Source organism: Sphaerodactylus townsendi, linkage group LG11 (assembly GCF_021028975.2).
Source record: "Sphaerodactylus townsendi isolate TG3544 linkage group LG11, MPM_Stown_v2.3, whole genome shotgun sequence".
NCBI classification, from domain to species: Eukaryota; Metazoa; Chordata; class Lepidosauria; order Squamata; family Sphaerodactylidae; genus Sphaerodactylus; species Sphaerodactylus townsendi.
Window position 1 is genome coordinate 16,691,985 of NC_059435.1, and position 62,575 is coordinate 16,754,559.

General features: G+C 44.1%; 1 protein-coding gene and 2 non-coding genes across 3 annotated transcripts; 2 read left to right on the forward strand and 1 right to left on the reverse strand.

The window, feature by feature from the left end:
- The first annotated feature begins 1,329 nt into the window (after positions 1-1,329).
- TRNAA-CGC lies at positions 1,330-1,401 on the forward strand. The gene has a single exon. It is a non-coding gene; the product is annotated as a tRNA-Ala (tRNA).
- Positions 1,402-1,666: 265 nt separating this feature from the next.
- TRNAG-GCC lies at positions 1,667-1,737 on the reverse strand. Its single transcript has one exon. It is a non-coding gene; the product is annotated as a tRNA-Gly (tRNA).
- Positions 1,738-4,603: 2,866 nt separating this feature from the next.
- On the forward strand, positions 4,604-37,307 carry STRADA (STE20 related adaptor alpha). Its single transcript, XM_048510697.1, has 13 exons — positions 4,604-4,734; positions 7,559-7,648; positions 10,874-10,931; positions 12,316-12,344; positions 19,925-20,027; positions 24,803-24,924; positions 27,493-27,601; positions 28,939-29,062; positions 29,715-29,886; positions 30,624-30,728; positions 32,043-32,284; positions 34,504-34,546; positions 35,961-37,307. Exons 2-13 carry the CDS (start codon positions 7,613-7,615, stop codon positions 36,111-36,113), a joined length of 1,296 nt encoding a protein of 431 aa, XP_048366654.1. The 5' UTR covers positions 4,604-4,734; positions 7,559-7,612; the 3' UTR covers positions 36,114-37,307.
- Positions 37,308-62,575: the final 25,268 nt, after the last annotated feature.

The following is a 62,575-nucleotide window of genomic DNA, read 5'->3' on the forward strand; positions in this document are numbered from 1 at the left end:
GTAATGCCCTGCCTTCTTCCTTTAGCCTTGGACGCCACCTTGGAATCCCACATAAAGAAAGGAAATGCCCGTGTGGCATGGGTTCTGTGGAAACAGTATCTCATATGCTGTTGGATTGTCCCTTTTATGAGATAGGTAGGAAGAAGCACATAATCCCCTTCCTGCATGGAAGTGAAGGCATTACAGATAAACAGAAGGTTATATATCTTTTAAACAGCCACAACTACGAGCTGTTGGAAGCGGTGGCTAAATTTTTAAATGGTGTTATTTTAACTCGTCAGAAATTGTAAAGTTGTAAAGGCTGTTATTATCTTGCTAAGCTAATTTTAAACAATTTATATGCCATTAAAGGTATTTGAAATCGAAATCGATTCAAATTCAGCAGCAGCATACAGACACAGTGGGACAAGTCCTGGTGTTCGTGGCTGAAAGTTTACCCTTTACACTTGCTCAATGTAATTGTTATCTGAATTGGTAAATTCATTTTGCTCAACCTATGGGAGTCAAATCAATTGTTTGCCCATTTCCTCACCCCCTATCCCTTGTTCTGTGTTAGGTGCCACTCTAACAAACTCTGTGTTTTATAGTGGAGTGTTGATACTGTATGCTGTTGTGATGCCTGGGCTCTGTTGGTGGGTTTTCAATCAGGTCTGTGGAGAGGTGTATAGGAATGGCACTTTTGATGAGTCCATTTGGACTAAACTATTGATGAGACTCTGAATGGCCACTGTATCTATCTGTCTTTTATGGACAATTGTTTTATTGTTTTATCGTATTTATTGATTTATTGTATTTTGGAATGCCAATAAAGGCTATCATGATCATGAAAAAAAAATTCATTTTGCTTTGCTTTGTGGTTGAAACAAATAATGCACTACTCACTAGTTTCTCTCTGGCAGGTTTATTGGGGCAGGAACGGAGGGAAACATAGCTATTGCTTCTCCCTGTCTTTGAAAAAAAAAGAATCTTCCCAACCCACTATTAGCAGTCCTTTTTGTATCATCTGCAGAGATGAACATCCGTTTCCTAGACATCTGCCAATGCAGATGTGTGTTTTTTTCTGAGCAAAGAACTGAAGGGGTTAATCTTTTAGACAGCCCATCAGATTGTTGGATGGGGAAAGGGGGAGGAGTTTGGCAGAACATGAGGAACGCATCCTCAGCCTCATTTTGCCTTTCTTTGTAATGTGCTTTTCTCACACCCAAATGTTTAGACTTGCTTTTGTCTTTGAGTGTCCTTGGAAACAAGCAATATGAACCACGATGTTTAAAGATGAAATATTTCTCTGCATGGAATGCATATACCTCACTGAGCAGGCACTGCCAGCTGGGGGATGTAGCTCAGTGGTAGAGCGCGCGCTTCGCATGTGTGAGGTCCCGGGTTCAATCCCCGGCATCTCCATTGTTTTTGCTGTGCGTCTGTTCCTCCATGCTTCACTACGCTGTGCACTTCAGGACATACAAAACAACTGTACTTTTGCCTGCTTGTTTTCAAGCAGAGCTATAAATATTTATGATTTTTTGTGTGTATGGTACTGCAAATGCATGCTGGCCTATGGCTTTCTTCCTCATTGTAGATATAACATTTAGCATGCAATTTTTATATGAACAGCAGTTTTTCTATCCTGGAAATTATGAACTGCAGTGCAAAAAAAAAAATGACAAGTTGCATTGGCCGGGAATCGAACCCGGGCCTCCCGCGTGGCAGGCGAGAATTCTACCACTGAACCACCAATGCACACATGTTGGATAGTGTTTCCGAGTTTTCTTATGGGGAAACATTCCTAGTTATATTTCCTATTCCCAAGTTTGTTAAATGATTCATTTTAGTACTGCAAGGGAAAAGTAGCATAAACATTTAATTAAATAGGTAAATAAATTAATGGTGAAAATTGACTTTTGAGACTATACATCTAAGTTTTACATGTACCTCCCCTTAAGAAGATCTAGGACAGGGGTGGCCAGAGTCAAACGGAATAAGCTTCAGATGTTCGGGAGCCACAAGACATGAATAAATATTACACACACATTTTAATCATTACATGTATGTTTTGTTATAGACCTTTTATATAAATAGTACTAAATACACATATGTAATAATAATTATCCATGTGTATTATTTTTATTAAAATATTTTTTAATTAAAATTAAATAAAATTGCCAAAAATAATAACAAAAGGGGTAAATATAGATGTGGCTAATGATAGTTACTGCCTAGTAAAAATATTGTGAGTCTCCATCTTTCCTGTGAGTTGTTTAAAATTTCCTAAGGATGGGAGAAAGGCCTGAAAAAAAATTGTTTGATTGATGGGACAATTAGGAGGATCTCAATCTTGTGATCTTAATTCCTGAGCAGGAGCAGAAAAGAGGTCCTTCAGACACCTGAGTCCCAAGGGCTTGAATTGAGCTCTGGATCAGTAGCGAGTGCAATTGCTGCAATCACATGCTCCCAATAGCTGGGGTATAGATGAAATGAATACTGCTAAATGAATTACAGCAGTTTATTATGATAAATTCACTAAGATTCTTTTGGCTCCCAACTGAGGATAAGCAGGCAGCTTCTCTCTCCAACCCTGTTCACACATGACTGTGAACACATACACAGTCCCTCTACAACAGTGTACACCTGATGGCTTTTTATACCTGTGTCGTGCAAGTCTTGTGTTACATTCAACCAATGTGTAGCTGAACATGTGACTGATACCCCACATTTAGTCTGGTTTCATTTGTCAGTTTCTACTTGGCTCTTTTTAAAAGTATAATGCCCATAAAGGCTTCTGTCTCTCTTTTAAAAAGAAAAATATGTCTGCAAGTACATGCGGGATGAACATGCGAACAGGGCCCAAAGCAACAGCAGCAAAAATGTGTGTGTCTGGGGGCTGGGGGGACACAGTCCCTGCAAGTAATAGGAAGGGTCATGATAAAGAACTTAAATTCCCACACCCAAACCATTAGCCCAACCACGGGGTCATGGATAGCACCATTCCTGGTTGACAGACAGCTGGGGTAGGGGAGCTGTTACTGTTCCAAAATCACTGCAGTTGTTCCCAATTCAAATTCTGAGGGCTTTTTTGCCCCTAAGAACCAGACCCCCCATTTTTTCTTTTGCCTTTCTCCTACCTTTGACAATCAGAGGCAACAGGCTTTCCCTTGAAGCCCCCCTCCCTTCCCCAGAAGGGATGAGGGAATCACTTTGGTTGGTGTGGGAATCAAGTCCGTGAACATCTGGAGGGCCAGAGTTGGACACCCCTGGTTTAAATGTTTATTTACTTTTTAAAATTTCTTCATTTGTGCCCCAATTTCCTCTGCATGTGGACTCAAGGTGGGTTATAACATTACCCCCTCCTCTGTTTTACATATATAACAACCCTGCAAGGTAGGTTGGCTGAGGGTGTGTGACTTTCCCAAGGTCACCCCACAAGCTTCATGGCACAGTAAGGATTCAGACCTGAGCCTCCCAGACCTAGACCAGTACTCTAACCACTACACCATGCTATCTCTCTCAATCTATATCCCAGGTTTCTCCCAATGGAAACCCAAATAGGCTCATAATATTCTCACCCAAATTAGGGTTGTCAGCCTCCAGCTGGGGCGTGGAGTTCTTCTGCTGTTACGACTGAACTTCAGACAACAGCAATAATTATCTAGACTCTAGAGAAAATTCCTGCTTTGCAAGGTGGACTCTGTGGCATTCTACACCACTCAGATCCCTTCCCTCCCAGTCTTCAAATCCCCAGGTACCTCCCAACTCAGAGCTGGCAATCCTCCCACCAATCTATTCTACCTTCACAACAACCCTGTATGGTAGGATAAAAGCAGTGACATGGGTGGAGATGGAGTGAGAGACCTCAAATCCCCAAGTAATCCTAGCCCACAGCTAGCTATCCTTTTCCTAATCTATTTTATCTTCACAACAACTGTGTATGGTAGGTTAAATGCAGCTGTATGGGTGGAAAGGGGTGGGGGGAACCCTGAAATCCCCAGGTAACCCCAATCCGGAGCTGGCAAATGTTTTCCTAATCTATTTTATCTTCACAGACACACTGTATGGACGGTTAACAGCAGCGGGATGGAAGGTATGGCTAAGTATAGTTTAGGATTACCTGGGGATTTCAAGGCTTTCCCCCACCAATTGCAGCCACTGCTTTAACCTTCTAGCTATCCTTTTCCTAATCTATTTTATCTTCACAACAACCCTGTATGGTAGGTTAAAACAGGAGGATGGGTGGAATGGGAGGAGGAGCTCTCAAATCCCCAAAGTAACCCGAACCCAGAGCTGGCTATCCTTTTCCTAATCTATTTTATGCTCACAAAAACCGTGCACGGAAGGGTGGATTCAAGATGGGCGGAAAGGAGTTTTTTTTCCCCGCGTCTGCAGCAGAGCAGGAGCCAAAGCGGCCGCGTTTTTCAGGCTGAGAAGTAAAGCAGCTGATTGGCTGGTTCGGGTGGGAGCAGAGGACAGGCCCGTCCTTTTTCCGGCGCGCGAGCCGCTTCCGCAGAGGAAGCCCTGCCAGTTTATTGGCTCCCTTCCTCTGCCGGGCTCCGCCTCCCGCCCGAACCAGCCAACCAGCAGACGCAATCGCTCACGTGGCCTTCCCTGCGGGAGTCGCTGGGGGTAACGGGACCTGGGGTTGTCTTGACAACAGGGCAACCCACCGGCCTGGTCCAGCGGCGCACTGAGAGGGCGAGTTTGGAGCTGCATCTTCCCGAAGCCAGTTTTGCCCGCCTGCTGTGGGTAAGGTTGCCAACTCCAGGGAGGGAACGCGAGGGATTCGAGGCAGGGCCCTTGGCGGGGCAGGGTTTTCAGTAAGTTAGCAAAATCCATAAGTGATTTCTGTAGCCTGGAGGTCAGTGGTAATTCCAGGAGAGCTCCAGCTGCCACCTGGAAGCTGGCAACCGTAGCTGGTGGAAAGCGTGGTTGGCCCCTGTGACCCTCTGCCCTCCTTGCGTTTGTGAGTGCCATGAGCATGTAGCCCTTCTTCTGACTCTTCTGGGTGCAAAGCCCAGGGTGGCAGAAAGAAAGGCCTCTCCTTGCCCTTAAATTTGTTTTCCTTTTGTTAAGAGAAGCCCCCCCCCCCCTCCCTAAACAGCCGGGCCTTCCTTGAGCCAGCTCAGATCGCTCCGTAGTTCACTGATAACTTTTGAAAAATATGTTCTGTTACTTTTACTTTTAATGTAAACTTAAAAAGAAACGACAGCTTACGTGCGTCTGCATAATTCGATTTCATGCCATCGTAAATCCTAATCACGACTTTTAAAGCTTAAGAAATTATTATACAGTCTCTATGGATTACCCGTATCTATATATAGTCTTTATACACTCTAATCCAGGGGTCTGCAATCTGTGGCTCTCCAGATGTTCATGGACTACAATTCCCATCAGCCCTAATTGGCCATGCTGGCAGGGGCTGATGGGAATTGTAGTCCATGAACATCTGGAGAGCCACAGGTTGCAGACCCCTGCTCTAATTGTACCAGTCATTAATGTTTATAACGACCTAAGTCCTCAATTAGTATATTTTGAAAAAGCTTTCTATTTTATTTCAGACTGCGGAGGGTCTACTGTTCACTAAGGATGTTAGCTTTGCTGATGCTGAGTAATCTGTTAACTTCTTAGTTCTCAAATCTTGAAGCAATAAACGGACTCTGGAATGTTGATCAGCAGCGTTTATTGATAGGCATTGAAGCACCGTACTTGGCAAAGCCAGTTCTTGGGAACTTGGCTGTTGCTACCTGTTTATCCCAATGCTGATCCTCCCTCCCTGTTTCCCAAGGAATCTGTTAGTTTGGATCCGAGGTGCCCCAAGGTCGGCGACAGATAGAGAGCCACCTAGCATCCTACCCCCATGGGACAGTGGAAACAACCCTGTTTCCCATGAGACTAAAGTATCAGGGGAAAGCCTAGTTGTTTACACGGCATGTGAAGCCATAAAGCAAAGATCAAGGAAAGAATGTCCCAGAATAGCAGCGATAATATATAGCAGACTGGTTATATCTTGTAGCAGTTACATTGAGTTAGGAATGCATTTCAATCACCAGATACAATCCCCCTGACACTTGTTCATCATTCCAGAAGGTCTGGGTGGTGGTCTGCTTTCCATCTTACTGATAACGTTTTTAGAGTTTAGGTCAGTGATGGCGAACTTTTTTGAGACCGAGTGCCCAAACTGCAACCCCAAACCCACTTATTTATCACAAAGTGCCACCAAGGCAATTTAACCTGAATACTGAGGTTTTAGTTTAGAAAAATGGTTGGCTCTGAGGCGTGCGTTACTCGGGAGTAAGCTTGGTGGTAGTCGGTGGCTTTGCTTTGAAGCAACCATGCAACTCTTCAAACGTATGAATCACGACCCTAGGATTTACTCAGAAGCAAGCCCCATTGCCAGCAACCGAGCTTACTCCCAGGTAAAGGATCGCGCTTTAGTTCTTTGCATGAAAATCAGTGGGCTTTAACAGCGCTTAACAGGGTTACCTACACTGCTTCCCCAAAACTAGGTCTTAGCTTTAATGCTAATAATCAAGCCCAGCAGCCCAGGCCAGCCTAGATGTGTGTGTGTGTGAGGGGAGTGATTTTCCACCCCCCACATGATGAACTCTGTGCGTGCCCACAGAGAGGGCTCTGAGTGCCACCTCTGGCACCCGTGCCATAGGTTCGCCATCACTGGTTTAGGCAGTCTTGTCTGATTATCACTCCTGAGGGAGGAAAAGCTGACAGATGGTGATTTGTCCAGAGAAACCCACACCTGGTGGACTTCAGGGGACTTGATTCCAGGTCTGAATTCCTCAGGGTCCAAGTCAGTCACTCCAAGAGGTGGTAAATAAAGTTGCTGGCTTTGACTATATACTGGTTGCTGTGGGTTTTGTGGGCTGTGTGATTCTGGGCTGTTATTTGGGGGAGTTTTAATCCCCTGATGTGTTTTTAAAATTGTTCCGTAAGTTTGGGTTTGTAGAAAAATCACCCCCCCCCCCTTTCAGTGATCTGTCCCTAGTTCTGTTTTGTGAATGTTATTAATTATATGTAGGTGGGACTGAGACGACATTAATTATACCTATGTAGGTGAGACTGAGAAGGTTCTGAAGAACTGTGGCTCGTCCAAGGTCACCCAGGAGTGATGTAGGAGTGGGGAAACAAATCCAGTTCACCAGATATGAGTCTGCCATTCATGTGGAGGATTGGGCCATCAAACCCAGTTCACCCAAGAAGAATCCACTGCCCATGTGAAGGAGTAGGCAATCAAACACCGTTCTCTAGATTAGAGTCCACCTGCTTTTAGCCACTACACTTTGCTGCATCCTCCTTCCCTCCCAAGGTCAAATCAAGTGAAATCCAGTTTACAAGAAAGTGAGTTCTACAAAATCAGCCAGTGAGCATTATGGATGGATAACATTTGAACCTGGCACACTAAACTTGGTCCAGTATTCAATGTTGGCTTCTTTTCCAGCATTTTCTGTCATGGCTGGTCTCTTGCTTTGCCAAATGTTGTCATTTTCCTATGATTTCAATAACAAAGTTTGTTTTCATTGTTTTGAAATACCGTTCTTGCTCTTTTTATCGTCAGGATACTTTATTAACATTTCCCACCTGTGGACTAGAATCATCAAGTCTAGATTCCATGTCTTTTCTTGTAAGTAAACCCGAACAAATTAGGGTGAGTGTCTATTTACAAGATTTACTAATGAGCGTTGTGTCTTTCGTTTCCAGGTTAATTTCCTTTCCAGGGACTTGCCATTTAGGGAATGGCTTCAGCCAATAAGCTTGCCCAGTTCAAGACTTCTTTAAGAGCAGGGCAGATCTTTTCGCATAGGGTCACACCCAGTGAAATGATGCCAGTTGCCATCAAATGTGATGTGAAATGTCATGCATTTTAAACAGCTACATGTTTGTTTTGATTGCTTGGCTACACTTTTCTCATAAATACCTGGGCAAATGTTTAGCAGAAGAACTGTTGTTCAGGCCGGTTGCCCACCTATGGTGCAAAATAAGGTAAAAAAAATATTTTATTAGTTAAAATTCCCTGCCCATTTCATCCAAGAGGCTTTTTTGGGGGATCTGTTAGTGGTTAGTGGTTGTCCAAAGACGAGTATAAGCTACTGATGTTATACTCCTCTTTGAAAAACCACAGCAAGATTTATCATATTCCCCCGAAGAAACATTTTGGGTGAAACACAGATGGATTTTGACCGAGTAAGAAAAAATATTTTTGCTTCGTTTTGCACCATCGGCCTTGGCCTTATTTTTAATCTCTGGTGAGTGATATGGTCCTTTTATTTCTCCGTCCCTTTGTAAAGTCAACAGCCTGTTTGCTGCTCACAACTACTCAGCAGGATTTGGCCAACTAGAAGATAAGACTGTGTGCGTGCCTGGCCAAAGGCCACCCAATAAGCCTTCGTGACAGCACTGTAAGATTTAACATTAACAGATCATGAAAAATGAACCATCCCACTGCAGGCGATGGGATCATCCGTAAATGAAGCTGAGAGAATGAACTGAATCAAAGCCCACTATTTAAAAAAAGGGCTAGGTAAACACAAACAGGTCCAGTCCAGAGCATACTATTGCAGAGGAACCACAGCAGAAAAGACCCTGCTTCTCAGTAGCAGACCACCAAGCTCCCGCTCCAGGTGGAAGATGACACCGAGTCTGTGACAAATGTCTTCTCTGAGGGGGAGGAATTATAAGGAAGGTGGCTATCTTGTAGACTTCCAGATCCTAAGCTGTTCAAGGCTTTAAAGGTTAATATCTATATATTGAGTTGGGCCCAGGAACAAATTGCAGGCAGGTCAGTTGTCCTGGTACAGGTATAATATGTTCTAGAACAGGGGTAGGGAACCTGCGGCTCTCCAGATGTTCAGGAACTACAATTCCCATCAACCCCTACCAGCATGGCCAATTGGCCATGCTGGCAGAGGCTGATGGGAATTGTAGTTCCTGAACATCTGGAGAGCCGCAGGTTCCCTACCCCTGTTCTAGAATCTAGGAGATGCCTGTCAGCATTCTGCCTACTACATTCCCCTTTAGCTTCTGAATTGTCTTTAAGGACACTCCCATGTAAGACGCTTTACAGTAGTCTAGACTGGGTTGATCAGTTGAAGGCAGTGAAAATGTTTGAAGCCGGTCTTCCAGATCTAAATCAAGTTCTCTTCCTCACTGACTTGCAGCATTTCCCCCCTGTAAGTTAAGTGCTTAGCTCTTAGCTCTTTAACATTTGTAAGAGTTGGAAGAAATGAACAGTTTCCCTTGCAATGACTGTGATTTTTCAAAATTGTGCCCCTGGTCCATCTGCAATTAGGTGTGGCAAAAGAAAACACTTCTTCACGCAACGTGTGATTGGTGTTTGGAATATGCTGCCACAGGAGGTGGTGATGGCCACTAACCTGGATAGCTTTAAAAGGGGCTTGGACAGATTTATGGAGGAGAAGTCGATTTATGGCTACCAATCTTGATCCTCCTTGATCTCAGATTACAAATGCCTTAACAGTCCAGGTGCTCGGGAGCAACAGCCGCAGCAGGCCATTGCTTTCACATCCTGCATGTGAGCTCCCAAAGGCACCTGGTGGGCCACTGCGAGTAGCAGAGTGCTGAACTAGATGGACTCTGGTCTGATCCAGCTGGCTTGTTCTTACAGTTGAAACTGAGGCTAAAGTTGAGGTGGGGAGAATTGGGGTGGGGGGGGGGGAGAGTGATTTGGTCCTGACTTCCACTTTTGTTAACCTGTCTGCTCTGTTCACGCAATGAATGTCTGTAATAATGTTAGTGTCTGTATTAATCAAGGGATTTATAAGCAAGTAGAATTAACCCTCTCTCATCCCCTGCCTTACGTCCCTGTTCTCTGCCATTTCAGGGACACTTTTGATATGGGGGGAGGGATTACTCAGCAATAGAATGCCCCCCTCTTCCAAGTACTGTATGCAAGTGGAAGAGTGTGACTCCCCAAGTCAGTTTGGTGCTTACTTAATCTTTACATTTCACAGTAGGCCTTTTCTGAACTGAGTTTAGTTTAGCTGCTTTGGATTTGCTTGCTAAAGAGGAAGTTCATGTGAAGTAGACAGACAGGTCTTGCTGTAAACCAACAGAGAAGAAAGTAGAATTGCAGCGCCCACTCTCTTATTTTTTTGTAAATATGTATAATAGGTGCAAAATAATGATTATTTATTCCTTTCTTTCCCTATTTATGTTTCGCTGCCGCCAGGAAATTAATTCCAAATCCCCTTATATTTTTTCCTAGAGTAATGTCTGAGCTTTAAAGCAGTTTTGAAGGGCTACGTAGTCCTGGGGGAATTACTAGTGTGGAATTCCAGGTTACATTTAACAAATTAAAATTTTATTGATTTATATATATTCTTAAACCTGATGGTTTCAAGAAATGATTTACAATAAATAAAACAATAAATAAATAAATAAAACAACTTCTGCTGAGGTCACTTTCACTTTACATCTCTTAGATGTAATACTTTCAGGATTTGACTCCTTTTCTAGTCTCTCAAGGTTTCTGTTTATTTCTTTGGCAAGTCTACACTTCATATAAAGCTATAAGTTTAGCACAAACACGCCCCCCCCTCTCTCTCTCTCAGTTCAGCACAGACTCTCCACAGGCACTCTTCCAGTGACAGCCAACCAATTCTTTCTACAGCTTGCCTCTTTTTAAAGAAACACAAACAATATTTTAAATTATCACAAGAATCTTTTCCCTTGAGAATTTCTAACACAAAGTCAGGCTGTTGGCTGCTACTGTTGGGGCCGAAATGTGTGAACTGTGTTTGTTTGCTCTGTTGTAGGGGCTTGAGTCAAGTAGATCACATCAGCTTCTTTCTGAGGTAAAATAAAATCCAGTCATATCCTGTTGAAGCCTCACTTTTCCGGGTTTCTTTTCTAGCGGTGGGTGTCCGAGAAGTTCATCGTTGAGGGCCTGAGGGAGCTGGAACTGCTTGGAGGTAAGTGCAAGGGATCTCTTGAGTTAGTTGTCAGTTTATGTTTCACGGTTGCTTAGTGCTGTGAAGGTCAATCTGCAAGCTTAGTAGCACAAACAATACAATCCTGGAATTGTTCAGCTTTACCCCTGCCAGTTGAGAGGGTCTGATTTACACTGAGACTTTCTAATATATCGCTTCTCTTTCTGAAGCCTCCGTTCATTTTTGGGGAGGCTTCTGCATGCACACGGCTTAGCATATGGCATGATCCCCCTTCTCAATTAAAAATCAAGGTCAGTAAATGCACATACCCGTAGAACTCTTTGTGTTGGAGTTTGCCTTAAACCTGAGGAGCTTACCTATGTTTAACCATGTCTGTTTGCGGTCGATTACCCACTGCAGGATGTTCCCCACCCTTGCTCCGCTCTGATGCGAAAAGTCACATCAGAAGTGCTCTTGCTTTCCCCACGGAAAGCGAGAAGCACGCACGGGGCAAGAGGAAGATTGTCGGGACAAGATTTCTTGTCTCGATACACTTCCGGTCCCACCGCGCGCCACAGTGCCGGTGGGTAATTTCCCTGTATAACGATTTTCAAGAACAGCTTCTTGTGCTTCTAATAAAGAAACTTTCTTATCAGGAACCATAAGATGTAATAGTTTTTTTACTGGTTGATAGTGGTATGTGACCAGGTATATAGCGCTCCTTGCTTCTGCTGCTAAGAAAATTAGGAGAAGCTATTTAGAAAGGAGACTTCTCAGTTTCTGGTGATTGAAATCAGTTGATACTCGATTGGGAATTACCATGTGGCTCTTCAACATGGCATCTGGATCCCCCACTCTCAATCTCCCTCTCTTGCCTGACCTGCTGAGGAGAGATTAGGAATCCTAAGAAGTAAACCCTTTCCCCTCCCCTCCCTCACTCCCCTTCCCTTGCATGCCACCCTCCCCCTCTCTTGCATGCCACCCCCTACTCCCCCACTCCCTCCCCTCCCCTTCCCCTCCCTCTGCTAGGGTGTGTGGGCCGTGTCCAGATGCCGGGCTCCCTCCCTCCCCTCCCTTGCATGCCACCCCTCCCTCCCCTCCCTCCCTTTCCCTTACATGCCACCCCTCCCCCTCCCTCCACTAGGATTGGTGGGCCATGTCCAGATGGTGTGGTGAGAACAAATTATCTGCGCAGAGGTGGCCTGGTAAAATTAAAATGGTTGTAGATATGTATTTAATATTAATACTAGTAATTGCATAATATTTACCTAGTGATATGGGAGCGTGGTCATGTGACTCTTTTCAGTTGACAGTAATAGTGGAATGTGGCTCTCCCAAAAGCCACAGAGTGAGTACCACTAATCTAAATTATAGCTTTCAAAACATACACGCAGGTAGAGTTGAATGATTGATTTCTTTACTGCAGAGCAGGCTCCAGGGGACTCTCGGAGAAAAGTAAGTGACTTCCGTAGATTGTGGTATGGCCCATTGCATGGGTATTTCTTTTATTCCCTGTGGCATTCTGCCTTCCTCCCCCCCCCCCCCCCGCCTTGCTTGTTCATTTAACGTGTTCAGTTTACGTGCATGGCAACAAGGGTTTGCTTAGGAAAGTAGGTTTTGTTGTGTGTGGCATGTACGTTCATTTCAGCTTTTGGATTTTAAGATGGTTGCTCCCACTAGTCCCCAGCTTGCTAGAGTTAAAGTGTAGACAACTGGGGAAGGCAATGGAAAACCACCCCATAAATATAGTCTGCCTAATAGATATTGTGATATAATGTGACCCTGTCAGTCAGGAACAACCCAGTGCTTGCACAGGGGACTTTACCCATTAACTATTCCTATTAGTTGTACACGCTAGTTGCAGCGTTGATCATGTTGTTGTTTTTAAATTGATAACGTGCCTCTTCAGACAGGGAAATTAATAAATGAGGTGGCTTGTCAGCTGCTGAAAAGTCAAAGCAAAGCACAGCCGGTTCTTTTTTGTGTTCAAAATGGAATCTAAGGGAGTTAATTCGGGCACTTTGTCACTCCCTGGTAACCTTCCACAGAAGGGCTAGAGCGAGGAGAATCCCAGGTACCTGGCCAGCTTTCTGACCCTGAAGATGCCTACCTGCTAGTCCTCCTACTAAGCATGCTTACGTGACCCTTGCTGGTGTTGCTGTGCATGAAGTACTACTGTTTCCCCTTATGTAACTGATGTGAGTTTTGAGATGTTGCTGCCTGTGCAGGCTGGCCAGATGTCGCTGCCGCAAGCATGCAGTGCCGGATTCGCTTCGTCTGGCATTCCGTGACAGCTGTGGCCCAGAGTTATCAGAAGCCGTTGCCTGTATTTATCACACCCCACCTTGGGGGGGGGGGGGGGCAGGGAGCTACATTGTACGCCTTTTCCAGTTCTTGAACTGACCTATGGAGAAAATAGAAACAGGAATAATTCTAGAATCTACATTTTTATGCTGCTTCCTATTCCTGCCTGTGTTGTGTTCTTTTATACATCTTTCATCTCTCCAGGTTCTTGCCCTCTGTCCTGCATACAGCTGATCATTTCCAGCATAGGCTATTCTTTCTAACACAAATGAAAGCAAATAAGGTTAGAGTGCAACTGGCTCATTACGGCCTGAACAATGTCCTGAATGTGCGTGATGCTCCCTACCTGCAGAAGAAGAGGATTGGGCTGTAAGGACATGTGGATGTGTGGAGGCTGATTTACAAATAAGGAGTGTGTTTCTATTTACATAACAAGGGAGGGATGCACTTTAAGTTACAAGTTGGCTCAAAATCATGCAAAGCATAAGTGCACTAACTTTTCCTTTATATAACATGAATTTTTAAAAATCCTTTGATAGTACACGTAGGCCAATTATGCACAAAATGTTCACTGTGTGGTGGGAGCAAATGTCTGGCATGGCAAGATTTCTTGTATGGATGTATTTCCTCCAGGCCCGCTTTCACTTTCCATTCTCTCTGTGGCAAGTGAGACCACTTCTAGCACGATTTTAATTTGCTTTGCCACCAGAGTGGGACAAATTTGCCAGTGAGCCCAGCTTTGCCCTGGACATCTTCCCTCCATCCACAGCCAACCTTCTACTCCTCCACTGACATTCATACCTTCCCCCTCGCCCCCCCTCCACGTTGCCACCTGCTTCAAATCACAGAAAAGAAGCTCACTCACAGAGGTTTAGCCAAAGCATGTTGACTTCTAATTCTCATCCTATGTATCAAGATATCGATATAATAACAACAGAGAGTGCTTGGAAATAATAAGTCTTTCTGTCCTTTGGCTGTAGCTGCACAAGGAAATGTGTGTGTAGAAGGGAGGGAGGGGGAGAGAATATCAGTTCTAGGACGATCCCCTTCTTGTGGTCCTGGTCTGTGGTCCTGAGAATTGCTTTGCCTCTTTCATTTGGGGAGGGGGATTATTTTTGGAACAGTAATATTGATATAAGTGCAGTTAAAAGGGCTAAGCCAGCAGTCTTGACTCTTGCGTGTAATGAGATCTGTGCCTTTAAGGATTATTTGATGGGCGAAGTTAAGGGAACCAGGCCCGGGAGTTCTCTGTAGGAAAACTCCGTGGCAGGAGTGAGTGCCTCCTCACATGTAAACAAAGAAATCCAGTGCTGAAACCTTTACAGGTAACCTTGTCTCAAAGAAAGAAAGAAATGCGGTCATGTGTGGTGCGACGGGTGTGAATATCGCATCCTCCCACAGTTCTAAAAAGTTCAGATTCTCTGGTAGTATTAAAAAAGCTATTTTAAGCACCGCTTATGTCAGAACCTTTATTTTGTGCACTATGAAGCTTGCCGCTGTGATAAAAGAGCATTTCAGCATGGAGCCTGCTGAAGCTGACACAAAATGGCGGGAGCAATTATAGGAAAAAGGCAAGTAATGTAGATAGTCTTTGGATGAGCTAAAATGCTCTGTTATCAAAGTAGCAAGCTTAACAGTGCACCGAATAAAGGTTTTGGCATAAGGGGCACTTAAAATAGCTTTTCAAATGCCAACAGAGAATTGAGGGGGGGGGGGAATCTTGGCTGGCACTGGAACCACAGCTGTGTGAAGGGGTGGCCCTGGAATTTCCTGGAGGAAGGAATGCCTGATTGAAGGATTCTGCTGGGTTCTAAAAAGGAATGAATACCAATGGGAAAGAAGAAAGGTTAAAAATTGACAGATTCATCTATTCACAATGAAATGAAAGCAAGTATCACCTGTTCTTGGGAGGAGGTGTTATTTTTGAAGGTCCAAAGTGAAACCGACTAGCGACCCCTGAAGACATGACATATAGAGTCCACCTTATGCTGTCTTGCTGTTGGTTCTTCAGTGTTCCATGCAGAGATATAGTCTCAGTTGTGGCCCACTTCCTGCAAATAATGAGGATTGAACCCAGAATTAATGTAGAGCTGAAATAAATGTGGAAATTTAAAAAAAAAAAACCCTCTTACGGTTTTGGAAGCTTACCAAGACATCTATACCATAGAATCCAGATTCCAAAGTGCAGTGTTTAAATTCAACTTTCCCCTTTGAAATTTGGAAACATGCCAGATTTGTAATGGACATGCAGTTTGGTTCTGGTTTTTAATCGGGATTGCAAGGAGAAACTTGGAGGAGTGAGTTGTAAGTAGAGCGAGGTTGCTGTTAAAAAGCCAGTTGAGAGAGCAGTAGATATTTTTGGATACTGCTGGTGCTCTAAAGTGCTGTGGCCCTAGTCTAAGCCCTGGGCTGGAATCACTGGGCATCAGCTTGCCCTGCCAAGTGAACAAATACCCTTTGTTTACGAAAGCACTGACCAGCAGCCAGGAAGCTTGTTCTCTTGGTGATGACCTTTTAAAAGGAATTTGCTGCACTGTGTCTTCAACAGCATCATTCTTATTAAAATTTACACCTTGCCTTTCCTCTTGGCTCAAGGCGGCATACTGATTTCTAGACCAGTAGCTGATTTAATTTTCATTTCCAGCCCATTGCTGTTTGGCACCTCCAAACCACTCTAACTGCCTTTGAGGGACCCTTTCTACTTCCCTTAGGAGCAGCAGTGGCGTAGGAGGTTAAGAGCTTGTGTATCTAATCTGGAGGAACCGGGTTTGATTCCCAGCTCTGCCGCCTGAGCTGTGGAGGCTTATCTGGGGAATTCAGATTAGCCTGTACACTCCCACATACGCCAGCTGGGTGACCTTGGGCTAGTCACAGCTTCTCGGAGCCCTCTCAGCCCCACCTACCTCACAGGGTGTTTGTTGTGAGGGGGGAAGGGCAAGGAGATTGTAAGCCCCTTTGAGTCTCCTACAGGAGAGAAAGGGGGGATATAAATCCAAACTCCTCCTCTTCTTCTCCTCCTCCTCCTCTTCCTCCTTCTCCTCTTCTGAACTGGGGAGGGGGGTGTTACTGGCAACCAAGATTAAGTTAATTTATGCCATAGATTTCTTTATTGCTGTGTGTGACTGTGAAAGTTGGACAATAAAGAAAGCTGACAGGAAGAAGGTAATTTCCGTTGAAATGTGGTGTTAGAAGAGGTTGTTATAAATACTATGGACCATCCCCCGTCCCCCTAATAAGTGAGTTCTAGATCAAATCAATCCTGAAGTATCCGCAGAAGCTAAAATGGGTAAACTGGGGCTGATGTACTTTGGTCATATTTTTGGTGACGAATAAGCAGATTATAAAAATCAACTCTTGTTCTTCAGAGGCCACTGACCATAGTATCCTACCAAGCCGTATTTTAGCACTGGAACTAAGAGGCTCCACATTGCAGTGGTACAAGTCCTAATTGGAGGGAATCAGTCCCAAAAGATAGTATTGGGGGATACCTGCTCTGTCTGCCTCACGGCTGTTGACCTGTGGAGTGCTGCAAGCTTCTGTCTTATCCCCATGCTATTTAATATCTGTACGAAGTCACCTGGAGAAGTCTTCCCAAAGTATGGACTGTGCTGTCGTCAATATGTGGATGATCCCCTCTGTAGCTTTCTTTTCTACCTAATTTTGAGGATGCTGTTGATGTTCTGAACTTGTGCTTGTCATCACTAATGGGCAGGATTAGGGTGAACAAACTGAAATGTAATCCTGACAAGACAGTAGTTCTTTGAGTTAGTGAAAAGGCAGACCAGAGACTTCAGATCTCAGTCTTGGATGGGGTCATATCTGCTTTGAAAAGCCAGACTGTCAGTTTGGGAGTGCTGCTTGGCCCAGTGGTCACCTTAGAAAACCCAGTGGAGGTTGTGCCTTGGCATGTGTTTGTCCAGTTCCAACTGGTGCATCAGCTGTGTCTGTTCCTGGCTTAGTCAGCTCTAGCCAGTGATCCATGCCCATTTAGACTTAACCACTGCCACTAATTCTACTTGGGGTTATCCTTGTTCAGAAGCTGCAGCTACACCCTGTTCTACATAAAGCCCTAAATAAATTTGTAACTTCATCTGCCATTTTTTCCTGCCCCCCTCCATGTGGTCCATACTTCCCACTTGCTGTCTAGTCTGGACCAGGCTGTGATGAGTGGGGTGTGTGAAGCACATGGGGCGTGGGCGGAAGGAAATGGCGGGTGAAGTTACAATTTTAGTTAGGGCTTTATGTGTAACAGTGTATAGTGTAGAATGCTGTGACTAGACTGTTGGCCAGGCCTGCTCCCGGGAGCTTATTTCCCGGATTCTATAGCACAGTGATGGCGAACCTTGTTGAGACCGAGTGCCCAAATTGCAATCCAAACCCCACTTATTTATCGCAAAGTGCCAACCCGGCAATTTAACCTGAATGCTGAGGTTTTAGTTTAGAAAAAACCGGTTGGCTCTCTCTTCCTCCGCCCCACCTGCTCGAGTAGGGGTCAGCCTGCTCTAGGCTCCAGCAAGTCCCACATGCACTGCTCTGTGCCTCTCTAGCATCTCTGCCTCCTCTGCGCCCCCTCCCACCTCGGGCAGCAGCCACCCGGAGCACAGGCACCAGGCCCTCCAGCCAAGTCTTCCCTGCTCACCGTGGTGCATGCACGTCATGCTCAGTGGCCCAGGCCAGCCTAGATGTGTGTGTGTGGGGGGGGGGGTGATTTTCCACCCCCCCACATGACACTCTGTGTGCGTGTGCCCACAGAGAGGGCTCCAAGTGCCACCTCTGGCACCCGTGCCATAGGTTCGCCATCACTGCTATAGCAATTGCACTCCAAAGCTGCTCTCAAGCCCAATTCAAGGTGCATGCTTTTGTCCTGTCAAGCACTGGATGTTTAGCTCCATACATCAAGCTCATGTCTGGAAGGATTCCCTGATTGTGCTCTGCCAAGGATAAGAGCTCCTTCCGTCTTCATTTTGCAAGTCTTGCAAGTTTATCGTTTAATTTGTTGGTCCATTTGGAGGATTATATGGACCGTACAATTTGGCCGTTGTAGACTCATTTACCGTGAAATATATGAGTGAACTGCAATGAATTGCTTAGGTGTTACTTTTTCAATGAACTTTTCATTCCATCACTGCGTATCTTGACATAGACGTGTATGTCGTTCATTTCACTTTGTACATTTAGGACAGTAGTCCGTTTGACTGTATTTGTAATTTTACTTTATAAAATTGAATGATACATATACAATAGGCGTTGCCATTGATAAAATGTTGTAAAAATTGGCTACAGCCCGGTGTGTAAGATGTTGTGGTTGGTTGCCTGATTGTCACATTACACACATTCCTTTTTCTTTAACTATAGCAATTACACTCCAAAGCCGCTCTCAAGCCCAATTCAAGGTGCATGTTTTTGTCCTTTAAGGCCCTGTGTCCTTTTGTCCTTTAAAGCCCTATGTGGCTGGGGACCATGGGATCTGAAGAACATTCTTCTCCCATGCCTTTCTGCCTGGGAATTAATATTGAAGAGAGATCCTTTCCTAGCTGTTCTGCAGATTTAAGATGCTCATTTGGGGGGGCACACAGACAGCCCCACGATTATAGATCAACCTCCCCAGGAAGGTGCGCCTGACCCCCCTCATCTCCAATCTCCAGGAGGCAGTTAAAGACAGTTTTAGGACTGAGTTTGTTTGATTTCGTTTTTATAATTGGCAGTCCTGGCAGGAGTTTTTAAATTGTGAATTGTCGTGCATCTTATCGTTGTCATTTTCATGGCATTTTGGTAACGTTTTCGTTCTTTTGTAAACTGCCTTTAGTTCTGCAAGGCAGAAAAGTGCATAATGTTTTCTATCAAGAAGCAAATAAATAAAGACAGCAGCAAATTTGTTTTAAGTTTAAAGAATCCTTTTCCTTTTATTAACATAGTACCATTTCCAGTTAGTCTAGAACCCTATAGTTATAAGTAATTTTTGTGGGGGATGTGCCTTTGTAGGAGAGAAGGAGGCATGGTATAGTTCAATCTTATCCGATCTTGGAAACTAAGGAGGGCTTTATGTGGAACTTGGAAGGAAGACCGCCAAAGAAGGCAATATCAAACACCTCTGCTTCTTACTTGCCTTGAAAGCCCCATGAAATGGCTGGAACTTGATGGAATTTATCACGCAAACATGTGCCTCTGTGACTGTTTAGTAGAAAATAAAAGCTGACTGTTAAATCCAGCCACAGTTGTGCTTTCTATTTCAGTATTTTTATTCCTCTTTTCTCCCCATTAAGATTCCAATGTGGCTTCCAAACTGTGTAATTTGAACATACAATTTAAATATGCACATAACAAATGAATGATACAGCTCATCATGTTCTGGGCCGGCTCATCAGGTTTGTGTCTTTCACCATGCCCGGGCTTAATGTTTACAAATAGAAGAGGAACAGAAGCTCAACCCACCGCTTATTCCGCTTCCGTAAGGATGATCTCCACCCTCGCTAGCCACCCTGGGAACATGTTCTGCTAGAAACACGTGCAGAGACTGCTATTTTGCAGCTGTTTAAATCAAGGCCTACAGCTGACGCTCTTCTGTACAGAAATTTCGGAAGGCAGTGATCTCAGGTGGACAAAAACTTCCTTAAGCAACTGCGTCCTGCCACTTTCAGCATCTGTGAGACTTTCCTGGGCAAAAGTTTCTCCTGACCTCACTGCTTCTTTGTCTGTTGTTTGATTTCATTCTTTCTTTTGTGCTTTTCCAGACTAATGAAGCAAGCTGTGAGTCGATTGCACACTTGGCCAGAAGAGACATCATGAACAGTTATTTGCCAGATAGCAGCCTCTATGAGTTATTAACAGTAATAGGTAAGTTTTCCACTCCAGGAAAGGCATTTTCACAAAGTATGGATCTCTGTATTGCTTTACTAACTTTGTTTTCTGGATTGAAGAATAATGTTCTTTCTTGATAGTTAAAGAAGCAGATTAATAACTTGGGGAAGCTGCTGGACCCAGGTCTCCTGTTGCATAAGCAGGTGCCGGTACTGGCTAGGACAGTGGTAACGAACCTTTGGCACTCCAGATGTTATGGACTACAATTCCCATCAGCCCCTGCCAGCATGGCCAATTGACCATGCTGGCAGGGGCTGATGGGAATTAATAATCCATAGATATGAGTGCCAAAGGTTCGGCCACCAATGGGAGCTAGGAGCTTGGTACTATTTTCCCCACTGATCCCATGTAATACTTTCATGTGTAACCTCTGTGAAGACACCTCTTTGTAGTGTTCTGAGGTAATGTATGTTGCGTTGCCTCTTTGCCTTCCTTATTTTCACTACTACCAAATGCTCTCACCTTAAAATTCACAGTTGGACCTACACAACAGGATGGCTTTGTTGTGTATGGTGGAAAGACAGAACGGTCAGCGTGTTGGGTTGCCTGTGAGGTAAAAGGCAGTTGGAGGTGGGGTGGCTGTGAGGTAATTGTTTTTCTTCAACATAAGAGTTTATTTATTATAACAGTGTAGCAGTTTTTGTATAGCTGAAAAACTTAATTGGATTCAGATATGCATAATGATAGACCTGACCTCAAAGGTTTATTATTTCACATGCCACTTAGGCCAATAACTTCCACAGATTGTAACCTCCCAGCTTGCTACCTGGGCTAGTAATTTCCACACGGAATTAATTCTTCATTTGCCGCTTAAGCTAATGACTTTTGCCCACAACACAGATTTCTCTCGCCACTCGTACGCCGCTTACTCATGAAACTCCTTCTGTCTATCCGTCTGTCTCACAGCCTGTCTGTCTGTCTGCGCACACTTTCCGATGCTGTTCTCCGCCCGTCTTTCCGCCGCTTCCTAGCATCATTTTTCAGTTGGAGCTGATGGTCTTGACTGAGTCCTGTGCATGTGAGAATTAAAGGCTATGTATTGGTTGTTAGAAGGCAATACGGTTTGCCCTTGAACATTCAGCAGACCCACTGGGTGACTTATTCAATTCCGAACTGAAGGTACAGCGGCACGACTCACAGGAAGATCAGGACTCCACAAAATCATTCTTGGACTGTCCATATGCATTCAGTGCCAGTTGCCAAAAGGAAGCTGCCGTAGATAGCTAAGCATTAGACACAAAGGTCTAATATTCATGAGAGCCTTTTAAGAGAACTCCTGTTGTTGTATATGCCTTGTTGTGTTCCCTTGACAGTCGTGTTATTTGGTAGTTACTGCTTCAATCTCTCTGACAGGCCTTTCAAGAAACCAAAGTAGGGTTGGCCACCCAAGGCTGGCAACCAGCAGGAGACCTAGTGCCCCTGGGGATGGCTTTCCAGTGGCACTGTGATGTCATGGGTAATATAGCGATACCCCTCCCAGTGTGAACTGGTGTTATGGTAGGAAGGGGGAAATGGTGCCTTCCCTTGCCGGGAACCTTCTTTAGACTAAGATTTCCCTGAAAAGTGACCTCGTAACCAGTCACCACCACTCAAAACCTCCTGAGATCTTCTAGATCAAGGGTGTCCAACTCTGCCTCTCCAGATGTTCATGGACTATGGTTCCCACCAGCCCTAGGAATGGATTTCCTGGACCCAGTGCTAGAGATTTTATCCTCTGAAGTTTCTGTCTGCAGCGGCGCTAATGATTGCAACCTCCAGATTGAAAATAGGAATTCAGCCTTTCCTAAAGCTTGTTTATGATGATAATGGTGTTCCTTCAAGTTGCAACCAACTCATGGCAACTCAGGACCATGGGGTTTTTGAGACAGGAATTTTCAGTCTGTTTCTCTGCTTGAAAAGAAGCTGATGACTGCCCTGAAGCTCCTCTTCACTAAATATTGCAAAGGCAATCGAGTACGTCTGGACTTTGTCCCACAGTGCTGGGCAGCAGTCAGGAAGCTGCTTTTGAGAGAACCATGTAAACAGGGCACAGAAATTAAGTAATAAAGATGCCTTTGCTGGCTCTTTGCCTTGCCCCCCAACCCGCCGCCACCACAGAGGCAGAGTGAGGGGAAACTGCGCCCAGAGTGTGCGCATGCCCTGTGACCCTGCTGTGGCAATACCCCCGCCTCGCCTGTGCCACAGTCCGGCCAAGCCTCTGTCACTGCTCCACCCAGGCGTTGTGCCCCCCCTGTTGGTGCTGTGCTACCAGCTACACAATGAGGAGAGTGCTGCTGCTTTTCCTTTAAAATCTTTAAGAACATAAGAAAGAGCCTGCTGGATCAGACCGGAGTCCATCTAGTCCAGCTCTGCTGCTACAGTGTGGTTACCAGGTGCCTTTGAGAGCTCACAGTACGGGATGTGAGAAGTAGCCTTCTCTGCTACTGCTGCTCCTGAGCACCCTAGTCTGCTACTAAGGCATTTGCAACCCTCCAGATCAAGGAGGGACTCCAAGATTAATGTGTATTGTCCGAGAAGGTTTTCCGGCGGAATCGCGGGCTTTGTCTGGTTTCCGGGCTGTATGTTCTAGCAGCATTCTCTCCTGACGTTTCGCCTGCATCTGTGGCTGGCATCTTCATCCTCTGAGGATGCCAGCCACAGATGCAGGCAAAATGTCAGGAGAGAATGCTGCTAGAATACGGCCATACAGCACGGAAACCACACAGCACCCCAGGATCAAGATTGGTAGCCAAAGATTGACTTCTCCATAAAATCTATACAAGCCCCTTTTAGAGCTATCCAGGTTGGTGGCCATCACCACCTCCTGTGGCAGCATATTCCAAACACTCAATCTTGCGTTGCGTGGAAGAAATATTTCCTTTTATTAGTCCTAATTCTTCCCCAGCATTTTTTTCAATGTATTGCCCTCCTGGTTCTAGTGTTGTGAAGAAGAGAAGCATTTTCTCTCTGTCAACATTTTCTACTCCATGCATAATTTTATAACTTCAATCATATCCCCCCTCAGACATCTCCTCTCCAAACTAAAGAGTCCCAAATGCTGCAGCCTCTCCTCATTAGGAAGGTACTCCAATCCCTCAGTCATCCTCATTGCCTTTCTCTGCGCTTTTTTTTTCTATCTTTTTGATATCCTTTTTGAGATGTGGCGACCAGAACTGAACACAGTACTCCCAAGTGTGAGGTTAGCACCGCGATGGCTTTATATAAGGGCATGACAAATCTTTGTAGTTTTATTATCAATTTCCTTTCTTAATTATCCCCAGCATAGAGTTTGCCTTTTTCACAGCTGCCATGCATTGAGTTGACATTCCCATGGAACTAAGACACCCAAATCCCTTTCCTGGTCTGTGACTGATAGCACTGACCCCTGTAGATATTGTGTAATGGATTCTTTTGGGTTCCCTATGTTGCATCACTTCTGCACATTTTGCTACATTGAACTGCATTTTGCCATTTCTCTTAGCCCATCACTCACCTAATTTATAAAGGTCCACTTGAAGCCTCCTTTTCACAATCCTTTGCAGTTCTCACCATCCACATAATTTGGTATCATCTGCAAACTTGGCCACCACACTACCCACCCCTACTTCCAGGTCATTTATGAGTAGGTTAAAGAGCACTGGTCCCAAAAGCGGATCATGAGGGGACAATTCACTCCCAACATCTCTCCATTGTGAGAACTTCTTATTTACATGCACCCTTTGCTTCCCTGTTTTATAAACCAGTTTTGAATCCATAGGAGGAGTTTCCCTCTTATTCCTTTCCTAACCTGCGGAACACATTCCAGCTGAGCTTTTATTACTGTGTTTTTAAATAACCTCCAAGCATCTTGGAGAGTTTTGGCTCTCCTGATTTTCCCTTTCAGCTTCCTGCGCTCTATCCCCCTCATCTTTGAGAAATTTCCCCTTCTGAAGGCGAATGTAACTACATACTTAGTTGTCACTTGCTTGTATGCAGAGATACCAAATCTGACTGCATTGTGGTCGCTGTTCCCTATCTGCTCAACAACACTGACTTCCTGTACCAGGTCCCACATTATCTTTTCTGTGGGATTCTTTGCCTCCCCCCACTCCAGGCTACATGCCAGGCTTTTCTTTTAAAACTCACCCATCACCAGGATGGAAGAGCAAGACCTTTTCCCCACCAGCAGGCCCAGGAATCCCTGCATTGCCCACCTCAAAAGTCCTCAGCATCCCCCTACTGCCCCCAAACTTTTCACACACACCCTTGATGTTTCCACCGCTTCCAGGTGGGAACCCCTAATCTAAAGGGTCCCAAACATCTACTTAACACAATAGTTCATGTCATAGTTGAATAACTATAACTCATTCTACCCTACTTCACAGGGTTGTTGTAAGGATAAAATGGAGGTGAGGTGAATGATGGACACCACTTTGGGTTCCAGTTGGGGAAAAGGGCAGAATATAAATTGAGTAAAAAATATAAATAAATTATGTTCCCTTGAGTGAGCTGGTGCAGAATAGTGATTTCTAACTGCAGAAGATCAATAAAATCAAGGGTGCTTTTTTTTAGGAGCGATGTATGATAGAAATCAGAAAGGATTTGTTTGTAATCTGTGTCAGATTTTTGAAAACAGAAAATATTTATAATTCAGATATATACGGCCAACAGCTGAAAACCAATACGCAAAGTGTATGCTGTTAAAAGACCACGTTGTGGAAAAGCAATCAAAGAATTCATGATGTTATTGAAGTTCTTCAGTGTTATTGAACCAATGGCTCTTATCTTTCCAGGGAAGGGCTTTGAGGATCTAATGACTGTGAATCTAGCACGCCATAAACCTTCAGGAGAATTTGTCACCGTTCGGAGGATCAACTTAGAGGCCTGCACAAATGAAATGGTGGCATTTTTGCAGGTAGGGTGAGCAGTCTTGTGTAGAGGCAGCTTGGCTTGTTGGAGAGAGCAAGATCTTGGTGGTCAATGCATGGCATTTGGTGACCCTGAAATTCTGTAAAACTGAGAAACGAACAAGTCAAAAGAACCTGTAGCTATTTCAGTGATGGCTTTATAAAACCATTAAGCTGGGAGGGGTCCAGTGGTCAGCCCCTCTCTACATTCACTATAGGCAAAGCCTGTCTTAAGAACCACCAAGAATGGCATTCGTACCACAGCTTCCATTGCTGAACTGATCTTGCATGAGGAGAACCTTCCTAATTTTGAATCTAAACTATGACTCCCTGCAAAGTCCTGATTTTAACTCTTCCTCCTTTGTATCGGTACAGCCTCTATGATACATTCTGTATCTATTATAAGACTATTGTATTCCAGCAAGGGGCTTTTTTGGGGGGTGGGGGGTGGAGAACAGAGGTTTATATTATGCTCTGTCTCAGAAAAAGATTTAGTTGAAGTACAGTGGTTGAGAAAGTTGTATGCTTCTGCATTACATTATAGCCCCGAACAAATATGAGAATTATTGTTCATTTTTACGCTCTGCCTTTGTCAAAACCATTATTTTGTGCTTTATTGAACATATAATGTTTTGTAAGTAAACTGAATGCAAAAATGTATTTTTAGTTTCAAATATGAATGGGAGGGAAGCAGGACTAGGTAGGCACTAATACCCAGGTGGAGCATTCTACAGCAAAGAAGGTCCGGCATATTGAGTTCTGTGGCAGAGGAATATACAACCCTTCTGTCATCTTTTTCTGAGACAGACTATAGTGGCTGTTTTGCGTTATTTATTTTAAAATGAATAGACTGCCCTTCTGAAGTACAGAACAACGTAATATTATGTTCTTTTACAAAATCCCACTAGCAAATTCAACTTGTAGAATGATTTTACCTTATTGGACGGAAGGTAGTATAATGAGTTGTTTAGCAATTCTGTTACGTTCAGACAGATGCAGGATGTCATGAGTATACATTTCAATAACACAGGAAAACTTGTCAGTATTGAGTTCTTGCTGCAGTGTCTGTCTATGTCAGGGGTAGGGAACCTGCAGCTCTCCAGATGTTCAGGAACTACCATTCCCATCAGCCCCTACCAATTGGCCATGCTGACAGAGGCTGATGGGGTGCTTGTAGTTCCTGAACATCTGGAGAGCCGCAGGTTCCCACCCCAGTCCTATAGTGCACGTGTATTGTATCCCAAGTATAAATTTTTTAAAAAAATTGATTCTCCTACCAGTGAAAGCTAAGTGAGGAAATTTTGGACAGGCCTTGTTGCAGGGAATGTCATAAATGCAAAGAAATGTCTCTGCTCAACATACTTGTTAATCTAATCTACCAAGTCACTCCAGACATTTTTAGCAAATGGTTAAGAATATCTCATGGAACAGTGGTTCTCAACCTTCCTAATGCCGTGACCCTTTAATACAGTTCCGCATGTTGTGGTGACCCCCAACCTTAACGTTTATCCATTTTACAGATGGAGAGCACTGATGCAGAGAGTCTTAGGCCTGGCCAGAGGGCTGGTCGTTTGACCCCCAAAGGGGTCCCGACCCCCTGGTTGAGAACCATTGTCATAGAAGGTGCTTCTTCAAAGGCACAAAATGTGCTTCATGTTCCCATGCTGTTTTGAGCATTTGTCCCTTGAACTTGAACTGTTTGCCAAAGCAAGCATGCCTATAATTGGAGTGATGGCCTTGTGGCCATGCTGCAGACAATAAACAAGCTACACATTTTTTGACTGCTGAAACCTTAAAGTGTCTTTAAAGATAGTGCCATGGACAGCATGCTGTACAAGTTGTTTACCAGCCAGACTGGTTCAGAATCCAAAATCAAGCCTTAAGCCTTTGTAGTACCTTTTATTCAGACCAGCTACAATGATGCAAAACAGTGTAAAAGCTTTCATGTTCTCCAGAAGAACTCTTCATGGGGCTGGATTAGGGGTGGGTGGGTGAGAAGGCTGTGTTTTAGCTTACTGGCTTATCTGTGCCTTGGTTGAGTCTTCCAAGTTAAGGCAAGCTGAAAGTTCAAATAAATATATAAGGGGAATTCCCTTCAGTTTCCCCCTAGATAAAGAAACAACATCTTTCGAAGAGGAATTTCAATGTGTAGTTTCTAACACCAACTTTAGTTCTAACTAATGCAAATCATCAGCACTTATGGGCAACAGCTCTGTCAAATGTTCTGCCAGTGATATCCATATTTTGTTGACTGTTGTACTTAATTTGTTTACTCTCGGCATGTTTCTTGCCACTTGCAAAACTTTCAATTAAAATTATTTTTATACTTCTAGTGCACTTAATTACAAGCATTGATTGATTTATTTTCAAATTATTTTATACCCCCAGATAGAAATGGCTGATAAAACGTCACACACAACCTGGTTAGTTGGTTTCCCAATCAACATTCAGCTGCCTTTGCTCAAACGAAGCAAATCAGCTGTGCTTGCTGGCTAGTCAGTTTTCTCACTGTGTATTAACTTGGCTGTCTCATTGGCTAAGAATCTGTGGCTGCTTTATTGTTTTTTGGTCCTTAGGATGAACTTCACGTCTCAAAGTTCTTCAGTAACCCCAATCTTGTGCCATATAAAGCTGCCTTCGTAGTCAGCAATGAGCTTTGGGTTGTGACCTCTTTCATGGCTTATGGTAGGTACAGCCAGGGTTTTCAGCTGTTATGTCAGATCTGCTTGTTCTGCTATGATGTGGCCTCTTAGCAAGATAGTCGGTGCCTTTGAGTACTAGCAGTGGGCCAGCATTCTCTCTCAAGGACTCCTTTCCTTATGTGGCATTCTGGATGAGTTAGACCGCATAGGTGTCAAACTCGCGGCCCTCCAGATGTTATGGACTACAGTTCCCATCATCCCCTGCCAGCATACTGGCAGGGGATGATGGGAACTGTAGTCCATAACATCTGGAGGGCCGCGAGTTTGACACCTGTGAGCTGGAGCTATCCTGTTTCCCCGAAAATAAGACATCCCCTGAAAATAAGACGTAGTAGAGGTTTTGCTGAAGTGCTGAATATAAAGCATCCCCCGAAAGTAAGACATAGCAAAGTTTTTGTTGGGAAGCATGCCCGTCGAACAGAACACCAAAGCATGCAGCTGTGGAGCGGAAAAATAAGACATCCCCTGAAAATAAGACGTAGTGCATCTTTGGGAGCAAAAATTAATAGAAGACACTGCCTTATTTTCGGGGAAACACGGTAACTCATTCTCTTCTATGTTTTGGAATATTTTTCCTATTCTCATGCCAGGAAAACGGGGGGGGGGGGGGTCATCAGTATAATTCACCATGGAGTATGAAATTCTTGGTAGGGCCCTTCAGTTTCTGCTTTCTCACAGATTTAAAAATGCCTCTTCTAAAGGAACGTATACCAGAAGGGCAAAGACGGCAGAAGGTCGCCAGGGCTCTTACAGCTGATCATAGGGAATATTCCAGCCCCTTTCAGGGAGCTTCCCAGGGGCGTATTTTCAAAGGACAGAACACACAGTTCTGCCAAGTCCTCCCCCCCCCCCCAAAGGACCAAGTGATTTGCATTGGCTGGGGCACCCCCTACTAGCCAGTCCATCACAGGAGGCCTATTGCTGAAAACGTGTCCTGCATGGTGGAGAGATTGGAGAGGCTTGAGGAGGGTGGAGAGAAGGAGGACAAGCACCTTGGGGGCTATAACAAACAGGGTGGGTGGGTGGGTGGGTGGAGGAAGGGAAATGGGTGAAGAAAGGGGGAAGTCAGAGCCAGGCCATTGAACTGAGAGAAGCAGGGCCCAAGGGGAAGCAGCATGGAGACGATGCCCAGCTGCCTTGAATGATGTTTCTCTCCCCTTTGGAGTCTGGCATCTTGCCTACATGTGCAGCTTAGCAATGAAATAATTGTATGTGCTGGCCTTTGAGATTTCAGGGAGCTTAAGACATGATAGACTTAAGACTTCATGCAAAGAAAAGGAGAGCAACTGTTAAGGCTTTCTTGTGCTACCTTCTTTGCAGGTTCTGCCAAAGATTTAATCTGTACCCATTTCATGGACGGGATGAGTGAACTAGCTATGGCTTATATCCTGCAAGGCATATTGAAGGCTCTTGATTACATACACCACATGGGATACGTTCACAGGTAAGCAAGGCTGTTGCGCTGTAAGCATGGAAAAGCAAACTTCAGCTGTTTTGAAATTAGTTCCATGATGTTGGCTTCCTGGACAAAAAGTCCTGGGAATTGTAGCTTTTGCAAAAAGTCCTGGGAATTGTAGTTGTTGCGAGGGTGCCTCATTAGAAAGTCTCTAAGAAACATCTCTTGTCCAAAACTTTGCAAAGAATTTGCAAAGCCAAAGATTAGAGTTGGAGGTAATTTGGTCCTAGGTCTTAATAAAGGCAACATTGGAGCCAGCGGGGCGAGGGTTCAGCCGTGCAGAGTGTTCTTCATCTGGATACTCAGTCATCTTATAGTAATAATTGACCAGTATTACATTGAAACTGAATCAGGGGCTGATTATTTGCTGGCTTTCTGCCCCGCAGAAAGCGTACTGTTCCTGTGGGGCAGAGACTCTTGTACTGATGCAACTAGAGTAGTGTCACAGGAGATCCTGGGCGCCCCACAGTTTGCGAGAGCAGTGGAAACTGCAATGTTTCCTTCTTGCTGCTAGCTTTCCCTCCTTCCAGGTTGCTGCGATCAAAAGGCAAGATGAAGGTTTGGCCACCCATGGTCTAGAATGTTGGAGTCTGGGGAGGGGGGTTTGTGGCTGCTTTCTCTCTGTCCTCTTTGCATGCAGGAGTGTGAAGGCCAGTCATGTCCTGATTTCTGCAGATGGAAAGGTGTATCTCTCTGGCCTGCGCAGTAATCTAAGCATGATCAGACACGGTCAGCGCCTCAAAGTAGTTCATGATTTCCCCAAGTTCAGCATCAAGGGTCTACCATGGCTGAGCCCGGAGGTCCTGCAGCAGGTAAGTCAATCCTTGCTTGGTCTTACTTTTGAAGCAACAAGTCTCGCAAATGTATTTGTTCAACACATCTTTCTCAATGGGAGACCCAAAGTTGCTTACAACGTCATTCATCCTTTCTCCATTGTCTCTAAGCCAGAGGCGTCCAAGTCGGGTGCTAGTAGGGGCTATGCTAGTAGGGGCTGATGGGAATTGTAGTCCATGGACATTGAAACACCAGACTTGGACACCCCTGCTCTAAGCTTAACCGACTTCACAGGGTGGTGGTTGTAAGGATAGTGATTGGCTCAGGGTCACCCAGTGAAGTTCCATGGCAGTGTCGGCATTTGAACGTGGGTTTCCCAGAACCTAGTCCAGCGCTTTTAAGTAAGAGTCCACACTGGCTCTTGAAATGTTTTTCATAGGTAAAATAGCATACAGCCCTGGCATACGTCTACCCTGCCACATACTGTTTCACCCATCAAATTTTACTTGTCTAAAAAGACACCTCTAAACCTTTTCACTGGCAAGCCTGTAATGAGCTGCTGTCGCTGCTTCTTCCTCGCCTCCCTCCTCCACTTTATTGGGTTTTGTTTCTTTCACTGTTGCCACGGGGAGCCACACAAACATCAGTAAATACTTATAACTTACCTTTGTGAGCCACCACGATCAGTTATTTAATTTCTTCTTTGTTCATTTTTCCCTCGGTTTTAAAGAGGGCCCCAACATATCCCAACGTATTTTCATGTTTATGGTTTTAGAATCTTCAAGGCTACGATGCAAAATCTGATATCTACAGTGTAGGAATAACAGCCTGTGAACTGGCAAATGGTCACGTCCCCTTCAAGGATATGCCTGTGACTCAGGTAGGCCATTCTACTGCTTTTCTCTTTGCACCTTCAGTTCTGGTCGCCACATCTCAAAAAGGATGTTGAAGAGATAAAAAAAGTGCAGAGAAGGGCAACGAGGATGATTGAGGGATTGGAGCACCTTCCTTATGAGGAAAGGCTGCAGTGTTTGGGACTATTTAGTTTGGAGAGGAGACGTCTGAGGGGGGATATGATTGAAGTTAAAAAATTATGCATGGGGTAGAAAATGTTGACAGAGAGAAAATTTTCTCTCTTTCTCACAATACTAAAACCAGGGGGCATACATTGAAAATGCTGGGGGGAAGAATTAGGACTAATAAAAGGAAACATTTTTTCACGCACCACGTGATTGGTGTTTGGAATATGCTGCCACAGGAGGTGGTGATGGCCACTAACCTGGATAGCTTTAAAAAGGGCTTGGACAGATTTATGGAGGAGAAGTCGATTTTTGGCTACCAATCTTGATCCTCCTTGATCTGAGATTGCAAATGCCTTAGCAGACCAGGTTCTTGGGAGCAGCAGCAGCAGCAGCAGAAGGCCATTGCTTTCACATCCTGCATGTGAGCTCCCAAAGTCACCTGGTGGGCCACTGTGAGTAGCAGAGTGCTGGACTAGATGGACTCTGGTCTGATCCAGCAGGCTTGTTCTTATGTTCTTAACCTCTGAACCCTCTGAGCAAAGAGCTTTACTGCATAGAGATGCAAGGAAGTCACAAGTATTGTGGCACTGATTGACTGTGGAATGACACTTCATTATCTGAGATCTCTGTAATAAAACTTAAAATGGGGAGCATGAGTTTTAGTTGCCTGTCAATCCAATCCAATCTAAGGGCTTTATTGGCAGCTAGGCTATAAGTATTGCATAATATACTGACTCTAAATATACAAAAATTAAAAATATACAGAGATTTAAAGTAGATAAAAGACATAATACAATACAACATTGCATGGAGTTAAAAAAGAAAAGAGTTAATACAATCATAAAAAGAACCAGAATAAAAATTAGCACCCTTTCTTTGGAAGATGGAGCTTAATGGTGTCCTGTAGAAACTTAGCTACACTCTCACACATTTCTAAGATGGGGCTATTTAGTAGGGAGATCAGCTTGGAACTATCAGAAAACCTGACCCTCTGTCTTCAAATGGGGTTTAAATACTTCGCTCATATTTCATCATAGAACGGGCAATAAAAGAAAGTGTTCTGTACAGTTTCGGGGCAGCCCAGCTTATGGGGCAGCGGCTTTCTACATAAGCAACATTTTGGAATCTAATTGCCTGCCAAAACGCATCTGCCTTTTTTCCTTGTACTTCAGATGCTTTTGGAGAAGCTAAACGGCACAGTTCCTTGTCTTCTGGACACCACAACTATCCCTCCAGAGGAGCTGACGACGAAACCATTACGATCAGGAGCCAGCATGGGGTTCATGGAAAATACGGCAGCCAACAACGCCAAGACCTCCAATGGCGATGCAGCACCACATCCATATCTCCGTACCTTCTCTCCCAGCTTTCATCACTTTGTAGAGCAGTGCCTTCATAGGAACCCAGAACTGAGGTACGACAGGAACAAATTGGGGAGTTTAAAATGGTGCAGCCCCTTAAGGGAAGAAGGAAAAGGGGTGCTGCCTATTGTACTTTCAAGCTTTTGCTGCTACCATGGTCCTAGAACCATCTTCTTCTGCAAGAAGAAACCAAACCATGACTTCAAGCTCCTCTTTCAAAATAGAAAAGTTTCTAGGGCCGTAGTAGCAAATGAGAACAATAATATAATGTATACTGTGAATCATTCTCCGAGTAAGACAACATAGTTGATTCTTGTAGCTTTGGCAGGGAAAGAAGAGACAAATGCTGGGTTAAAAACATCTGTCCCAAAGCTTGAAAAATAATACAATTTCCTGTCTGCTAAACCATGCCCAGTTTGCGGTTTTGTATTCCCGTCCCTCTTCTGGACTCAGAATGTTCTGATGCGAGTCATGGTGAAGACAAAGGCAATCCTTCAGAGCAACCTATCTCACAGTGCAAAATCCACAAAAACATATGAAAGGGGGGCCAGGGCAGGGAGGAACTATCCACTTGAGGCTTATCTGGTGAACCAGATTAGCTTGTGCACTCCAACACATGCCAGCTGGGTGACCTTGGGCTAGCCACAGTTCTTTGGAGCTCTCTCAGTCCCACCTACCTCACAGGTGTTTGTTGTGAGGGGTGGGGTAGGAAAAGGAGATTGTAAGCCCCTTTGAGTTTCCTTACAGGAGAGAAAGGGGGGAGGGGGGTATAAATCCAAACGCTTCTCCTTTTTCTTCTTATTCACTAACAATGGAAACTGTATGGCATGTGGTGGGGGCAATCAAGTATATGGGCATATTGCCTGAAATCACTTCAATTCTTGTATATTTATTTAGCTTACATAGAGCCTACATTACTCACTGGAACTTAAGGTGACTTAGAGAACAATGAGAGAAAAAATGTAATCATGCAGCATGGGACATCCTGCAAAACTAAAGTACAGGGAGAGCAATAATGTGAACATACAGCATGAGATATAAAACTAACAGTGCAATTGAACTGCGTAGTACAACCAGGAATACAAAATCAGCTGTCAGTACCATCCCACTAGGAATTTGAATATGAAATTGAATGGCAATGTGAACAGGAATTTGGCATAGTGCAAGCAATGCAGATGGTGACATGTCAGAGGTCCAGAGCAGCGCAGTCGCCACACTCACCTGCAGGCTCCCTTCTGGGCCATTTTGTCCCACTGTGATTTCAGTTCCATTTCAAGAATGCCCTCCTGAACGCTGCTGCTTTGGACGTTTTGTGAAATGGTAGCAACCCTTGCCTGTTCATGTTTCTTTCGCTGCCTTTTTTAAAATAAGGGCAAAGATTGTTCTCTTCTTTCCTCGACGCGTTTTCTGCTTGGTTGGGCAAGGCTGGATTGGAACGTGATCAGCTGATGAAAATCCAAATATCCCGAGATCTGTGGCAAATTTCTGTCCCTATGTGATTAAAACTCGTGGCAAGTTTAGTCACGTGACATGTAAAAACTAAATATTATCATTTAAGAAATGTTTTTGGATTTAATACTTTTATCTTTCAGTTTTGTTATACCCTGTTCAGGATGAAGATGACAGGAGACGTGTGCATAAATCTGCCATGTCTTCTCGGACATTTTGTTCCACTTGGGTCCTACTGCCTGTCTCCCCCCGTTCCTATTATCTGGGGGCATTTTAAAACCTTATTTAAGTGCCTCTTCCATCAACATCGATATATCTGTACCAGGAAACATACTTCCGGCGCAATATAAAGGCTGTTTTATCAAAGAGCGATATTTCCCGGGACAGATAATAACAGTGTCGATGGAAGTGATGCTTAATGAAGACTTAAAATGCCCCCCGAGAATTGGACTTCTTTACAGTGTGAGCACCCACTGCTCCAACGCTGGCAGAGAACCTGCGACCACACTGTCAGCTTTATACTGAACAGGGTATAATTAACTACACTTTCCTTTTATTCTTTTGTAGCAAGTTAACATGTTTATGGTTTCCTTGGAATGTCCTCCATTTTATTACTCTAGAACTTGGGATGTCTTATCCCGTGTTTTTCTATTGGGCTGTGACTGTAAATGAATCAATCTGAGCCTAAATCTGTCCATAGCAGTGGTTTGCGAGTTTTGAGTCTTGAGAATCCTGAGAAGGAAGAAGCTTTTTGCTGCTTGCTCTCCGTCTGGTTTCTTTGCTTATCAACAGATGACCTCTTTGTTGTGTTTCCTTCCCACAGACCAAGCGCGAGTGCTTTGCTCAACCATTCCTTTTTCAAACAGGTAAGTGTCCTGTCCCCCCAGCAACAAGCCTTCTTGTTTCAGCAAGCTTGAAGGATAGAAGGCCCCTGGAAGGGAGATGGGTGTTGATGTTGAAACCTTCTCTTGTAGTTAATAGCGTGAAGCCAAAAGCTTCTGGGCCCCAAAGACTGCACTTGAGTTGCCTTGTCTACCTCGATCTTCTCTTGGGGACCTTTTGTGCTTTTGTGGGGAGGCAGGAAGACTAAGGACTAAGGAACAAGCGAAACAAGGGGCCCTTCTGCACATGCAAAATAATGCATTTTCAAACCACTTTCACAACTGTTTGCAAGTGGATTTTGCCATTCCGCACAGCTTCAAAGAGCATTGAAAGCAGTTTGAAAGTGCATTATTCTGCATGTGCGGAATGAGCCAAGGAGTTTTTCATATTTGAGCCTCCGCAGTCCAGAATTTGGAACGTTTTTGTTCCTCCCTTTCCGTTGCCATCCTAAGTGGCTGGGGTACACATGCCAATCTCAGTGAAGCACAGAAGAGCCAACCAGATCCCACTTAGAGGCAAGGTCATCGGCTCTGGATTGGGAAATACCGGGAGATTTGGGGGGCGGGGCCTGGGGAGCACAGAGTTTGAGTAGGACAGTGACCTCAGCAGGGTATGTTTCCACAGAGTCCCCAGTACAAAGCAGACATTTTCTCTGTCATCTGGAAATTAGTTGTAATTTCAGAAGCTCTCCAGGGCGCACCTGGAAGTTGGCAACCTTTCATTTCCCCTTCTTGCTGAACCTTTGTTATTCCAGCCAAGCCAACCATCCTGCTTCCAAAAGTAGATTCCCTCCAGGAATCCCCAAACCAACATCTTGTTTATCCTATGGAAGTGTGGCAGGTCACAAAAACTTAACACCGGGGTCCGCACCCACTGACACTCTCTCTGGAGCCTGCCAAGTATTTCTAGGAAGTAGGTGGGACCAGGTAGGCTTTTGATTACTTATGGGAGATTTAATTGGTTGTGCAGATTTTTTTAAAAAATGTTGTTTTGGCAGCAGCTGCCACCACAGCACAAGGGGTCTGCACTGGGTGACTGCAGCCAAGCGATAGCCCTCATTTATTGGCTGCCTCCAATTTGTTGCTCTGCTCACCATGCTGTGTCAGGACTCCAAATATGCCCACAGGTTGGGGATCCCTGGTACTTCCAGTATAAATTTACTCCAGGAAAGTGACTTCAAAGTGTGATGGGGGAATAATTAGCTGCTTTTTGTAGTAATAATTATCTTTTTTGTAAAGTGTTACAAAAATGAAAGGATAGAAAAAAGAAAAAGAAACAGACACAGGCAAATGGAATAATTAGTTGTTCACGTTCAAACCAAGAGCTTTCTGTTTCTCACCAGCCCAGGGTCTTGAATCGTGTGTACGATTTCTTAAAAATGTCTTCCCTCCCCTCCAGATCAAACGCCGTCCATCTGAAGCGCTCCCTGAACTGTTGTACCCCGTCACGCCAATGACTAGCTTTGAAGGCCTGCAGGCGCAAGATCCGAGCAGTATTTCTGGTGCAGAATCCAACCTGGAGCAGCTCAAGCTGGATGACTGGGAGTTCTAGGTCCCCAAAGCGAGAAAACATATCAGATTTAGAAGCTTTCCGCAGACTTGGTTAATTTATTTAACCTCTTCCTTCCTCACACCACGGCGATGAATGTTACATTGCAGAAGTTTACTCATCTTAAGGTGATCCAGACATCATTGGTATTGGATCAGAGTCAGAAAGCAGACTAGCACCTGCAGGTAGGCGGGGCAGGAAGGAAAATAATCTCTGGCAGATGGTGCTGGAGATTCTTTCCTGCTGTGTAGTGCAGATTAAGGCTTGAATAGGCCCCAAAGGAGCCCATTTCCCCTGCCATCTCTGTGCAGTCCCATGGTTGTCCCTGGAGGATTTGATATCGTCTCCTGATCAAGGGACAGCCAGGAGCCTGCTTCGATAATTCGAAATTTACTTCCAAGACATGGTTACCGAAAGATTCACCAGCAGAACATTAGTGGCTTCCTAAAGAAAAATCGAAGATAGCATTTGCAATCAACATATCCCAGGGACAGCTTGGTCTTCCTCTATCCAAAACTCATTTCCCCTCTGCCCTGATTCTCCTGGATACGTTTAAAACAACATGCTAGTGTTCTGGTGCTAAATGCAGGAACGAGTACATCACAGAGGCCGGTCTCAATATTTGCTTGATCAGATGCAATTTCTCGTTACTGTTGTTATTGCTGTAGGGTAGCATCCATCCACTGAGCTCTCTGTGTATACATTTTTTTTTCCAAACTTCACCCGTATCCCATCTCCGGCAGAGAATAAAGAGGAAGAATGGATTTGACACAGCAAGAATTCCTGCTATGGAAAATCAACCGATTCTTTCTTTACCCCCATTCCTTCTTTTGCCTGTGTTTTTCTAGTAGTTCCTTATTCTACACTGTTTTGCCTGCCTGAGAAGTTTCTCCCCTGCACAAACACTGGTTGAAGATATAAAATTGCAGAACCTTGAAATCTGCCCCTACAGTTCTGCTTTTACTAGGCTCTGTGTATTAAGGCCTTTCAGGTTTTCCCCATTTGGGCTATGTTATTTTAAAGTGTTTTTACTCAGTGGAGCACGGAACCGAGTCTCTTCCTGCATCCGCCTGCCTGGAGCAGCGGCGTTGTCTACAGAACCATGTGTTCGTGCTCACACGCGTGTGTTAAGCTGTACTTGATCCCAAAGTCTGTTGTTCTAATATTGTTGCCAAAATAAAATTATTTTGCACTCTCTCTTGCTTTGCTTTGCAGTGAGTGTTGGCCTCCTGAAAGAATTATCCACTTGTGAGTGGAGGCGCAGTCCCATGGCACGCTATAAGGAAATGTTTTCATGCCTGGGTTGAGCTCCTTATTGTCAACTCAGTTTGGAAAAGGGGAGCATCTGTGGCTCTGTAGCACAACAACTGCTTTGCATGCATGGAATTCCAGGTTTAGTCCCCATCATATTCAAATAAAAGGATCTAGCTGATGTGAAAGATCTCCACTTGAGAGCCAGTGTCAGACGGTAGATAATACTGACCTTGATAGACCAGGGGGTCTGACCAGACACAGCTGTTTTGTGTGCTCAGCCCTAATGTACTTATTTGTATCCCAATATATTTGTATAGTTACTTTTGTCCTAGCAAGTCATCTTGTTAGTTTGACGTTGCTGTCCCTGAGACAAAGTTTTGTTGTTGAAACAGAGGGGAAGAAACACAGAGGAGATAGGGGAAATGTCTTAAACTGCGGTTCTGTTCAGCTGTGGTTAGGCACAGGGCTAGGCCCTGTCCTCAGAGCTAAGGCTCTGTCCGGTTACTCACAAATAACCATCCATAAGCTTCTTCAGTGTTCAGAGTTTTATTGTTTCAATTCTGCGCAGAAGAGGGAACCCAGACTCTCCGTAAAAATCAGACAGGGAGCCGGTTCAAAGGGGCTGTTGCTTGTGTAACATAATTTATACCCTCTTACAAACATCCTTCTTGTCTTCTAACCATTGGCTAGATTTGGAATACGTTATTGCCATTGCATTTGAATCTCCCACTCCTCATTTTGGACAGGGACTTAGGAAAATCAACAACAGCCTCACGTAAGACTTGGCAAACTAAGTTTTGTTTCTTCTGTAAGTTTCTATTCCCCACCTTCCTTTGCCCATCTGGTCACTTTGACATGGTTGCCATACCAACCACTAATTTTTTATCTTTTAGTAAGGGGCCATTCCTAAATTTCAAAGCGTGTTCACTAGACTTTACTGAAAAGTGCAGAAATCTCCCCCACTTCTCCTAAGCAAGGCCTCTCTACTAATAAAATTACAGTTCTTTGTTTAACTAACAGCATCTTACTGACCTTTTATAAATTACCTCTAATATACTTTATATAATTAAATATATGGCTTAAAACACTATAAACTATATTTATTTATTTATTTATTATTTGAGGCTTTTATACCACCCCATCCCCGAAGGGCTCTGTTCATATCACTGTGACTACAGAACATCAGTTACGATAAGCAGTATCCCTCCCCCAATCCTCTTGGAAGAATGTACCGTGTTTTCCCGAAAATAAGACAGGGTCTTATATTAATTTTTGCACCAAAAGATGCATTCGGGCTTATTTTCGGGGTAGGGCTTATTTTAGGGGAAATACGGTACCTTCACAATTCATTATGGTGGGCCCTCAGCAGCCCCATTGCTTCGTAATGCAAGTCGTATCCTCATTGGCAGGGAGAACCCTGCTGGATCACACCATCCTGTTCTGTAACTACCGATAGGGCTTATTTTTGGAGTAGGGCTTATATTTTGAGCATACTCCAAAAATCCTGAAAAATCATGATAGGTCTTATTTTCAGGGTAGGTCTTATTTTCAGGGAAACACAGTAAGAGTCTTTTGAGCATTTCTTTTGGAGGTTAAGACATCAGGAGAAGGTTGGCTCATCTGGGTGGTCTTCATGTGCAGGCGCACGTTGGCACTGCACATGCACAGGCCTGCTGTGGAGAACTTCTAGCAAGCTTTTCCAGAAAGATCTGCCGAACTGAGTGCCCTCCCCCCTCACTAAGATGTGATCATTAGGTGTGAAAGGCAGGCTCCACTTAGGAATAGGTGAACACTCAGTTTTTCATGGTCTCTATCTTGTGGTCTCTAATTGGATGGAAAGGCAGCATAGAAATGTGTGTGTATACACACACACACACACACACACATTTCTATGCTGCCTTTCCATCCAATTAGGGTCCACAAGATATATATTTGAGTAGCAGTATATATATCAGGGAGCAAGGCAAAGCCCACTCCCAGAAAGACCACCATGCTGTACAGCTAAGGACTTGAACCAAAGGGATTGCATTGAATCACACTTAAGCTTTAACACAGAGCACCAAAGAGAAGAACTCAAAAGATGGCTGAGACAGTCAGACTGGTCCTGTTTATTCTTCTGCTGGCATTACTACTCATTTAATGTGAAATTCGAATTCATGTTTTTCCTTAAAACATTTAAGATTCAACATCTTTCTCCCAGGATCCACTTTCAAGAATCTTTAAATGTTATTGCTGAAGGTGTGATGGAATCTGCATTTTTCACTTACATTGCTAGCTTTAAAAAAGCTTGGAAAACATTCCCAAATAAAACTTGCTGAACGACAAACATAAGACGTTACCAGTAATCCCAACATTTTATTCAGCGCCGCTATTCTTCGGAATTCAGAGAACCTAGCAGATCACAATAACATGCCATTATGAAGGTATTGCTCTATAAAGGTAATTACAATTACTGATTTTTAAAACAGTCAGTCCTCCGGCCACATGACCAGGGAAAAATGCCTGTGGCTGACTGAAGAAAGGGTGCACAAAATTCCCATGCAGGTGATTAATTCCCAGGGCAAAAACATCTGCCTTTCCACTAATCCACTTTCTGCTAATCCACTTTCAATGCACTTTGCAGTTGGATTTTACTGTGCAGAATAGCAAAATCCACTTGCAAACAACTGTGAATTGAAAGTGTGTTATTCTGCATGTGTGGAGGGGGCATTAGATATGTTTCTGGGATTGCCACAGATCTCCAAGCTGCAGAGATCTGCTTCCCTGCAGAAAACAACAGCTCCAGAGAGAGCACTTTGCTCTGCAGAGATGTCTGCCCTGTTCAAGCCCTGCCCCCAAAACACCAGGAATTTCTTAACTGGAATTGCAAGCCTAAACCAGGCTACCAATTCATTTGTGTGGGTCCTACTTTGCATTTGTCTATATTCTGTCAAGATGGAAGGTTAGAATCCCCTTAACCTTCACTCTTGGATCTTTGCAGTGTGCCCAGGGAGCCACGTAGCACCAAGTCCTTTGCACAAAAAAATGCAACCCTCCTTTGTAGTTTATCCAGCTCTCCCATGCAAGAGCTCTTGCAAGAACCCTTGTTTCCCTTCAGAGCCACGAATTGCCTTGCATCATGCAAGCAGCCAGTGTGTGCGTGCATTGTTTGCTTCTTTAACACAACTCTCGCATAAGGTCTGCAAGAGGGTTTTTTTGCTTGTGCATTCATTTTGGAGCAGAGCAGCCAGGAGAACCACTCCTTCATAGCTGGTTGTTTGTAGTGCACCCAGCTCTCCCATGCAAGAGTCTTGCAAGAACCCTTGTTTCCCTTCAGAGCCACTAATTGCCCTTGTAGCGTGCAAGAGACCAGAGTATGTGTGCATTTTTGTTTGTTTCTTGAACACAACTCTCGCATAAGGTCTGCAAGAGGGTTTTTTTTGCTTGTGCATTCATTTTGGAGCAGAACAGCCAGGAGGAATTCCCAGTGCACTGATTGGGCAATCTGGAACTGGCAGCTCCCGGGGAAGCTTCATCTGACTTGGGGATTGGGTGGAAGGCGCAGGGGGGCGGGATCATGACAGGAGGTCCGGCCTATTTGGGGAGTGGCAGGCATTTGGGTTGTAGCTCTTCATTTGGGCGGGAAGGCAGCCTCTGGTGAAGCTCGCTTTGATTCGAATGGCTTCTTTTTAATCAGACGCTGCAGTTTTGTGTGATTTTTAAATTAGGTTTTAGTAGACATTTTCATCCCCAATTATCACATTCAGTAGAAGAGGCATTAAAAAAAAGGAATTTTCACAATAGAAGTCGTTTAGGTTGATTTTCAGTTATGTGGGAAGAAAGGATTTGAGCTGTTGGGTTTGTGTTCTTTTGGGGGGGGAACAGACTTGAAGATTTTTTCAGTATTTTGTTTTCATTGTGTTTCCTCACACTTCGTATTCAGTAGAACAGACATGAAGAAACTGATTCTTCAAATGGGACTGGGTTAAGTGAGGCTTTTTGTAGTTCCGTTCTCCTGCAGAAATCACCTTTTAAAACAAAGGGCATTCAAATCGCAGAGGTTCTGAACAGAAACAGTTATAATAACTGTCCCACCTTTAGAAGAAGAAGAGTTTGGATTTATATCCCCCCTTTCTCTCCTGTAGGAGACTCAAAGGGGCTTACAATCTCCTTGCCCTTCCCCCCTCACAACAAACACCCTGTGAGGTAGGTGGGGCTGAGAGAGCTCCGAGAAGCTGTGACTAGCCCAAGGTCACCCAGCTGGCATGTGTACAGGCTAATCTGAATTCCCCAGATAAGCCTCCACAGCTCAAGCGACAGAGCAGGGAATCAAACCCAGTTCCTCCAGATCAGAGTACAGCTGCTCTTAACCACTACACCACTGTTGTGGATCCAGTGAGGAACACTGTAGAAATGACCGTATGTGAAGCTTGCTTTGATTTGAATGCCATCTTTTCATGTGGAAGTTTTTTATAGTTAGGTTTTGTTTAAACATTTTCTACTTGAATTACGCATTCAGTTAAAGAGTCATCATTAAAGCCCATCTGCAGAAGGGACTGAGTGTTGACTGCAGGTGTAGAAGTCAATTCTGGTTTGCTTGGATGATTTTTGACTTGAAGCTGAGTAGGAATTTGAACGGTTACGCTTTCTGGCCTTCATAACGTGGGGGCTGCCACAGAGGTTAAAACAATAGCTATTAAGACTGACTCTTCAGGGCTGACTAAGCAGTTAAAAATGAAGTTGGCTAAATGAAAGGGAATTAAGCTTTATGAAAATCCTTTTAAAATACCTGATAGAGTCCTAATTAAACCTGTTAAAATATCTTTAAAATGGATGATTAAAACAGCTAAGATGTTCAAAATAACATTTAAAACGTTTCAAACAACTTTAAAAGAAGAGGGACATTACGTTATCACAATTGCCTACAAATCAGACTTCGGGGGCAATGTTGTCTTCAATTGGAGCCTCATTCTGCCCTGTCATTCCAAATACGCAGCAAAAGAGGCGGCTGGAGGGGGGGGGAACGGGGGACGGACGCTCAGCTTTACTCCTCATATGCAAACATCCAAGGGCTCTGCGTTTGAGTAGCACAAACACTCCAAGATTAAGAAAATACTAAAAGATAAGGGCTAAAAAGGTGAAGAAAATTAAAACTTATCTTGGAAGGTGGGAGAGCTCGGCGAGGAGCAGCCTCTCAGCAGGTGGAAACCGGAAGTCCCAAGTCGCCCTCACAGATAGAAAACCCTCAACATAAATGAAAAATATTCTCTTTAGAGGAAACTCAAAGCAAAACCCAATGCCCCTGATTAACTGGTATTTGGGATTCTTCTTCCCTCTTCCTGGAAGATCTATCCCTCTTCGGTTATATATTTGCCCCTCAGCCTGGTCATCTCAATAACCTAACCACCAGTTCTTTCCAATCTCCCCGGGCCTGTTGAAGATTCCTAATTCGTCCCAGGGAAGATTCCTAATGCATCTTACTATTGACCTTTGGGGGCAGGTCAGTTGTTCCCAGACATCCACGCCTTCTCTTAGTGAAGACTATAGCCCAGGGTCTGGCAGAGGTGTCCTCAGTGTGTTTTCCTGAGCTGATTTGCTGTTTGGATACTCTCATGGTCTTGGCCTGGAATAATTGTATTGTGGCATTCATTGGAGGCAGGCTGGCTAAGGCCAGGAGTTGAGAAAGATAGATGCAGCGCTGTTCTTTGCAGCCACCATTTCAATTTGGAGTATTCCTTGGCTTTGGAAAATCTCTACTGGCATGGAGACTGCCGGCAAGGCCGGTGTGCATGGGGTGTCCTGGAGGGATGGGGGTTTGTGGGGAGCAGAAGTTGCAGGAGGCCTTGGGCAGAAGGCATCAAAACATAGAGAAGATCTCTGAAGAGGTGTCTGCCCCATGGTCTCCCTATCAGTTCATCCTGGGTAAAGATCAGGCATGGTTGCTTTGTTTAACCTCCTATAGTCCAGACTTACACTGGCACATTTTCATTTACATTGCTGGCTTTAAAAAAGCTTGGAAAACATTCTCAAATAAAACTTGCGGAATGATAAATGTAAGCAGTTACCAGTAATCCGAACATTTTACACAGCGCTACTATTCTTAAGTGCGAACATAATTCCCCTTATATCTCTGGAATGAAAAAGGCTAGAGCCATTCATTTTTAAAGTGGGAGTCAGTTTGGAATTCAGAGAACCTAGAAGATCACAACAACATTCTGTTATTAAGGTGATTACAATTACTGATTTTTAAAACAGTCAGTCCTCCGGCCACATGGCCAGGGGAAAATGCCTGTGGCTGACTGAAGAAAGAGTGCACAAAATTCCCATGCAGGTGATTAATGCCCACAGCAAAAACGTGTGCCTTTTCATCAGTGACCAGGAAATGGTGTAGTCTCCTTGTGTGGATGTAGAGTAATATCCTGAGATCAATTAGGGAAGTGATATCAAATCACTGATCATGACTTCATCTTCAAATTAACACAAATAAGGACTTTGTTTCTATAACACAAATAAATACCCTCAGCTTCCAGCTTCTGTTACCACAAGGGATAGCAGGATTCCTCAGGCAAGCTACTGGGAGAGTTGCGCCCTTCCCCTGGTATCCACGCCAATCCAAAAAAGTACACGTCCCCTAAAAGTGGAGGTTCTATTTCATTAATCCAGGTTTCCTTTTCCTGTTGAGGAGATTCTCAACCTTCCAGCTTCAGGGTCTTCAGGGAGAACAAACAACGTTGCTGACTCTGCCGAGGTGCATCGCTCCCATTTTCATTTATAGCCCTACAGTGGCAGAGCCACAAGGGGGCCGGGGGTGCGCTGTGCACCGGGCGCATGCCTGGAGGGTGTGAAAATCACCACTAGGCCCCTCCCCCCATGGCGCCTCCCCACCCTTCTTCCCAAACTGACCTTAGTCCCTTTCCTTTTCCAGAACTTTTTCAGGCTGCAAAAGGCCTGTTCTCAGTAAGAAGACCTTGGCAATAGATGTTTGTATGCGGGATCTTAAATTAATTCGAGCAACCTTGGCTCGAATTTCTTCCAGCAACCTTGGCTACTGAGTTTCTTCCAGAGGATCTCTCTATTAATGGAATCAAATGTGCTCCGGAGATCGATGAAGGCTGCATACAAGGGGCTCTTTTTCCTCTTATATTTAGTTATCAAGCAAGTTAACACCAGGCAGTGGTCGAGGGTTGACTCAGGGACGTAGGTATAGATTTTTATGGGGGGGGGAGCCACGCCTCCACCTGTCCCTGGGGGCGTGGCCATGCCTCCCCAAGCCCCAGCCTCAGTGCTTATAAAAGCAGTTCTCCGAGGCCAGGGACGGCAGACTCCCCTGCCCCCAAACACCTCCCCATAAAAAATCTATACTTTGTGGAATGGGCGGTAAATGATAATTTTTGAGGATTCCACTTTTTGGAATGGGTATTGTTTGATTAAGATCCATAGGATAACTGGAACTTATTTTAAAAATTGGGCGATCCTCCTTGGAACCCTGGTGGGAAAGAAGAAGTATTGTGGTTCTCCAGATTAGAGTACACCTGCAGAAGCCAATTTGAGTGCTTACCCGATCTTGCCTTTCCCCCCACTTTTTCTGTTCTTTTTCACATTTTCTTTTTCAGATTTCAGATCTATCATGGAACTTTCCAGTTCTTTCAGAACAGTAGTAGCATTGTTCAGCTTATTCTTATAATATGCTTCTCCTTCCATTCTGCAAAATCATTATATAATCTTCATTCTCTATCAGAGATATTTCTTGACCAATTCAGTCATTCCTGTTGTGTGTAATGCTGCAAAAAGTTTAGGCTCGTTGTTTATTATTATTGTTGTTGTTATTGTTGTTGTTATTTAGTTTTGTATACCGCCCTCCCCCGAAGGGCTCTGGGCGGTTCACAACATATTAAGTAGAGCACAATTTAAAACATTAATAATTTACAGTATAATAAACTACGGCTCTATCAGAATTAAAACAACTAAAAACTCTTAAAAATCATTGTTTGGTCGTATTTTCCTTATCCTATGCGCCACCCAATCCATACTGGAGAAATATTGGATCTTTTCCTTCCAGTCCTCCAGAATTGGTATCTTATCGTTTTTCCATACTCTTGCAAGCACAATTCTTGCCGCTGCTGCTAGATGAAAAAACAGATGATGATACCTTTTCTGCAGCTCATTCCCAGACAAAGTTGGACTTACCAAATATATAACACTCTGGAAAGTAAATTGCTGACCAACAATTCGTATTACTTGCATATGTATTTCCTGCCAATAATTTTCCACCATACTACAATCCAAACACGTGTGTTTGAATGTGCCAATTTCTCACAAACACTTCCATCATCTTTCAGAGTTGTTTTTACTTATTTTATACAGTTTCCTTGGTGTTATGTAAGTCCTATACATCATTTTTAAATAGTGTTCCCACAGATCGGTGTTTGAGGTGTGATAATATATACTCTTCCAGTATGAATTCCACTGTTCCATCATAGTATTTTCATGCTCTTGTGCCCACAACCATACATTGTTTCACTACCTCTTTTTCTGTCTTCTGTACTAGTAGCAGCTGATAAAATTTGCTGATTATCATTGTTCTGTTTATCATTAACAATCTATCTAGCTCACTCCACGTGACTGAGAGACCTCCTGCAGAAATGTCACTTTCCAATAGTCCTTTCAGACAAACATAATTAGGTAACTTGCATTTATGGCCACCAATCTTTATATTATCTCTATTTTTAAGGGTTATTACATCTAACCTAACTTCTATCAAGTCTTTATATCTCGGCCAATTCCTAAAATTATTTCTTTCTTTCATTTGGTATGATTCCAATCTTGAAATCCATACAGGTGTTTTTGTATAAAAGATTTTCCCGTATCTTGTCCATATACTAAGCAATGCTTTTCAGACATAATGCCGTGACATTTCATAATTCATTCTTTTGGTCCTATCCCTACCTGGCCATAGATCGTAATGCCATCCTTTTTTCTTACCACACCCTTCCAAATTAAGCAATGATTCTTCCAGTCTTACCCAAGATTTTATCCACAGCAAGGCTGAAGAATCGTGGTATAGTTGCCTATCTGAGAGACTATAACCACCTCTTTTGCGGGTAGAGGTGTGCCCTTCCTGCTTGGTAACCTAAATTCAAAGAATAATACGTCAGACAATATATGTAGTGTGGGTAATAAAAACTGGCCATAGCCATAGAGTTTATTAACAGAAAGCACAGGAAAACAAATTGGTGCAGCAGATCCAAGCATCTGGGCAGCCCTAGTGCTGTCCCCCAGAAGATAACCGATTCCTCCAGCCCGCTCCTGAAGGAATGTAAGCAATCGGAAGGTTGGAGTGAGACATTCCAGACTGGCGAAGTGCCCATAATTGTGGCCCCTTCTCCATCCCTCGCTAGGGGTGCAAGTTCCTTAGCCCCCCGCAGGGCGTTTCAACCGTGGGCTTGCTCCACCCCTGCCTCCTAAGGAGGTGTAAAAACAGGGGAGCTACACCAGCTCCCCCTGCCAGCGGATCACCCCACATGTGTAACCCACCACAGAGCCGGGCCGGAAGGGAAACCCTTCCCCCGGTTCCCACCAAATGCCTCCTATGCTTTCAGCCAATCACACAATGCTGTTTTAAGGCTATGCAACCACAAGTCCATGCCCTGAGGAGATAAGTGAACCCCGTCCTGAAATGTCCCGATGTGGAACCTCCCGTCCCCCAAAACCCGAACAAAACGGGATACAGCTCGGCAAGTCCTTCTCTGGCTCCATTCACCCGAAGTGGGTCCAAAGCTCCCCTCCAGACCCCTCTCCCCAACATGGGAGACCAAAAGATCATAGTTTCCGGAAGCAAGTGGTGAATGGAGTCCAAGTCTGACAGCATTGTTTGCAGCAGCTGCACGCTCTTCACTGCAGGGATGTCGTTCTCTCCCAGCTGTAGCACCAACACGTGGGGGGGCTTGAAGGTTTCCAGCTTGATCCGCAGGATGGGTAGGAAGCCATGCTACCGCATGCCTCTTTTCCCAAACCAAAACAGTTTGGATTGCAGGTGCAAGCCAAGGTCCCGACCCCAACCTGGTGAGGCTGTGTGTCTGCCTGCCCAGAAGATGATGCTGTGGAAGACCACCCAAACGACTCTCTGGGACCCTAAAAAATCTGTTAAAAAGTGTAGGTTACACAGGGCCACTGGGCACAGAACCTTATCGATGTGAAAATGGCCTGATGTATGTTTTGTAGGTCGAGGAGCGCCATCTCGCTACATCCCTGATCGAAAGGGGTCTGTCACCAGCGCCCTCTCTGGAAGCTGAAACAATCTCCCCACTGCGGAAAGGCTCAAAAATGCTAGACTAAAGGCCGCTTTGAAGAGGCGGGTCTTGAAAGGGGACGTGCACACCTGGGGCAGTGTTGCTGCTATCTGAGCAAGCAATTTCAGAGAAATCAGGAGGTGCCCATCCCTAATCTTAGGTGCTGCCCGGGCCCACCCCTTAATGGCCTGTCTGACCAGAAAGGAACCCATGGGATCTGAGACCTCAGAGGCCTTGCAGTAAAAGGATACCGCAGCTAAGTGCGTGTGCATGGTCTTGGGAGCCCGCCCCTGCGTGTGTAGATAACCAAGGTACATTAGGAGGGAAGCCTCGCTGATAGCGGGGGCTCCCCTCTCCCCTTGAGACTGCTGGAATGTGAAGAAGACCTGGATGGTTCCCTGATACGCTTGCTGTGTTGCCGGTGCCAGTGAGTTCATCACTCCGTAGCCGGATAGCAAGGATTGTAGTATGGGAAGTTTTGACGGGGACACGGCCAGGTCTCCCCAGGACCGAGGTACCCCTGGTCCAGGCGGTGGCAGCTGGTGTGGCTTGGCCCAACCTCCCTCCTCTGGAAGTTTGGTTACCTGAGGGCTGGCCTCCTCGAATGGGCTGTGGCTTTTTGCTTCTCGTGCAAGTTGACTTAGCGTGAGTGCCTAGGCAAATCTCGCAGGAGTGCAAATCTCGCAGGAGTGCTCAAATTTCGCAGGAGTGCTCAAATTTGCATTTTGCCCTGTTGCATCTGCCCATGTTAAACTCCCAGCAGACCAGGTGTGATCCCTCCCTCTGGTGATTAGGCTGTTTTTTAAAAGAGTGACCTTGAGGGCGGGCAAATGGCTAAACAAACATTGTCCAGGCTTCCTGATTCAATTTGTCCCAGCGAGCATCACTGCAACTGGATGCATCCCTACGGAACTCCTTGTCATAACTCAGAGAAGCTGAATCCCCCCCTATAAGGCGTGCCCTCAGCACGTTACACTGATGGGTCTCCAGGTGCCAGGCCCTTAAGGGATAAGCTGCCGAAATCAACGCCATATATTCCTCAAAACCTAGCAACCAGTTGTCAAAGCTCCTCTCCACCCATGTGCCTTTGGGTGTTGACGAAGAGGACCCCGTGACCCCTGCTGAGGAACCTGGGCGAATAAATTTAAAGACATCTACATAATAACCATTAAGGGCCCCATCCTTCAGCTTATGCGTGAGATGCTTGCCTGGGGGATGCTTGGTGGGCTTTGCACCGCTGAAAGGGACTGGTGGGGGCGAGTCCCCTGGCGGGAAGCCCAGGCAGGAACGCAAAGAAAGCGGGGAGCCAATCCCCCCAACAAAACTGCTTGCCAGTGAGAACAAGGAAGAGAGTAATATAACACTAGTTTATACTAAATTTTAGTGATCAATATAAGTGATATGGTAATACATTCACTCAAAAACATTAATACTTATCGTACAGTCTGCGTCCTACACATTAGATTCATTCATAAGTTGTAAGAACCTTTCGTGAATGATATGTGGAACAACAGGAACGGCTAAAGAAAGGTAAAATCAGTCCATAAGGTGATGGATAGATAGAACATCAATTCTACAGTAACTTCTTCCCAAATGGTTAGAGATCACAGCTTATATCCATCTAATTATTTCTGGCAGAGGTGAGGATACACCGGCTGCAACAAATTTATACGGTGAAAAAAACTTTTTGAACGGACCGAAAAGAAGATACTCATAAATGCATCCAAGTCGACAATATGAATTGCTTGGTAGATAATAATAAGTAACGCGGTCCTGATTGTGACGTCTGATAACGGTGTATAGCACGGAAAGGGAAGTCCCGTGGCAAAAGCCGCAATCTTAGATAGAAGTATGTAGTACAAGCCGTTCCATTCACATAAATGTGCACCGTAACGCAGATGATCAGTAATACGCACTGTGTTCTGCAAACACTCAAGCAACAATCATTTTTCTGTTGGTAATCTGGAATTTGCACTGGTATCCAGCACAGGCGTAGCTACCATGGGAACATCCGGGGACAAGTGCCCCGGGCGCCACCTTGTGGTGGGCGCAAAAATTGCAGGTTCGTTGGAGGCTTTCTGTATTTTTACTGGGTTTTTTTCCAATTTTGGCCTGCAGGAGGCGCAGTTTTTAGGCTAGTGGCACCAAAATTTCAGGCTATCGTCAGGTGACTCTCCTGATGATACCAGCCAAGTTTGGTGAAGTTTGGTTCAGGGGGTCCAAAGTTATGGACCCCCAAAGGGGGTGACCCCATCCTCCATTGTTTCCAATGGGAGCTAATAGCAGATGGGGCTATCATTTTGAGGGTCCATAACTTTGGACCCTCTGAATCAAACTTCACTAAACCTAGGTGGTATCATAAGGATAGTTTCCTTCTGATATCACCCAGGTTTGGAAGGTGAAGGTTGGTTCCAGGGGGGGGTCCCAAGTTATGGACCCCTCAAAAGTGGGTGCTCCATCCCCCCCATTGTTTCCAATGTCTTGAGCTAATGTAGATGGGGCTAGCCCTTTTTGAAGGAATCCCATAACTTTGGACCCCCTGAACCAAACTCCACTAACCCTGGTGGGTATAATCAGGAGAATCTCCTAAAGCTGGCCTCAATTTTTGGTACTATTACCTTAAACATTGCTCTCCTGACAGACACACTCAAAAAATTTCCCTCGGATTCCTCTCTTTTAAATCCACCCCTTTGGAGTGGATTTAAAGGGAGAGATTTGGGCTCCCCTAGGGTTAAAAAAAAAAAATTGAAAGCATTGTTGTTGAAGGCTTTCACAACCAGATTCAACTGGTTGTTGTGGGTTTTACAGGCTGTGTGTGGCCGTGGGTTCTGGTAGTAGATCTTTGTTCCTTAACGTTTCACCTGCATCTGTGGCTGGCATCTTCAGAGGTGTATCACAGGGAGAAGTCTGTTATAAGAGAAGTCTGGATACAGTGTATAACAGACTTCTCTCTGTGATACACCTCTGAAGATACCAGCCACAAGATCTACCAGACCACAGCCGGATGCAGCCTAGAAAACCCACAACAACCAACATTGACAATGGTGCTGTTTGGGGTGGATGGGTGGGAAATCTACCCTGAAACAGCATCACTTTCAATGTTGTTTAAACTAGAGAGCCCAGAGTTTATCTTTAAGGTGAATTTAAAAGAAGAATCTGGGCTCTCTAGTTTAAACAACATTAAAAGTGATGCTGTTTCAGGGTGGATCCCCCCCTTCAAAAATAGCATTACTTTCAATGTTGTTTAAACTAGGGAGCCCTGGGTGTGTTCAGATTTGTGTGTTGGGGCATGTTCTATAATGTGATGGTGTTTGGTCGTGGTGGGGGAGGGACGCTGCCCATATGCGGGGGGGGGGGGCAAAACTCAGATTTTGTCCCGGGCTCAATTTTCCCTAGCTACGCCACTGGTATCCAGCATATCTCCAATAACAAGCAAAACGCTTTGCGCTAAAGGCGTTTTCGATTCTTCGTCAGTGCCATCATTTTTAAAGTGCTCACATGCAATAAATTAATTCAAGTGCATTGTTGATCTATAATACAATACAAGAATCTAATAAGAATACAATACAATATATATAAACACTTACTTATACGCTCTATTAAAATTGCTTTATAAATAATTTATTCATATATTAATATACATTTTAATATCCTGTAATTACGTTGTTTTACACCAATTATTGTTATAAAATATTTATGAGAAACTTTTACTTAAAAAGTAACTTAAATTATTTATATCTTTAAATTCATACAACCACCGATTATATAAGTTGATATTGTAATGAATGAGTTTATTCAGTCTCTTACCACTCTATAGCATGAAACCTTCATTAGGTGTATCTTCTTGGATTCATGTGGTGTAGAGAACACTGAGAAAATCTAAACTATTAAATGACTGTAATGGAGTGACTCATTGCACCTGTTCCTAATTTAGAGGAAACAGCTATAGTCGATGTCTTTGTTTAACCCTTTTTGTACAGAATTCAACTTAAAAATCCATCTGCATTCTTGCTGCAATAGTATTCTCTTTATATCTCTTCTACCATCATGTAGTCCAGTTAAAACATACAGGACAATAAAAGTGAAATCAGTTGGTGAGTGGTTATTCTTAATAAAATGATCTGTCAATGGAGCTTCAAATTTCTGGGTCCTTATCGAACTTATGTGTTCAGTAAGTCTTTCATGGAGAGAACGTGTTGTCATGCCAACATATGCCAATCTACATGGACATACTAACATGTACACAGCGTTTAGTTCCACAAGAAGAAAAGTGCGTAATATCCCAGCTTCTATGGTTATCACTTGGATCCACGATAGTTCTTGAGTTACATGTAAGTTTGCAAAATTTGCACCCTTCGCATCTAAAGTGTCCTTTAGGAGTACTCCCTAGAATTGGATCTTTCTTTTTTAAGTCTGTATGTACCAATAGATCCTTGATATTTTTTGTACGACTAAAAGCTATTTGCGGGGTACAGCCTACGGAAATTATATTGTTGATCCCCTTCAGGATTACTTCTATTGCCAAAAAAGGCTTTCAATTTCAGGTGACGGATCAGTTTAAATAATTCCACCCTAGTTTGGTGTCTACTGTATAGGGGTGTGGGAACAAAACTTAGCCCTAAATTTAACACTTTTATTTCTTCTTGCGTAAGAATTCTAGAAGACAAATTGACCACTAGGTTCGTCTCCTTTGTTTCCAAGGAGGACGAAAAAAAGAAGGAGGAGAAAGAGGAGGAATTGTCTGTATCATCCTCTGAAGTGAAATTGTTCTCTTCTCTATCAGTGAGGTCTCCTTCAGAGGATGTATATCCATCTTTCCAGGAGACTTTTTCTTAAACCTGTCACTGCTTTTTTGGAATTGCCATTTATAGATTTTATTGGCTTCATAATCTCTAGTGTCTCTAAGAATTTTTTTGTTTTTAAATTCCAAAAATTTTTCTTTAAAGGAACTGATTTCAGTTTCAATTTCACTTATTTTTTTGTTCAAATGTATTTGGATTGCAAGATGATTGTAATGCATTTTCCGTTTCTTTCATCTCATTATTAAGTTTTTCTCCCTGTTCCATAGCTGTCTCCACTAACAGGACCATCAGGTCTAGTGAACATTAATTCAGGATATTGGCCCACCTAATTTTAAAGGGCTCAGAATCAAGAAACAAAGTGGGACCTTTTTGTATTCTTAATCCTCTTGGTATCTGATTGGCTCTAATATATTCGGTTAGAGATACAGCATGTAAATGGTTTTTGATCCATTTCTTTTTTTGAAACAGTAATTTGGACCAATCATTTTCAACAGGCATATTTCCAGACCAATTTGCATTAGGCACAGTTCCAATAATGCGTTCAATATCAAGGTGGTTGTACGAGAAACTTCCTTGCCAGGAGGCCATAGCGACAGGACAATTAAGGGCCCTATCCTTCAGCTTACGCGTGAGATGCTTGCCTGGGGGATGCTTGGTGGGCTTTGCACCGCTGAAAGGGACTGGTGGGGGCGAGTCCCCTGGCGGGAAGCCCAGGCTGCAGTCCCTATGTTCGCTCAGGCCTGGGGGAAGTGATGGGATAGCTGTCCCATCCTCCCAAAATGTCCCCTCCCCCGGGGAGAGTCCTAGACTGAAGTGCACTCACTAGAAGAAGACGACAGAGAACGGCGCCTGGATGCACGCCGGCAAGATCCTTGGCTTCCAACGACGGCGGTCCCGGCTGCTCCCCTCCCTTTCGTCAGCCGATGAAGGGCTCGAGGCCCCATCCTCTTCTTCCTGTGAAAAGACCTCCTCCCCCTGGTCCCCTGCTGGCTGAGATGGGCTCGCTGCAGCGAAGGAAGCTGCTGCCCCACTTGATGAAGAGCTTTTAGCCAACCTTGTGAACGTGTTCGCTTGATCTTTAAAAATTTGGGCACTCAGATCAGAAATCCCTGGTTGACTTCCGGGGATCGGGGCTGGTGCTGCCTCCTGCACCTGTTGCCTAATTTGCCAGTGTTTTCACCACCCTCCTCGGGACCCCTGACGCTCTATGAGAGCTTCTGGATCAGGCGACAGAGGATGATGGGATGGGATGGGCTGCCCTGTGGCCCATGTGGAGGAATCTTGATCACACCAGACAGGCGCCTTCCCTGCCGTTGCTCGCCGTGGCCTGCTAGGCAAAGGGGGCTCCTTGGAAGTGCCTGCCCCACTGGAGGCTGTAGCCCTCTCTTTAGGGGCCTGTGTTGCCTGGCCCTGAACCCCATTTGGGGTTTTCCTTTTAACACCCTTAGCTGGTGCCATAACGGAATAAACCGCAGGCAAAATGAATGCAGTGAGCTGTATAACTGCTGAGCGTGGCAACCCACAGCGCCGCAGATAATGGCAGCCTGCAATGTATGGTAAGCTAACTCAGCCAGCTGGACAAGGAAAAGAGATGGAAATCACAAAACAAGGTGATAAAATTAGTACATAGCAGAGTGTACTGTGAAACAATAGCACGCGGCCACAACTTCTGATGTGGGCCAGCAACACCCCCCCCACACACACACACACGGACTGTGGGATTAGCAGGGTTACAAACACCTTTCTCTTACCCTCCCCATAGCGGACATATGGTGAGGTAGTTGGTCTGAGAGAGTTTCAAAATAACTGTGAATGGGCCAGGGGCGTAACGAGGCAGCCCTGGGCAAACTGTAGCCCTGGGCAAAACCTGAGTTGGATGGCCCCCCCCCCCCATGGGCGGCCACTCCACCACAACCATTTTTTTTGCACCAGGATATTGGTGCCTGCAGAGGGTGCATTTTTAGACATATCAGCACCAAACTTTCAGCATATCATCGAGAGACTGTCCTTATGCTACTCCCCAGGTTTGGTGAGGTTTGGTTCAAGGAGTCCAAAGTAATGGACTCCCAAAGGGGGTGCCCCTATCCCCCATTGTTTCCAATGGGAGCTAATAGGAGATGGGGGCTACAGTTTTGAGGGTTCATAACTTTGGCCCTCCTGAACCAAACTGCACCAAACTTGGGGGGTATCATTAGGGCAGTCTCCTTATGAGACCCTGAAAGTTTTGAGACTATGCCTTCATAAATGTCCCCCCCCCCAGCCTGCAAATTTTGGTGCTGATACGTCCAAGAATGTCCTCCCTGCAAGAACATCCTGAAATTTGCCCAGGAATCTTTGTTCTGCGTTGAGTTTTCTGCATTGCTGTCAATGGGGATTGCAGGCTGTGGGGGGCACATTTCTGAAGGCACAGTCTCAAAACTTTCAGGCCCTAATGATACCCCCCAGGTTTGGTGCAGTTTGGTTCAGGGGGGCCAAAGTTATAGACCCTCAAAACTGTAGCCCCCATCTCCTATTAGCTCCCATTGGAAACAATGGGGGATAGGGGCACCCCGTTTGGGAGTCCATTACTTTGGAATCCCTGAACAAAACCTCATCAAACTTGGGGGGTATCATAAGGACAGTCTCCTGATGATACACTGAATTTTTGGTGCTGCTAGCCTAAAAACTGCGCCCCCTGCAGGCCAAAAATGGAAAACCACTAAAAATACCCCAAAAACGAACATAGCATTTTGATGCCCCCCACAAGGTGATGCCCTGGGCAGCTGCCCACCTTGCCCAATGGGTATTACGCCAGTGTCCATCAGTGGTGGATTCAGTAGGTTCACACCATTTCGGCAGAACCGGTTGTTAAAATGGTGCTTGTAAACAACCAGTTGTTAAATTATTTGAATCCCACCACCGGAACTGGTTGTTAAATTATTTGAATTCCACCACTGAACTCCATCCACATTTTTCCTGCACAACCCCACTGTTCTTGCAGAATCAAATCATTTCAATCTTTCCCAGGCAGCTCTATACGGAAGGAAACTCAGCTTCATTTGGAAGGCTACCCAGCACATGAGAAATATTAGAAGCATAAAAGAAAATGACTGAAGTCCAGCCCATTACTGCTCATCATTAATTCCCATTGGCTTCAGTAAGACCTAAAGTGTGCATAACTGTGGTCTGGACTGCAGCCAATGGCTTCCACTTTGTGTGCATAAACATGTTTACTTGTGCAGACAATGTTGTTATTGTTCTGATTTTAAATCCTACAAGTTCTCACCATGTGTAAATTAAGAAATATGCTACTCAAGGGTATTTTCTAGCCTGCACTTCTGTGAAATATCTAAGATGGTCATTGGGGCATGGTTTACAGGGAGGATGGGTCTGGATCAGTTGCAAAATGCACAAAGATGTGTAATACTGTTCATCAAATAATATTGTAAGGCATTCCACAGGAGGCTGCCCTTGAAAATGGATTAACTGATGTATGAAAAAGAGTCCACTGATAAGAAATGCATTTTTAAAAGATCAAGAGCAGTAGGATGAATATGGAAAACAAATCTCAAATGGTAATATGGTTGCCTCAGAGAAACATTCCCCAACTTAATGTATATTAGTGTTAATATTGGAATAATTTATCTAGAAGGATTTAGTAATCAAGCCTATATTAAAGAGAATAGCAAACAAACAAACAAACTGTGCAAGGCTAACAGTGCAATCCTGAAATTGTGTCCCTGGCACCAGTGCAAATGCCATTTACTCTTTTGGCTTGCTGGCCACAAAAGGTGGGTGGGGGTAGCCCGGAGGGTATTATTAACAGTCACTCCTGCACAGTGGAATACCCTCCCACCAGAGATGTAATGGATGCCTACTTTTATGGAGTTTTTGCACTCTTTTCACCTGGGCATTCAGGGGACCTATCCCTACTGGGATAGGGGGTGGTGTCAAGGTGTCCTGGGAGTTTTAGGATTATTTTATGGGGGTACTGAGAGGGATTTTATCACACTTTTTATTGTAACCTGCCCTAAGGATGGGGAATAAATTGAAATAATATAATAACAATAACAATACACCTGCATGGCCCAAGGGGAGAGTTTTTCCAAATGTACAAGCTAAACAAGAGCAGAAATTGGGGGTTTTTTTATGATGCATTGCAGAAGATCATATTTTTAGCCGAGTTAATACAACTTTGTTGATCACTTCTGCTTGACAGATTTAGTTTCATTTTCCATGAGGGCACTGGAAGTGCTAGGATGTATACGTAAAAGGGGTGCCGCGGCACAAGGGGAGAGAGAAAGAATGGTGCACGTTAGGTTTAAGCGCCTCCAGGGGATCCCTCAAAATAACAACTGATCTCCAGACTACAGATATTGGCTCTCTGGGAGAAAATGGCTGCTTTGGAGGATGGATTCTATGGCATTGTACACTTTTACAACTCCTTCCCTCCCCTGGATCCACTTCTAAATCTCCAGGAATTTCACAACCTTGGAGTTGGCAACCCTAACACAGCTTACATCTTTAACACTTCTGTGATCAACAAGGACCTGCCAATTTTTTCTGGAATAATTTTTTTCCAGAATAATTGCAAACCATTAAGGAAAGAAATTCAGAGAAACTTTAAAAAATTGGACAAGGCTAAAACTGTATCAGGGAGAATTGCAGTAATAAAAACAAATGTACATGCTAAAATGATTTTCTTATTCCAGACAATACAATTTTATAAGAACATAAATTTTTTTCAATGCATGGAAAAAATATTCTATATTTGATCAGTGAAGGGGAAAAAGCGAGGATAAAATATAAAAAATTATGTGATTCCCAAGATAGGGGAGGATTGGCTTATTATCAAGTGACAGGTGTGATTGGATGACATTAAAAATAAATAATAATTAAATTTAGAGGGGTTTGATCTAACGTATGGATGGCATATATACATATGGTAAAGAGAAGAAAACATACATAACGATTTTACAAATCGTTACATGAGAAAAGCAATTTATAGAATTTAGTATAGTTACAGAAAAAAGTAATAATAAAGACCCTCTATGGATTTCTCCACATGAGGCTGTAACAATGAAAGCAAGCCTGAAAAGTAAATACCTAAAATATGGCGAAATAATTAGAAAGCGCGAATAAAAAATATGAATTAAAAGAAAGATAGGAGATAATCACTAACAAAGAACAATGTCAATGGTCCCTACATTGTCAATTAAAAGAAAAATTTAGACAAGATAAAAAATAGTTTTTAAGGAGGGAGAATCAGAATTATGGAAGGCACTATGTAAAGAGGAAAACTTACTGAAGAAAACATAAGTTGCTATTACAAGTAGAAACAAAAACAGAATGAATTAAGGAAAATCTGATCAAATGGTCACAAGACCTAGGTAAGATAATTAAGCTAGAAGAGTGGGTAAAAGTTTGGGAAAAGGGACTAAAATTTGCCAGCAGTATAAATTTAAGGGAGACTTACTATGGCCCTTTCCGCACGGGCATTTTATGGCACCCTGGGGACGGCAAAAACGCCGTCCCCAGGGAGCCATTCGCCAAGAGTGCTTGGAAGCGCACTTTCCTGGAAACGCCGGGTTGAAGGAGTCACGCTGCCGGGCGAACGGCAGCGGCTTCCAGGCGCTTCCCCCCCCACTCCCTCCCTTCACTTACCTGGTTCCCAGCCCTCCGGCGTGTCGCCGGGGCCTGGGGACACGCCCCCCTGCTCTGCGACGCTGTGGCGCCGTCTTCCCGGTTCTTTCTGGGACCGTCCATGCGGACGGTCCCAGCGGCGTCGGGTCGGCGTCGACTATGCCGACCCGGCCGCTTCCGCCTCCGTGCAGAAGCGGCCTATAAGATACTATATGGGTGGTATTTATACCTGTTGAAGCTGGAAAAGATGCATAAAGGAACATCATAGATGTGTCTAAAATGTAATAAAGAGATAGTCTAGGCTTGGTCAATACCCTAGAAATTTGGTAAAATTCGGATTTATTCGGGTATAACAATTTCTGTATGCCCGAATAAGACAAATAACATATTTGGAACGGGTCCATCAGATTTTTCTGGTAATTTTTTGTGTTTTTTAATATTTCTGCCTGCAGAGGGCACATTTTAAAACTAGCAGCACCACAATTTCAGGGTATCATTTGTGGACTATCCTGATGATACCAACTGAGTTTGTTGAAGTTTGGTTCCAGGGGTTCAAAGTGATGGACTTTCAAAGGGGGCACTCCCATCTCCCATTGTTTCCAATGGGAGCTAACAGAAGATGGGGTCCTTTGTGGGTCCATAACCTTGGATCCCCTGAACCAAACTTCAACAAACTTGGGTGGCATCATCAAGACAGTCTCTGGATGATACCCTGACATTTTGGTGCTGCTAGCTTTAAAAATGCGCCCCTGACAGTCACCCCAAAAATTTGCCCAAGATTCTCTGCTCTGCAGTGCCTTGGCTCCATTGTACCCAATGGGGAATTTCTGTGCAGGCTGCACATTTTTGAAGATAGAGGCACCAGTTTGTCAAGGTGGCTACAGGAGGCCCTCCTGGTAATAGCACCCAGGCTTAGTGAACTTTGCTTCTGGGGGTTCAATTTTATGGGCCCCCAAAAGGTTTATTTTGTTTCTCCGCTCCTACACATGAAGTCTGCTGGCTGAGTTCTCTCAGAACTCTCTTAACCTGCCCCCCCACTGCCCCCAGAAGCAAAGTTTACCAAGACTGGACGCTATTACCTGGAGGGCCTCCTGGAGCCACCTTGACAAACTGGTGCCTCTATCTTCAAAAATGTGCATCCTGCACAGAAATTCCTCATTGGGTACAATGGAGCCACTGCATAACACAGAATCTGCCAGGCTATTCAACAAGTTCTATAGTGGAAAAAATTAATTACCTTTTCCCACCATAGACTTCAATGGAGCTTGCTGTTATGCCTAACTGGCTCTGTGCTGGAGATTTGGGAAGGATTCTGGGGGTCTGGCTCTGGGTAGGGGCCCTTATTTCCTTCAGGGCTGCTGGTGTGAATCTCCTGAAAGGAACTCGTCAACTTTGCTAAAGTTTGGGTTGAAGGCTAAGCGCACTCGTTTTGTGGGGCATCAGGGTTCACTCTTAAATTGGGTGTTCCCAGCATTTGCCCCTCCCAAGAAAACTTCAGCATTTCGGCCTGCAGGTGGCACATTGTTAAAACTAGCAACACCAAAATTTCAGGGTGTCATCCAGAGACTGTCCTGATGATTCCACCCAAGTTTGGTGAAGTTTGGTTCAGGGGGGCCAAGGTTATGGACCCTCAAAAGGGTAGCTCCATCTCTTGTTAGGGTCCTTATCGAAACAATGGGGATGGGGCACCCACTTAATTTAAACCAGAAAATATTTCTGTTAAACTTGTTAGACTCTTCAGTTAAAAGAAAATGAAACACTCAACAGTGTATATGGTTACTCGCTGCAAGAATGCTTCAAGCAAAAGAAAGTGGGAAATCTTCAAATATACTGACAACAAAGGAATGGACAATAAATTAATAGGACTTCTCAACAATGGACAAATTGTCAATAACAGTAGTTAAGTATCAAGAATTTAGGAAAAAATTTGTTTACAATTTGGGACCCATTACCTCTTTATTTGAAAAAAAGGACAAGAATATGAGAATATTTTACATTCAGCTTGCGACAATACTGAATATTTTCGGTTCTAAAAGTGAGTCATTAGGTGATATGAAAACAAAAATGACTACGTTAAAGTGTTAGTGTTAAAGAATTATTGAAGTATATTAATATTCAAGTAAGTGAACTAACATATTTAAGATTAATAATATTTAGGATCTGTAATGAAATGTATCCAAATCATATTTAAGTAAATTATAACTTCAGTAGGAAGTCATTTTCATTTTAAAATATGTATGTACTAAATGTTTTTTCCTTCTTTTTTCTTTTTATTTCTGATAGTTCTTTATTCTCATTCTTTTTTCCCTCAAGTTTTGTTTTTATTTATTTGTTTGTGATAATTGTAAGCTTGATGGAAAATTGAATATATATATATATATATATTATATATATATAAAAGACAAAAGAGTTTTCTGAGTTGTTGTTTCATGCTGTCATTGTTTCTGATCCAAACCCAGTTGTTGATGCTTTCTAATGAATGTAAGCAGAGCAGCCAACAACTCTATAGCAGCTGTGCAGCATTGTGAATCAGCAAGACAGACACTTTTCATTGCAGACAGGATGTGAGCTTCCCTTGTGCTGCTTAAAAGATGTTTGTCTTGCTGTTTCCACTGGGGTATTTAGAAAAAGGTTGCAACAGCAAGGTCTCATGTACAAGGAAAGGGTTCTGGAAACAGCACCCCGCACCAAGTCTCTGGAGTCTGTTCTTACTCGGGGTGGGGGGGTGAAGCACTACATTTCCCAGGATTTTCTTGCACAAGGGTCCTGCTGTTTCTTTTAATGGTTGCAATTCTGTGTTGCTTGAGAGTAACTCCAAGTGAAATCAGATGGGCATATAGTGCTAAGAAAACATGCCCTGGAAGTGGCAACAGACATTTGTACTTTGTGTGACTGAAGAAAGCTTCATTTTAATTGTTCAGTGAGGACAGCTAGAATAAACAAATTTTCCTTGCACAGTCACATTCTCCAATGGAAAAGCAGAAAAGCTGCTGCATTTTGAAAAGCAAGCTCACAAATTATTGGAATTGTCAGATATATTGGGTGGGTGGGTGAAATCCAGACCAAGGGGAATTCCAGGGCCTGCTAATCTAAACAGAATCCACACGAGGGGGTTATTGAGTCAAATCTGTGTTGTTCTGTTACAGAATGGTGCTAAGAGTATTATCTGATTCCAGATGTGGCAGTGCAGAGGCTGGGATCCTGCCACTTGATTCCCTTGCAGACAAGGCTGGAGAAAGACCAACTGAACCAGGAGGGAAGTGCATAGACTCAAGCACTCTTTCCATCCTTTACTGGCATTGACCCCCACCCCCCCAATTCACTTGGACTCTGCTCTCTCATGCAGGAGAAAAACAGGCATAACACAGAATTATTTTTTTTAAAGTAACTTCTGAAGGTCGCAGCAGATGTTCAATTATAAAATTATAGTTTCATACTGATTTTTATTTCAATGGACTAGAGGTCAAAAACTAAGGTTAATTATATGTGGAATCCTCACAAGCTCCTTTTTTTTCACTCAGAGGAATGAAGAACTCATACCCAAACACACACACACACAATTTTTATGGAAAAGGAGGACACATAGAGAATGGTTCTTTCTTTTCTGACTGTAAAATCTGCTGGAAGGGCTGAAGAAACCAGGATATTTTAAAAGTGCGAGATATCTTCTAGGATAGCCACTACGCAGCAGTGGCGTAGTGGCTAAGAGCAGGTGCACTCTGATCTGGAGGAACCGGGTTTGATTCCCAGCTCTGCCGCTTGAGTTGTGGAGGCTTATCTGGGGAATTCAGATTAGCCTGTACACTCCCACACACGCCAGCTGGGTGACCTTGGGCTAGTCACAGTTCTTCGGAGCTCTCTCAGCCTCACCTACCTCACAGGGTGTTTTTTGTGAAGGGGGAAGGGCAAGGAGATTGTCAGCCCCTTTGAGTCTCCTACAGGAGAGAAAGGGGAGATATAAATCCAAACTCTTCTTCTTCTTCTCTTCTAGAAATGCAGCACAGCAAACTGGTGGGGAATAGAAATGCATTCCCCATGTCATTTTTAAAAACTTTATGGTCTTGCAGAAAATCTACACCCAGGACAAACACATGCTTTCACATACCGTGAGGGCAGGCACTCTTAAAGGTTGGGATTTGGGTTGCAGCTCAAAAGCAGACCTTCTGTTTGCCAGACATTTCTCTATTTGAGATGTGGAAAGCTGCTACCAACCCCTGTGAACAATCTGAGCTTGAGAGGGAAATAGTGTGATTGGATATGAGGCAGATTGACCTTAAAGGTCCTGACCTTCTATAATAGCGAGTTTTGTTGATGACATAATTGGCAAAACACAGTCCAAGATGCCACCTGAAACCCAACTCTACCTCCATACCATGCCGGAAACCGAAATGGCTCCTCGGCCTCAGTGGTTCCACTAAAAAGTTTTAAAACATTTCCTTAGAAATCAGCATTTCGATACCCAACTGACTGGCCCCTGGACATTTCTGGATGTGTTCCTTGCCCCTTTCAGTTTCTACCC

What these genes read in the sequence shown, in the direction of transcription:
- STRADA (XM_048510697.1), top strand. Translation starts at nt 7,613, where the DNA reads ATGTCTTTTCTTGTAAGTAAACCCGAACAAATTAGG. An exon ending in GTAAACCCGAACAAATTAGG is followed by an intron (nt 7,649 to 10,873) that starts GTGAGTGTCTAT and finishes TTTCTTTTCTAG; the next exon opens with CGGTGGGTGTCCGAGAAGTT. An exon ending in CATAGGAACCCAGAACTGAG is followed by an intron (nt 32,285 to 34,503) that starts GTACGACAGGAA and finishes TCCTTCCCACAG; the next exon opens with ACCAAGCGCGAGTGCTTTGC.